Genomic DNA, 72,089 nt, shown 5'->3' on the forward strand with positions numbered 1-72,089 from the left:
TGAAGGGGTTATCTAAATTCTCAAACCCGCCCGCAAGGCCTAAACACCCACCAAGGGCCAAATACCACCTTCACCCACACCCCCAGCTAACAACAATAAGCATGGCACTGGTGGTTAACCCCTTCATTGCCTTAGTGGTTAGCCGCTAAGGTAATGCAGTTGCCTGTAAATGCATTTTTCCTGCATGGGATTCATGCCGTGGGTGTCCGGTGGTGATATTAATGGATATTAGCTCCGAGAACCCCGGCATCACTCCGATGCAGGAAAATTATTTTTTTTTCCATGTCCCATCTCACGACTTATCGATGCTTCTCCCCGCCCTCCCGCCAACTTTTTCTGGCGTTTGGATTTGGGGAGAAAATCGCCATTCTAGAGCCGCGATAGGCGTCGATAACCTACTCGCGGCTACTAGAATTGCACGAGTTTATGAACATTCCGGAAAATGGCGATAAGTGACTAATCGCCGCTCACTCTGCGATTTATTTTTGAACAACATTTTTTTGGGGCCGATTCAGGCCTTTATCGCCCACTTATCGAGGCTTACTGAATAGAAGTAGGCATTTTGGGCGACAAGTGCTCGATAAGGGGCTTATGAACGCTTACTGCATAGGCCCCTAAGACGTAATTGCACAGTAGAAGCCACCTATAATGAACAAGCATTAAGCCGTGTAAAACTATTTTTGGATAGAGAATACTGTACAATGTGGAAGAAGTTTCAGTATCAACCATTTTTAATACAAATTGTAAGCGAAAAAGAAAATGGAAAAATGTTGCCCCATTAATAACAGAGAATCCTTTAGTATGAAAAAAATTGTAAGACAACATTGGAGAGTGCGTCTACAGATCAATGGGCCTCATGCAGTAAGCGTCGATTAAGTGAAATCGGCAAGCTTACCGATTAGTCATGTTAATGGCGATTTTTCCTCTCCGTATGCAGTAAGTGCCGAATACATTCAAAATCAACCCGAAAACAAATCCGCCCACTCTCACGATGATTAGCCGATCACACACAGGTGTATCGGCGTGCGTGGCGGGGTGCTGATAGGTTGCCCAATCACAAATCTTGCTGAATCAGGCGAAACAAGCATGTATTGGATTGCGCGCCATATTTAAAGGCAACGTGTACTGCTATTCATTCTCTGTGTTGTTGGGAGTGAGAGAGAGAGAGACGCACAGAGCTGGCTGATTGAACATTTGCATATTGACGGAGAGACTTGTTGTGTATTGGGTGAGCTTTGTCCATTGTTGTTTTGTTTACATCTTTGTCTTGTTTTATATGTGGAAGTGTTTCGTGTGATTGGCTGTACATTTATTGTCTGTTTTTTGTGAGTGCTGGAAGTATGCCCGCAAAGCGTGGGAAGAGTGATGCTGGTGGGAGTGGGAGTGCTACTCGTGCGAGTATGCGTCGGAGTGAACGTACTGTTCAGGGGAGTGATGTTGCTGGTGCACCGAGTGGTGTTGCTGGGAGTGGGAGTGCTGTTGCTGGGAGTGGGAGTGTTGTTGCTGGGAGTGCTGTTGCTGGGAGTGGGAGTGCTGTTGCTGTGAGTGGGAGTGCTGTTGCTGTGAGTGGGAGTGTTGTTGCTGGGAGTGGGAGTGCTGTTGCTGGGAGTGGGAGTGCTGGTGCTAGGAGTGGGAGTGCTGGTGCTAGGAGTGGGAGTGCTGGTGCTGTGAGTGCTGCTGGTGGCGCAGTTGCTGATGGGGTGGATGGTGGTGGCGTGCTTGCTGGTGGGCAGCTTTTGGAGTCTCTTCCATTGGAAGAAGGAGAGTCCAGTCAGCACCAGCCAAGCTCTGACCCTAAACCTGCTCGGAAGAAACGTGTGGAGAAGCCACGTAATCCTCGCTTCAATGACCAGGAAAATACAGCTCTTGTCACTGGCATTCTGGAGCACTATGACAGTATATATGGACATTTACTAGGTAAGTGTACCTTTACATTTATTATTCAAATACATGTGATCCTAGGTCATCTGAGTTTTGTTCATATGCAAATATGGGTTCAGAATATCTTTCTATGTTAATTAGTCTGGAAACACAGCTTTTTATCATGCCTTACAAGGACAACTAAACACAGGCGGTCAATTTGCCATAACTGCATACAATATGAATGCAACCTTGCTTACATGTATAGGTTTAGTAGTGAATGCTCATGTGCTTCACATATTACACATAAAACAGCATGTTTGCTATCTCTTGGAACAGCTAGCAGTGTAGGAAACTGGTGCTTCTATTATTATTAATTTACCTCATATATTTTATATGTTTTTCAAGGGCGGACAAGTTCAGCAAGCAGAAAAGAAATGTGGGACACAATAGTCATTGGTGTCAATGCGTGTGGGAATCATGTGAGGGACAAGCGGAATTGTCACAAGAGATTTGATGATATTAGGTCCAAATTGAAAAAGAAAATACAACACCAACGCGTGCATGCTACTGGCACTGGAGGTGGGCCGACACCACAACGTCTCATATTAAGTCCATTGGAGGAGCTGCTTCGGGCAAAATTACTTCCCGTCGTCGTGGAAGGTTTACCTGGTGACCGTGATATAGGAATTTATCCCTCACAATTTCCACCAGGTGAGAAATATTAATGTACTAGGCGTGTCGTTGCTTACAGTTATTTTGCATATTTACACTGCTTTTTATACTGTCTTCACAATATAAGCATACCTGCATCTATATATGTATATGTCTGATTCTGTATATATATATATCTCAAAATAGACATATATGTTGTAGTCCTACTAAAAGCAGTAACTAATATAGCACGTGCCATTGTGTGCTCATTTACATGTGAATTCCCAAAATGCATTGCTGCAGTGGAAGCAATTGATGGTGGGCGAAGATGGGGAACAACAGGGTAGTACACATGTGTAACACATGTTAATGAGAAATTATTACTAGCTACAGGTACAGAACATAAATATGTATAATATTATTGTGTATTTTATTTATTTTACTCCGACAAACATGACATTACTGCCTATTTTAAGCATGCATCAAATATATTGCATGCAACGGCCTACAAACATCACTTGCACTAACACATCTATAGTTGTTTATGAAAAGGTCCATTTTTGCTTTAAGTCATATACAGACAGCATAATGAGGCACACGTATCATATGTTATGTCATTGTTTTCATAACTTAAAAACTGCACACGACTATTTAGCCCATCTACCATTGTGTTAAAGCAGCTGCAATTAATATCTCATCACAGCATACACTTCAACAGAGGGGGTGGGGTTCAGCACACACACTAATTACAGCCTCATTTTAGGGTAAACTTAGTTCACACCATTTTCACCTGTTTCAAGTAATTGAAAGGTGTGGCTGATTAGGCTTTTTGGGGAAGTGAATACCGTTCTTACAACCTGACTAGCACAACTGAAGTTAATCACACTCATTTGAAAGCTTCACTTTAGCTACTAAATGCCCCAACAACTCATTACTTATCAAAGCGTACGTCACACATTAGTTCACTCATATCTATAGTTGAACTACTATCAACAACACATTATCACACACTGCATGTGTTGTCTTGTTTAGTCACAGCCACATTCATGTGTGCCACATCTTATATTAATGTACCACACATATCCTCTACCAAAAACAACACTTTTTGCAATATGACCACCTTCATGATAACCATTGTGAATGGTCATCTCATGATAGTTATGTACATTATGATACTGATATCACTACACAACATATGATTTTTATGTACAAATTTTATCTATTTATCCTCACGCATTACTGCAGGAACATAGTATGTTTTATGTTAGGGAACTCAAAAGTTCTAAGTACACAGGCATGTACATTGTTATTACAACTATTTATGTTCACTTTCACACACACATTTTGGGTTAAGGAAATGATGCTGTTAGGTACTCATAAATACAGAACATACAATAACTGTTTGTTCAATATTTACACATGTAAATGTAAAACTTATGTTATTGTTATATATAGTTGCCCCTGAAGGACATGTGTCACCTGAGACTGAACAAGTGTCTTCACCTGGGTCAGCCAGCTCAACACACCTAGAAGGTGAGTGTATCAGTTGGTGGCCATATAATATGTGCTCTTCTATATGTTATGTTGTCATGTTCATTATTTGTTTTGCACATCTTCTTTAAATAGGATTACTTAGTGTCAGTGAAAATGAAGTGTAAGGCAACTTGTATTGTGTTAGTGATGTTAACTATCATGTAGGAGTTGTGAGTTTACAGCAAGTTTTCATTCACTCATATTTCATACTGAGTCCAAACATTATTCTTAAGTCAAGATAGTTTTTAATGTGAGGTTATAAAACGTATGGAAACATGTTAGTTGTTACTTATGACACAGTAGAATTACATAGTAACACAGCAGAGATTAACATGCCATTTAATAATGTGTACATTTATTTGTAGAACATGATGAAGAGGATTATGATGATGATGATGATGATGATGATGCCGCCGCCGCCATAGACACACAAATACAAGCAAGTGACCATGAAGAGGTTCCAATTGAAACTGTTTTACCGCCAAATCGTCCAGCAAATACCACATATGATGCAATTGTAGCTTCTGAGGGAAAAATTGTGGAAGCAGAAAATCGTCGCCATTCTGACCTGATGACAGTGCTGGAAAGGATGATTGCACTGCAGGAAGAAACAGTTTCACAATTGGCACATCTCCACAGAGTCTTCATTGAAGTGCCTAAACAGTTGCAAAAAATCAACACCTCATTCGAAGCATTAGTTGTTCAGCAAACACAAGCTAATTACTGGAGAATGACTAATGTACCACAATTCAACACCTCACAGGCAGGATCTGTTCATGCAGGTCAGTTTTCACCACATGCTTCTGATATTCATTCACCAGGCCCAAATGTTACCGGTCAAGTAGCAGACATTGCTGTGCAGGTTCCTGACGACATCCTACCGCTGCCATCTGTACAAATTCAGCAGCTGACACCTACAAAGGAGGCCACAAAAAGAAAACACAAGCAGTTACTACTGACCAGTTTTTGGTCAAAAACAACAAAAGACACACATGAAACAGACCAACCATCACTTGTGCAGTGTCTACCAACTTGCTCACATGTGTCAGTGGGCACAAGCCCTGTCCGTGAACAGTCACTACCCAAAAGCCCTGTAGGTGAGTCACTGCCCAAAAGCCCTGTAGGTGAATCGCTGCCCAAAAGCCCTGTAGGTGAATCACTGGCCACAAGCCCTGTAGGTGAGTCACTGCCCAAAAGCCCTGTAGGTGAGTCACTGGCCACAAGCCCTGTAGGTGAGTCACTGCCCAAAAGCCCTGTAGGTGAGTCACTGCCCAAAAGCCCTGTAGGTGAGTCACTGGCCACAAGCCCTGCCCGTGAAGTGCCAGAGGCCACTCAAAGTGGCTCTGTTGTGGCTAAAGTTGGTGGCAAAAAAAAAAGGAAAATTCAAGAGACAACAAGCAGGCCTGTTACTCGCTCGCAAAAGGAAAAAAATTTTTTTTTATAATTCACAAAATATGTCTTTGGCCTTGTTTTGTTGACTTCAGATTATCTAATTACTATTGTATGTATGCTGAAGACTGTGTTTCCAAACTTTCAAGTATGTTCTTGTACACGTGAAGTTTTGGAAATGTTAACACTCCTAATTAATGAATAGTGTTATAAATATTGATGTATTAATCGTCTGTTCAGTAATGGTCCACCAGGAGCCAGTTGCTAAGTTTAGAGAAGCTGCCATTGACTTTGCAGCAAAACATTGCATTTGGGTGTGTTAATTGATGTAATCATTGCATGTGCATATTATTTTCATGCAATTATAAAAGCACCTATTTAACTGCAAACATCTTTCTTGTACGTGTACAGCAGGATTTTGTGTTAAATATTACTTACCTTTGGTGGCCATTGTAATGTTGTCCTTTAATCATTTATGTGTTCTTGTTTCAAGAACATCTCTGAATTGATACTAATATATATGTAGTATGTATTGATATATGCACACACACACACACACACACACACACACACAGACACACACAGACACACACTGTGTGTGTGTGTGTGTGTGTGTGTGTGTGTGTATATATAGTACTATCTAAACTGGTATAGATGTATTTACAAAAAACATACACTTCATGCTTCCTTGTGAAAACACACTATTTTAATAATACAGGCCTAATGTTTGACAACTATACTAAGTGTGAGCCTCTAACATTATTGGGTGCAAACAAATGTTTATTACTTAATTCACTCATGTTTATCACCATTTAAATAGGTTTCATACAAGGCCTACTTACTGCCATCAATATGTTGTGTGTACTCCTGCAATATAAAAAAAATAACTATATATATATATATATATACACACACACACACACACACACACACACACACACACACACACACACACACTATACATATAGTACAATATACACTTTATATATATATATATATTTATGAGAGAGATATATTTATATATATATATATATATATATATATATATATATATATATATATAGATACACACGTATTTAAATTCATGCAGACAGGTAGTTAACCAGACTTTCAAATACACACAGAAATGTATGTGGGAAAAAAACATTTCATTTTGCAGGTGTGTGTATTTACTGATATGGCTGTCTAAGCACTATTTTCACACAGTGCTCTTTGTTATTTTTCAAGAAAACTCAATGTTACTGAAATAAAAGTGTAGGAATGTTTTCACAAACGAGATAAAAAAATGATACATGTTTTTCCCACATTCGCCTATCACTAACCACAAAAGTTAAACCAATTAAAAGGACACATCCAATTGGCGTTTGAAATAAGGAGTAAAAGTAGTTACTTTTGTTGACCTTGAAAACGAAACACAGGAATTTGTTAGCCATTGAGCAGAATCATTTTGATGAGCAAAGAACACAGAACTGCACACATCTTTTGTGCTACTCTGACATGGCTGATGAATTCGTTAACAATATGAATCCACTCTTAGGTTATAAGTACATGGTTTCAGAAGCAATTTTGAACAGTCGCGGACACAAAGCGAGCACACGCCAAATCTATGATTTGATTCGAGCAAAATATCCTTATTACCAAGACCGTAGGCATGCGCGGAATTTTAATTCATCAATAAGATTCACTTTATCAACTAATGACTTTTTTGAACGTGTGCAGGATAAGCTAGAACACACCTATGGTTTCTGGAAGATTGCAAAGGAAAAGCATTTTACCCTGAAAGAGGGCACATATATTGTTGTGAAAGGCATATTTATTCCTAATGCCAATAGCAATGGATCCGCTACTACTGTTCCGTGTGAATCGATACCTGCTGCAATATCTGCACCCTCCATTCCTGAAACCCACATTGTACAAGAACAAAAGTACTATGATTATGTACCAAGCCTTTCAGCTGAAAATGCATTGGAATGGGAACCCGAAGAAATGAACCTACCTCCCGACCAATTGTTTGAAGAAAGCAGTGGCGATTCCTATGAGCGCTTCATGGAGGAGATGTGTGTCATACTGGATTCAGCGGGTGGGTCAAGCGTGGATGAAAATGCCTTGCATTTCTGGAGCGACCAGTTGCAGCCAGACGATGAGTTAATTCTAGAAGAATGGTAAATATAACAACCGTTATGCGTTGACTGTGCGTTTAAATGTTTTTTTTTTTTTTAACCACCATTTTCACTTTCAATGCGTGGATACAGCGTAACATTGCAGACTGCATAACATATAGCGATCACAAAGAAATTGTTGCCGAATACAATATAGTATAACCTGAAAGAGTAGTACACATTGCTGACGGAATAAATATACGTACTTTCCTATCCCTTTAACCATATTAGCAACATTTTAACATAACTCTAACACATACCTGTTTTGTTATCATGCAACATTTAAAAGCGGGTCCACCACGTATGACGTGGGACCCTTGTCATGGCCCAAGGCGTCCTTAAAAAGGATTACGGATGTAAGTCCCGCCCCCAAGCGACGTGCGCGCCTCAAAGCCTATTGGCTGTCATGTTTTGTTATAGTAACGGTAACTGCAGTGTGTCATGTGTGCGGCTCAGTGTTTGTAGGCGTCAACTGGGCGTTAGCCGAATGTTAATTGAGTGGGAGGAGTGTTAGCGTGCGTTTCACGCTGGTTTAACATGACGTCACACGTATTGCATTTGCGCATTGTGTTATCGGCCGTCCTTTCTGTCCAAACACGTCTGTTTAAAAAGAATACAGATGTACTCGTTTAGAACGAATGTAGTTTCGTATTCATTGTATTTGAAATAAAGATTTTATGTTTAATGGTATTTTCAAGATGTATTGAACGCACAACGTACGCTTTGTTTTGCGCATGCGCTAACAGTTAGTGCAGCCAAGCGTGAAGTGCGTGCGCACACTAAAATGTGCGCGCACATTTTTCAGTATACAGGCAACGTTCACATCATATACATAGTTATGCCTGCTACAAATTTAAAGAAACATTACATACTGATGTACACTTGTACTTCTAACATATAAGTGAGTGACGTGTGTACACAATCATATAGAGCTGTATAATGCGTTGTCACGGATACATATATAGTAAGGTGCCATATTTGACCATCATGTGTTTGCTGTATTTCAGAGATGTCGGGGAAGATACAATCGGATCAGTGTATGATTTCAGAAGAGTCTACCTTTATATGAGATGATTGTGAGGAGGAGCCACCGACTACTATACTACATATGGAACTAATTTTATATTGCTTGCAGCGCTTATTAACAAACAATTAAAAATGTGATACCCTTATGCCTATATTGCATAAGCACTTAATTAACATAATGATGTTGCAAAATAGTGCCTCATGATTTTTTATTGAGTGTTCTTTAATGACTACTATCATTTTATGGCATGGTGTGTTTTATATATAACAACCATTCCCACTCTGCTAACACATTTGTTGAATTCTATTGTGTAATGGAACGTATGACTGTCCAAACTATGTAACAATAATAATAATAATAATAATAATAATATGAGCATGTTCATGTATAGCGCTGCTAGTTGTACACAGCGCTTTACAGACACATTTTTCAGGCTGAGGTCCCTGGCCCGTGGAACTTACAATTTATTTTTTGCCGCCTGAGGCACAGGGAGATAAAGTGACTTGCCCAAGGTCACAAGGAGCCGACACCGGGAATTGAACCAGACTCCCCTGCTTCAAAATCTCAGTGCCAGTGTGTGTCTTTACTCACTGAGCCACTCCTTCTCCCAATGTAAAGGACACTTACAACCAACTAGCCATTTCTTGTTAAAAATCTCTTGTTACATGGGTATGTTGATAAAATGGTTTGGGACTGTAGCAAATAATGTTATTGGCCAGATGTTGTGGTCCCCTACAATGCATGATGTTCTGATTATGACATCAACATCATGTAATGAAGTACGTTTCTGTGTATATTTCATTAACCTAACTAACTATAGTTTACTGTGTTTATTAAACGTTCTAAAAATACATAGTATAGTCAATATGATGATATAAGCTACCATAATAAAGCTGGTGTTATCATTTGTCGGTGTTATACATGGATCCTACACAAATTGATACAGACACAAACAGTTGTCTTACAAAGTGTGTCTATGCTAATGTGCACGTGATTGACGTTACAATTGTGAGAATACTTGATAATTATCATCATGATAATGATGAAGTGACGTGATTTATATTGCGAAAATATTACCAACATTGTCATATTGGTAAATTAGAAATGCTAAATGACAGTAACATTTGGAACAAAATTGTGTTTTCTGTTAACAGTTTTACACTTGGTACATGTAGGACACATCCACACACGTGTGACTTATACATACACATGTCACAAATGTAAATTAATGTTGACTATTAATTCCTAGCATTAAAAAACACCTACATTGCTAAATCTAAGATGTAGTACGCATTGTTGTGATTACAGGCATTCATGCATGGAGTGTTACAGTATGATCAGTCAATTTCATCCGTGATGAATGATCTCCCGTAAGTAAACACATAAGTACAGTTATCCCCTTTTCTCCAAACACCTCTATATTACATTAATGGAATTTATAAGGAAACATACATAAAATGTGATGAAATGTGAGTAATCATTTTCTAATACAATGCACATGAAAGCTCAAGAGTAGCTAAATGCATATACATGATACAGAAAGTACATGTATGTTACATTTGTGTTAAATCCAATATGTAGGGTTTTTACTTCAAATAATTATAGGAAGATTGATGTAGGCACATCTTATGAGAGATGTCAGCAAATATACATACCATGATCAGTCATACTGGAGATATACCTATAATGCAAAGGAACAATATATAAATTGCAAACATTGACATGCCATCTTCAGTACCGTAAACAACACAGCAAAGTGTGTATTTGGTGTTGAATGTGCAACACCATGTATATTTAATGACATTCAAAATGTAAATCAGCCTGGTGTACACATCATATGGATGTACATGTTACACTGCACCAATAACATTGTATGTAAGCATACTAGAAGCATGAATGAGTATGGGCATAATATGTGTATTGTGTTAGCATAAGGAACAATACAATGCTAAAATATTAGTGATTTGTTACCCCAGTTGTATTCACATACACACAACTAAAGTACAATTGAAGAGGGATTATATAACCTGTGCAACAATAACATACCGGTGCCACATCCCTTTGTGCACACAGCAGAGAGAAGAAAGGTGTGCAACCCATATTCATCTGTGTCCTACCAGAAGGGTATATAAAAAAACATTATTGTTAAGATAACATAATGTAAGTATAAAAGTATAACTTGGAACATATATGTTTTTACTTACAAGAAAAAAATGAATTGATGAGATTCTGGCGTGTCTGGCCACCACTGGCTGTTTGTTCATTTTCAGCAGCTACATGGGTGGGATGCTCGTCTACCAAAGGCTCAGCTAGGTCTGATTGTACATTGTGCCTGAGTGCAACATTGTGCAAAATGCAACAGGCAAGGATAATATCAGACACTTTTTGAGGCTTGTATAGAAGAGCCCCACCAGTTCTGTCCAGACACCTAAATCTGGTCTTGAGTAGGCCAAATGTCCTCTCTATAACAGATCGCGTAGATATATGGGCTGCATTGTACCTGTCCTCTGCTTCAGTTTGAGGGTTTAGCACCGGAGTCAAGAGCCACGGCCTAATTCCGTATCCTGAGTCACCTATAATGAATGGAGCACACATAAGCTGACATTAGTGATCAAATTGTACAATGCCAACATTCCTAAATAAAAATGTGTTTTGTGTTATAACATGTAAATGTGTACTCACCCAGCAGCCAACCATGTTCAAAATGTCCCTCTTCGAACGCATGGAAGACTGAAGAGTTCCTCAGGATGGAGGAATCGTGACTGGAACCAGGGAATTTGGGTACCACATGCATTATCCTCATCGTCGCATCACATACCACCTGTACATTGAGTGAATGGTAGTGCTTACGATTGCGGTACACATGCTCACTCTGACTAGGTGCAATCAAAGCAACATGTGTGCAATCGATTGCACCCAGCACACATGGTATCCCTGCTATATTATAAAAGCCAGTCCTGACTTCCAGCCACTCTGTCGCCTCTGTAGGAAAATGAATATAATTCCTAGCGCGTCTATTGAGTGCATAGAGAAACTGGGTCAAGGCCCGCGAGAATGTAGATTGCGAGACCCCGCCCACTATGCCCACAGTTGTCTGGTATGACGCGGAAGCAAGATAATGTAATGAGCACAGCATTTTAACAAGCCCAGGGACTGCACGACCTCTGGCTGTGAAAAAATCTAAATCTCCCCTTACTCCTGATAAAGAGCTAAGATTGCTGCTGAACTCAAACGATAGCGACTTACAATCTCCTCCTCACTCATCCCATCTAACAGGGTTCTCTCCCTGTACAGACGCGGACGAGGCACAACTTGTCTCCTCTGTCTTCTCCTCTGATCTCCTGTCCCTCTACCTGTCCCTCGGCCTGTCCCTCTCCCTGTCCCTGTCGTATCCGCGTGACTGTCCCTGTCACTGTCCCTCGGTGTGTCCCTCCCTTGCCCTATACGATTCTCTTCATCATCAAGCATGTCATAGAAAAGAATGTTCCTCCGTCTCCTAAACAATCTCAACATTTTGAAATGAGTAGCTGTGAATGAGCAGGTAATGGGCGTCCTTTAAATAGGTATGTGATGATGTCAGGTGACATAGTAAAATGCAAGGTGTTACATTAACATAATAAAGTACTTCTGTGGCAAGCTGTGTGCAGTTCTTGTTATAAGTATTTGTTGTGTGTATTCTGCAGGGAATGATGATATTTGGCAATGATGTGACGTGAACCTTTGTAGAAACATTGCTTGCAAATAAATAGTTGAATGTGCAATGCATGTAACACTTGTGAACGCAACAGTCAGTCATGTAATTAGGCAAAAAGGCTGAGATTGACGTGGGAAAAGTTTTGTGTAACATGTGTAATTAGGCATGTTATTGTGACATGTTGACAACAATGAATAGTCGTGTGCATATGCATGCATTTCTGTAAGGAGGATAGTTGGTATAGAATGAGTTAACAAGGTGTCCCAATGCTGAATTACTGTACATGTGTGTATAAGTTAGGTTGAAGTGCTTGTAATGCTACGGTTACAATGTAAACATGCAATGTGATTGAGCGTCCAATAAGTGACGTCATGAAAATAGGGAGGACCCAAAACTAGATGTAAACATGAGAATTTAGATGTACATGAACGTTTAAAGATGCGTGTCACATTACAAGCATTGTGTAATGTAAAGGAACATGAATATACGTTGTATGTGTGACATGTGTGTCATGTGTAACATCATGTAAATAATTGTTGCTCAGTTCATTAAAATGTGTGATATGATGTGAGGTTCTCCTTTAAGAGTTGAGTATAGTATTTTCCCTTGGCACATCATCACATGATGAGTAATGTGACCCGCAAATGCTGCAAACATGTAAAAGTATAATGTTATGCAAATAATACACGTCAGCTGTGACACAATGCAGGGAATGCCCCCACACTGTAATGCAAATGACGTTTGTATTGTGAGCAATGAAACGTAAACAGTACTATACTGTTATACGTCCCCACTCCATTGATGTACAGAAGTTTTTTTTTTCTAAGTGCCATTCCGGCAGCCTTAGCGATCGTTCTCCCCTCCAAACTGCCAACTTTAGTTGGCGGGAGAAATTGGCCATAACATCTCAATTTCGTAGTGCCGATCAGGCCCGATAAGCTGTTTTTTTTTGTTGAATCCAGCCGATTTAAAAAAGTGGCGATCAGTGGCGAAAACAGGCTTATCGGCAGCCGACTGGCCATAACAAAATAATCGGCTCAGAAACCTGGCGATATCAAGCACTTATCGGCGCTTACTGAATCTCAAATCCAATTTTGGCTATAAAATGGCGATAATTCCCTTATCAACGCTTACTGCATGAGGCCCAATGTCCTCAGAGAAGCACTATCAGGAGCATCACAATTAAAATAATTAAGGCAGTGGAATGTTGCCAGTTCTGTACCAAGAAACAGGATGCAATATGTTTTTTCTAAGAGCATTGTGTAATCACTTACTGTAGCTGGCTTGAATTGTGTTACAGTATTTTGTAATAGTCGGAATCACATTGAGCTCATTTGGGTGGAGGAAATGATTCTGTTGAATTCCCAGAAATGATTGTATCTGAGGTTTTATCCGATTAAGAAGAGTTTGGTACGGGAAATTGCCATCATTATTTGTGTATTGCACAGTTATTGAACATTAGCGGATCTAGCTTGAGGGGACTGTAACATGCCTAACTCTTTCATCTTGTCAGCATAATATACTGTACTGTATACAGATACTAACTGACAGGATAAGTCTCGACTATGCTGTGAGTGTGGAACAAAAGCTGAAGCAATCTCAGTCTCTTTGAGTAAATAATATTGAGAGAGAGAGAGAGACAGAGAGAGAGTGTTTTACATATCAGGACATAATAACAATCATCTGTTCCTGAGCAGGTCTTAAAATTAGGCAAATACAACCTCAGATGAACAACAACACATGACATATTACACTGTGCCATGATTTATTTCAGATGATGCCCCATGATTTCAATGGCTATGCTATGGGATATGCTATGTTTCTCTAGATCTCCAAAGTTTACATATCTGTATATGCAATGGTCTTTTGTATATATGTCTTTATTCCCCATATTGAATCTCCTCTCTTCTTGGGGTCTTTTACCTATCTGTGGGTTCTTATACAAACATATTGTTTTTTCCATCACTGGTCCTTTTATAAGTTCTTTTATTCTTTCTTTTTGTGCCCTCTATATGATAGTTAATATACAGTCTCCAACTGCTTTGGCGTAATATGTGTCTACTTAGTTTCAGAGGCGGTCAGCGTTTTTGGAGCCCGACAGGCTGTTCATTATTGGAGTGCCCTGATTGTGTCCCTCTGAACATGTGAATGATGCCGTCTGCTAGCGCGTACATTACAAAATTCTACCGCCGCTCGAGCGAAATCACTCCGGGAAGAAGCCTTCATTAGCTAAACGGATGTCAGAGTGTCGGTAGCGGGGATCCAGCCTTACCTCATTGAATCTTCCTTCTTTTCTGTGAGCAGTTAGCAAGTGGCCCGGGCTGGTGTGCGGATCAAGGAGCGGATGATTTTGGGTGATATGGATACATTATTTCTCCCCTCACCTACCCCCAAACGATTTGAGTGACATAAACCTCTCATTCTCTGCAGCATATCCCGGACTTACGTTTCAGCACACAGCCTGCTATCTGTCCCTTCACTGCTCCGGTATATGCTTCCAATTTTATACACACATGGGGCATTTACTGTAGCTATTCAGAAGATTAGACGTCCTCTGTCACCTCAGATATTAGTGGGACATCAACCATTTTTCTGTAATAGTGTTTAAATCTATAATGCTTTACCAGCTATTACCGGTGGTGATATACTGCTTATAATATACTGTTGTGTATCTTTCATGGGCATTTCATGTTGTCATTATTCATGGATCTCATATCCATTACAGCAGTCTCTAGATCTAGTTTTATCTAGAATGAATTTGCCTTGTGTAGCGGTCATGTAAAATGGCTACAGTCATCTCTCCTGCTGACAGTAAGGCCTGGTAAGTTGTGGGCATGCCAGCAGTAATTATGGAGGTTTGCCCTCACACCCTGGTGGGGTGCCCTGTGTATGGATGGGAGTGGTCACATGCTCTGACTCCATGGTTAGTGATGTCAGAGGTGTGTCAGTTTCCAGAGTGTACATAAGGCACAGCACTGTGTCAAAAAGTAGTTCAGCCAAGAGGAGGAGGAGTTCAAGTTCTAGTCCTAGTCTGAGTTGCTGGAAAATTCTGGTTATGTTATAGTAGCTGCAAGGAGACTGTGTCCAGGGACCTGGCACAGGGTAAAGATATCCCGGCTGGGATAGGGAATCCCTATTAAAGGAGAATCTCACCTTTCAAAGGGAAGCACTGACTCAAGATGAGTGGCTAGAGATTCTACTGCGTGGGGCAGCTAGCCCACCTCAATCAATAAAGATGCTCTTATTCGAACACCCTCTCGTGTACATGTGTGGAGTGAATGTACAGAGGGGAGCACCACAGAGGAGTTCCTCACCAGGACCATCCCCAAGTGACCGAAGGGACCCTGATGAGGTGGAGGCGCTGCACTGGAACTAGGTAGGACTCTGCACACTACCTCAGCTGCCTGTCTGGACGGGTTCTCCCCACACACCATCATGCGGGAGACTCAGGAGTCCTGTTGCCAACAGGTGCACCACCAGACACTACCACACTGTAATGGGGACCGGTTAGACCACAGGGGCCAATGTGAGATTGGGTGGGTCAGGCCGGGCCAGAAATACCGTTACACTTGTTTACATCTTTAGGATTCCATTATCATGCTGTGGCTCCTGACTTTGTGCATGTACTTTATTGGCCCGTTATTTCTCTTTATCTGAGCACAGCTGTGTTCTATTCCACTAAATGCTTTCACTACTGTTTTTGAGCATGTTATAGTTATGTGTGTAGCCGGGTCTCCCTCTTACCTCTGGGCTGCGGGAGCGGGATAGCAACCAGTGTGCGGGTTCAGCAGGAGGGGCGGCTGGGTTGCCGGGAGCTCTGAGGTGGAAGGGGAGCGGAGGGGGGGGAAGGGGAGCGGAGGGGGGGGGGAAGGGGAGCGGAGGGGGGGGGAAGGGGAGCGGAGGGGGGGGAAGGGGAGCAGAGGGGGGGGGAAGGGGAGCGGAGGGGGGAGAAAGGAGAGCGGAGGGGGGGGGAAAGGGGAGCGGAGGGGGGGGGGAAGGGGAGCAGAGGGGGGGGAAGGGGAGCGGAGGGGGGGGAAGGGGAGCAGAGGGGGGGAAGGGGAGCGGAGGGGGTGGCAAAGGGGAGCGGAGGGGGGGCAAAGGGGAGCGGAGGGGGGGGGAAAGGGGAGCAGAGGGGGGGAAAGGGGAGCGGAGGGGGGGGGTAAAGGGGAGCGGAGGGGGGAGGAAAGGGGAGCGGAGGGGGGAAAGGGGAGCAGAGCGGGGGAAAGGGGAGCGAGGGGGGGGAAAGGGGAGCGGAAGGGGGGGAAAGGGGAGCGGAGGGGGGGGGAAAGGGGAGCGGAGGGGGGGGGAAAGGGGAGCGGAGGGGGGGGGAAAGGGGAGCGGAGGGGGGGGAAAGGGGAGCGGAGGGGGAAAGGGGAGCGGAGGGGGAAAGGGGAGCGGAGGGGGGGAAAGGGGAGCGGAGGGGGGGAAAGGGGAGCGGAGGGGGGGGAAAGGGGAGCGGAGGGGGGGGAAAGGGGAGCGGAGGGGGAAAGGGGAGCGGAGGGGGGGGAAAGGGGAGCGGAGGGGGAAAGGGGAGCGGAGGGGGGGGGGGAAAGAGGAGCGGAGGGGGGGGGCAGGAAAGGGGAGCGGAGGGGGGGCAGGAAAGGGGAGCGGAGGGGGGGCAGGAAAGGGGAGCGGAGGGGGGGCAGGAAAGGGGAGCGGAGGGGGGGCAGGAAAGGGGAGCGGAGGGGGGGCAGGAAAGGGGAGCGGAGGGGGGGGGAGAAAGGGGAGCGGAGGGGGGGGAGAAAGGGGAGCGGAGGGGGGGGGAGAAAGGGGAGCGGAGGGGGGGGGGGAGAAAGGGGAGCGGAGGGGGGGAGAAAGGGGAGCGGAGGGGGGGAGAAAGGGGAGCGGAGGGGGGGGAGAAAGGGGAGCGGAGGGGGGGAGAAAGGGGAGCGGAGGGGGGGGAGAAAGGGGAGCGGAGGGGGGGAGAAAGGGGAGCGGAGGGGGGGAGAAAGGGGAGCGGAGGGGGGGAGAAAGGGGAGCGGAGGGGGGGAGAAAGGGGAACGAAGGGGGGAGAAAGGGGAGCGGAGGGGGGGGGAAAGGGGAGCGGAGGGGGGGGGAAAGGGGAGCGGAGGGGGGGGGGAAGGGGAGCGGAGGGGGGGGGAAAGGGGAGCGGAGGGGGGGGGGAAAGGGGAGCGGAGGGGGGGGGGAAAGGGGAGCGGAGGGGGGGGGGAAAGGGGAGCGGAGGGGGGGAAAAGGGGAGCGGGGGGAAAGGGGAGCGGGGGGGGAAAGGGGAGCGGGGGAGGGAAAGGGGAGCGGGGGGGGGAAAGGGGAGCAGGGGGGGGAAAGGGGAGCGGGGGGTGGAGTGGGGGGGGGGAGGAGCGCAGGAGGCATATGTATTGTCATAATGTTTGTATCTGCATGCTCCCCCCCCCCCCGTCCGGGCGTCCGTCCCCCCGCTGCTTCGGCGGCTGGCCGCTCCCCTCTTCCCCGTGACTCGCTCTTTGCCCGTTCCCCGTGACTCTCGCCCCGCCCTCCCCGTTCCCCGTGACTCGCGCCCCCACCCGTTCCCCGTGACTCGTGCCCCCCCCCCATTCCCCGTGACTTTCGCTCCCCCCCCGGCGCCCGCTTGGTCCCCCGTGACTCGCGCTCCCCCCCCGGCGCCCGCTTGGTCCCCCGTGACTCGCGCTCGCCCCCACGGTGGCCGCTTGGTCCCTTGTGACTCGCGCTCCCCCCCCCAGCGCCCGCTTGGTCCCCCATGAATCACGCTTCCCCCTCCCAGCGCCCGCTTGGTCCCCCGTGACTCGCGCTCCCCCCCCCCAGCGCCCGCTTGGTCCCCCGTGACTCGCGCTCCCCCCCCAGCGCCCGCTTGGTCCCCCGTGACTCGCTTGGTCCCCCGATGTGCCGTCCTGCTGACTGAGGCGCGTGCAGGCGGCGGCAGGAAGCGCCCTGTGTGGGCCTGGGTGTTCCTGGGGCCTGTTTGTTCCTGTGTGGGCCTGGGGCCTGTGTGGGCCTGGGCTGAGGCCCGAGGCTGCGCGCCTGAAATAGGAGAGTTACTGGCGCCATAAGCTGAGGCGGGACGCGGAGTGGTGTGACTTACCTGAGGGGGAGGTAGCGCGGGGAGGTAAGGGAGCGGCTGGGGTAGGAGTGCTGTGCTTCCCCCCCGTCCGGAGCCGGTGCAGGGTGGCGCACATGATGGGGGGGGATGGACAGAGAGAGAGAGAGTGTGTGTGTGTGTGTGTGTGTGTGTGTGTGTGTGTGTGTTACCTTTCGCCCATCACTCCGCCTCAGGCCAATGAGAGGTGTGCGGGGGCGGGCGGGCCAAGGGAGCAATCTCATTGGCCTCAGGCGGAGTGACAGGCCAAAGGTGCAATGCGATTGTTCCTAGGGACACAGGCCATGCAGACAAACATACAGTGCTTTCAGAAATATATAGTAGATATAGTAGATGTGAGTGTAAGTACGGCAGATTGTATTACATGCTACAGATGCAGCCACGAGTATTAGAACTCTTGCCTGGGAAATTCTGGGACAGTCTCACAGTAAATGCCTCAACATTTCTATGAGATTCTTAATGGCCCATCGGATTAACACAGCGGGGGGTCCCTGCAGTCTCAGGACCCCTACTGTGTTAATCCGATGGGCCATTAAGAATCTCACAGAAATGTAGAGGCATTTACTGTGAGACTGCCCCAGAATCTCCCAGAATTCCCTAGGTAAGTGTTCTAATACTGGTGGCTGCATCTGTACTTACCAGCATTCTGGACCACAGGATTTTATGAAGCATCTGGATAAATCTTCTTCTAATCTACAACCACACAACAATAATGAAAATCCTATATACTGTGTACTTTTGCATGCATACACAGTGTAGATTCATAGTAGCAGTCCGTTTTCATTTTTTTCTGTTTTACTATAGCATTTAAGTAGCTTTAATGAGACATAATTACCTAAGCTGCCAATCGATCCATTCTCCTGTGACTGAGCGATTAATATTCTGCTCTTGGGGCTATCAAAATGGCCGACTTCTGACTGTGCTTCAGTCAGGGAAATGTTGCAGCTGCAGTGTTACATTATATTACTAAGTGTAACACATAATTGTTACAGATTTCAGCTCAGCATTAGACAGTCCGCTGTTGGCAACACTGCAAAAGATCTGTTTGTGATACTTTGTTGCCAAAGAGCAGAGCTCAACATAGTATTTTTGAGACCCTGTTTCAAAAGAGGGAGTGGGTGTGATTTTCTAAATGGCTGCTCAGAAGACAAAGGATGCTCAGTACATTAACACACATTAAAAAAGGCATTAAGACTTGAAAAAATTGCAGTAAGTATTACTGTATCTAGTACTACACAACTGATCTATTAAAAAAATACATATAGGATTTTGAAGGTCTTCCTCCTTTGATATCAACATATTAAGTTGAACAAGTTGATATATTGATGTGGTGTTTACCTTCCTTGATATTTTTCTTATTTTTCTTATGTTTATCCCAGACTTCTACAAGTTATTTGCCTCTTTCCCCCACACAGCGTGACTTTATCAGCGAGGGAAATGCACAGGTGCCATTAAGAGATGGGGACATCATTGCACCAGTGCTACAAACTGGAAAATACATTGCTTTCTCCAATCAAACTTACATTTGGCATACACCACAGTGTATCATCTAACAGAGTATTTAACAAAGCTATAGCAATGCACACATTAACTTTGTTTGTCTGACCATGTATGAAATCCCGTGGAAAGAAATCATAATATAATCAAACATGTCATACACCCTGACTTTGTCTTGATTGTGTGTGTGTGTGTGTGTATATATATATATATATGTGTGTGTGTGTGTGTGTGTATATATATGTATATGTGTATATATCTATATATATATAATTGAATTTTGTGAGATTGTTACTAGATGTGGTGAATCTGATTGGTCCTTGGGTCTGTCGCTCAGCCTCTGGCCAATCAGATTGGTCCGTATACCTGCCCCGCCCCGCACGCCTCTCATTGGCCTGCGTGGCTCTATGACGTCACCCAACTGCCACTCTCTTCTCCGCAGCTCACCTTCCCCCTCGGCCTCACCCAACTGCCACACACACAACCACCCGGCCACTGTCCTCTTCACCCAGTGGCCCGGACCGCCGGCTCCCCTCCCTGATAACCTCCCCAGCTCACCTGCCCGCCGGCTCCTCCATCACCCCCCCCTCACCCGCAGCTCACCTCCCCGCCGGCTCCCCCCCCCTTCACCTCCCCCCCACTCGCAGCTCACCTCCCCTGGCTGTGCAACGCTCTGCAGGACGCGATGCAAATAGCTGTCAAAGCATCGTGCCCCAGGGAATCCACCAGGCTCACCGAGCCCCGGCCAGCAGCAGCATGCGGGTAGTGTCTGTGCTGTCTCCCTCACAGCACAGCATCAGGGGGTCCTGCAGGTTACATAGTTACATAGTTACATAGTTACATAGTAGATGAGGTTGAAAAAAGACGTACGTCCATCAAGTTCAACCTGTGCTAAATTTAGACAACAGATACCTTATTCTATATCTATACTTACTTATTGATCCAAAAGAAGGCAAACAAAAAACCCCATTAAGGGGAAAAATTCATTCCTTCCTGACTCCAAGAATTGGCAATCTGATTAATCCCTGGATCAACATCCTTCCCATGTATACTTATTTGGTAAATCCCTGTATACCTTTCCCATCTAAAAAGATGTCCAACCTTTTTTTGAACAAATCTATTGTATCTGCCATCACAGTCTCCATGGGTAATGAATTCCACATTTTAACTGCCCTTACTGTAAAGAACCCTTTCCTTTGTTGCTGGTGAAATTTCCTTTCCTCCAACCTTAAGGGATGGCCCCGAGTCCTTTGTACTGCCCGTGGGATGAATAGTTCTTTTGAAAGCTCCTTGTATTGTCCCTGAATATATTTGTATATAGTTATCATATCCCCTCTTAGACGCCTCTTTTCTAATGTAAATAAATCTAATTTAGCTAGCCTCTCCTCATAAGTTAGAATGTCCATCCCCTTTATTAATTTGGTGGCTCTTCTCTGCACTCTCTCTAGTTCCATAATGTCTTTTCTTAGGATTGGTGCCCAAAATTGTACTCCATATTCAAGGTGTGGTCTTACTAATGCTTTGTAAAGGGGCATAATTATGTTTACTTCCCTTCCATCCATTGCCCGTTTGATGCAAGATAAGATCTTGTTTGCCTTTGCAGCTACTGCATGACACTGGGCACTATTGCTAAGCCTGCTGTCTACAAGCACTCCTAAATCCTTCTCCATCAAGGATTCCCCCAATATATCTCCATTTAATATGTAAGTCGCCTTTTTATTCTTGCATCCCAAATGCATAACCTTACATTTATCTGTATTAAACCTCATTTGCCATTTACCTGCCCACGTTTCCAGTCTCTCCAAGTCCGTCTGAAGAAAAATTACATCCTGCTCTGATTCTATTACCTTACACAATTTAGTATCATCAGCAAAGATGGAGACTTTGCTCTCGATCCCAACCTCAAGGTCATTAATAAACAAGTTAAAAAGCAGGGGACCCAGTACCGATCCCTGAGGTACTCCACTCACTACTTTAGCCCAACCTGAAAAAGTTCCATTTATGACAACCCTCTGTTGTCTGTCCTTTAACCAGTTTTCAATCCAGGTGCATATATTATTACTGAGTCCAATTTTCTTTATTTTGTACACCAACCTCTTGTGTGAAACCGTATCAAAAGCCTTTGCAAAATCTAAGTAGACCACATCAACTGCATTACCCTTGTCTAAATTCCTACTTACCTCCTCAAAGAAACAAATAAGGTTAGTTTGGCAAGATCTATCCTTCATAAATCCATGCTGACTATTACTAATAATTTTGTTTTCCATTAGGTATTCCTGAATATTATCCCGTATTAAACCTTCAAGTAGTTTCCCTACTATTGAAGTCAGGCTTACAGGTCTGTAATTCCCCGGGTGTGATCTAGCTCCCTTTTTAAATATAGGCACCACATCTGCTTTACGCCAATCTTGTGGTACTGAGCCTGTGGAAATGGAGTCCTAGAATATTAAATATAATGGTTTTGCTATTACTGAGCTTAACTCCTTGAGAACTCTTGGATGTATGCCATCGGGGCCAGGTGCCTTATTTACTTTAATTTTTTCAAGTCGCTTATGAACTTCTTCCTCAGTTAACCAATTGGTCATTAATATGGAGGTTGTGGCTTCCTCCTGTGGCGCTACTATTGAACTTGATTCTTCCCTGGTAAACACAGAGGCAAAGAATTTGTTTAATACCTCTGCTTTTTCCTTATCTCCAATAATCTGCCTACCCATCTCACACTGAAAGGGTCCTATATTTTCTTTTCTCATTTTTTTGTTATTAAGGTACTTAAAGAACTTTTTAGGGTTGACCTTACTTTCTATTGCAATCCTTTTTTCATTATCCATTTTTGCTAATTTAATTGCCCTTTTGCAATTTTTGTTACATTCCTTATAATTCTGATATGATGTCTCTGTCCCTTCTGACTTAAAGAATCTAAACGCCTTCCTCTTCTTGTCCATTTCCTCCCCTACCTGTTTATTTAGCCACATTGGTTTTGACTTATTTCTTTTATACTTATTACCCAAGGGTATACACTGATAAGTGTGCTTTTCTAACAATGTTTTAAAGACTGCCCATTTATCTTCTACATTTGTCCCTGCAAAAACATCATCCCATTGTATTACTACTAGATTAGACCTCAGTTTAATAAAATCTGCCTTTCCAAAGTTGAAGGTCTTTGTTGAACCCAAGTAATCTGTTTTTTGATAATTTATTTCAAATGAGACCATTTTATGATCACTGTTACCCAAATGTTCCAGAACTTGAATATTTGTTATTACTTCTACATTGTTTGATATGACCAAACCCAGAACTGCCCCTCTCCTGGTTGGTTCCTCAATAATTTGGGTCATATAATTATCTTTAAGCACCCCCAAAAACCTGTTTCCTTTTGTTGTAGCGCTAATCTCATTGCCCCAGTCTATGTCTGGATAATTAAAATCCCCCATTATGCAAACATGACCCAGTTTTGATGCCTTCTCCATTTGCAAAAGTATTTTAGCTTCCTCAATCTCGCAGATATTTGGTGGTTTATAGCATATTCCCACAAACATTTTCTTTATACTTTTACCTCCACAGCTAATTTATATCCACAAGGTCTCTACATTTTCATCATTCCCTTCATAGATATCATCCCTTATAATAGATTTTAGATCTGGTTTAACATATAGACATACTCCACCTCCCCTTCTATTTGTTCGATCCTTCCGAAAAAGAGAATAACCTCTCTAAATTAACTGTCCCATCATGAGTTTCATCCCACCATGTTTCAGTAATGCCTATGATATCATACTGCTCCCTTGTAGCTATTAATTCAAGCTCCCCCATTTTATCTGTCAGGCTTCTTGTATTAGCAAGCATGCATTTAAGTTTTTTTTCAGCCTGTACTATTATCTTATCTGCTCCTTCCTTTCTGCTCCCACTTGGTTTAGTCTTTAGAAGTTTTCTAGTATTATCTCCATTTACTATGGGTATCTCACTGCTTGTCAAACTTGCACTTGCCCCCATTCTACCTCCATACCACCTTGAAACCTCATCTATTCCATTTAGTTCATTATCTGTTTCATTCCCCTCCCCCCTCCATCCTAGTTTAAAATCTCCTCCAACCTTTTTAGCATTCTCCCCCCTACCACAGAAGATCCCTCTTCATTGAGGTGCAATCCGTCCCTAGAATATAGATGGCACTTCTCAGAAAAGGAGTCCCAGTGCTCTAAAAACCCAAACCCCTCCTTCCTACACCACTTTCTTAGCCATGCATTAACCTCCCTGATCTCTGACTGTCTCCCTGCAGTAGCGCATGGCACTGGTAGTATTTCAGAAAATTCTTACCTTGGAGGTCCTTGCCTTAAGCTTTTGGCCTAGATCCCTGTAATCATTTTTTAGGACCCTCCATCTTTCTCTAACTTTGTCATTGGTGCCAACATGTACCAAGACCACCGGGTCAATCCCAGCCCCCCCCCCAACAATCTGTCTACCCGATCCGCAATGTGCCGAACCCGAGCACCCGGGAGACAACAAACTGTTCGGTTCATGCGGTCCCGGCAACAGATTGCCCTATCTACCTTCCTAATAATGGAGTCCCCTACCACCACAATCTTTCTTTGCATCTGAGCATCCTGAGTCCCCACTGTGCTGGAGGAACTATTCCCCTGGCTACTAGAGGAATTAGTCTCCCCAGCCTTGCCATTTCTGCCCCAACATTCCCAGTATCTTCACTCAACATGGCAAATCTATTGGGATGTGTCAGCTCAGAAACGAACTGCCTCTCCCTATTGCCCCTGCTTCCCCTTCTAACTGTCACCCAGCTACCTACCTGCTCCTCACTAACAGCAACTAAGCTACCTACCTGCTCCTCACTAAAAGCGCCACCATCTGCACCACTAGTCGAAGAAAGGGCCTGCTCAGTGAGCTCTAATTCCCTTTCAAGATTGCCAATGTCCCTCACTATTGCATGTTGCCTCTTCAGATCAGCAATCTCTGATTCTAAAGAGACCACCTGCTCACACTTCTCACAGCGGTATGCTCCTTGGAACAGCTGCTCCAAGTGCACATACATGTGGCAAGATGTGCATTGAGTGGCATCTTCAATCTTGCTCATTCTAGCAACTATGAAGTTTAGAAGTACTAACAGTAAACTGTACTTCAATAAACCTTGTTTAACCGCTTCCTTGTTCAAACTGCTTCTGGTTCTAACTGCACACACTTTAACCAGCCAGCACTTCAATCAACCACACAGATCAATCAGTACACGCAAGCTGGTATGGTATGGGAGGCGGGGTACAGGGAGACCCATACAGCACACCGTCAGGGGGTCATGCAGGATGGGGACTGAGGTGAGCGCAACAACAACCCCCCACCCCCCCCACCCGCAGTGACCCGCCGCATGCTGCAGGACCCCTGATGCTGTGCTGTGAGGGAACAGGGCAGTGGCGGCCGCGCGGGACATGCCCTTCCCTCTGGTCCCCTTCCCCATGGCGCTCCCTTGCTTGCCCATGTGGGGAGGGAGATGGGCGCGGGGGTGTGGGGTGGTGGTGCGCAGTCACGGCTGGCGGGAGGTGGGGAGCCACCTGTTCGGATCGCCGGACGTTCACTCTCCCTACCCCCCCCTCCTCCTGTCCACTGTGTGTGTGTGTGTGTGTATGGGAGAGTGTGTGTGTGTAACACTGTGTGTCTCACTGTGTGTGTGTGACACTGTGTGTGTGTGTGGGACACTGTAGGATGGGGACCGGAGCTGCGCATGGGGGGGGAGGAGCGGAGAGAGAGGGGGGAACGGAGAAACAGACAGGGGGAGTGGAGAGGAGGGAGGGGGAAATTTTAAGCCCAGGCAACGCCGGGTGCCTGTCCTGCCCACTGCCCCCCCTCCTGTCCGCCGTCCCCCCCTCCTGTCCACTGTCCCTCCCTCCCTCTGGGGGGGGGGGGTGGAACGGAGAAAGAGGGGGAGAGGAGGGAGCGGGAAATTTAACTCACGTGCAACGCCGGGTCTCTCAGCTAGTATATATATATATATATATATATATATATATATATATATATATATATATATATATATATATATATGTGTGTGTGTGTGTATGTATATATATTTATATATATATATATATATATAATATATATATCATATATATATAGATATATATATATATATATGTGTGTGTATATATGTATATATTGCCATGCTCTGTAGCACTCCTCTTTGACACTTATACGCATATATATATGTTGTGGTTATTTTGGGGGTTCAATATGAGCTTATAGGGGTCCTGTATGTTTTATATATGTATATGTATATTGGGCGGTATTACCACTTCCTCGGATCCAGGAACACTGACATATTTCACTTCCTCCCATCCTCCCCCTCCTTTTTCCCTTGGGCTGCTGCACCCCCTCACTTAGCCTTCTCCTAACTTAACTCCATACTTTCCACTTCTCCAGCCCCATCGGGTCTATAATTTATTTCCCCTTAGTGTGACGGGACCATGCAGCAGGAGATGCCGTCGGAGAAGGTAAGATAGTTAGAAAGGCCCGTCTCTCCCATCGCAATCAGTTTAATTGTTGTGGGGAAGAACGTGGAGCCTTTTTAACCGCGGTGCTTGGTGCACAGGCCCTGATTGCACCGCCATCACCCTGGCCCTGTTCCCAACCACCCATCTCAAAGTTTTTTGGTTTATTATATTAACACTGTTTTGCATCAAGCAAGAGCTTGTGGTCTCCTCGTCACAGTGGAGCTGCGGCCCCAGCTAAGCTGAGGATACGGAGTATGGGTGAGGACTTTAGGATCCCCCTTTTAAGTGGAGCCCCAAGAACAGCTTGGAAGGCTGTAAGCGGCGGCTTTAGCGCTGGCCATGCCCAAACAATGCTGTGGAAGGCTGGGTGACAGATTTAGGGCTGGGCGGTGTAGCCCAACCATGACTGATAAGGATCTCCTGCCCCCCTTTTGTAGATAGAGCAGGGGAGGCAGAGCGGCCAAATTACCCGCTGGGCTGAGATCTCCCCCCACTGGTAAAATCGTGTAGGGCGGGCAGGCTGGTGGGTTTTAACAGATGCTGTTAAAATAAAGCTGTCTCCATTTTTCTTACAACGTTATGTGTGGTCTCAGGTTGTTCATGGTGGTAGCATTACCGAGACGGGCGGAGCATTTAGCCTTTATCAGCTTCACATTGCAGAACTGATGAGTGTAAAATCATAAAACAGCTGTTATAAATAGGTTGTAAATTTTAACATGGACTCTCCAGAAAAATGGTAGAAATAGATGTTTGTGAGTACATAGAAAGGGGAGGAGATTCCCATCACTCTAAAATCAACGACAGCACAATGAGTTTATACAAAAATGAAGAAATAATGTCTTGTAATCAAATAAGATGCCATACAGCTTAGTACATTGCATAAATAATAGATATAGTGTAAACACAGAAAAGGCACAATGGTTAACGGGAGGGAGTGGGGTGGGTAACGGATCACACAAGGATAGTGAGGGGAGGGGGAAAGGAAAAAGAATTAAAAGGTGGTATAAGACTGCAGTACCAATGAATGCAAATAAAAATAATTGATAGCACCTGAGCCAGAGGCACAACAAGGACCCACTTTTTAAGGGACACGTATCGTTATTTCATTTATCATCCATGTGGCATTTGATTCAATACTTTTTATGTATGTAATTGTACAGTATGTCCCTAATACCGTGGATCTGATGCTTAGCAGACAATTATTTTTCGCCATTCATTGGCACTGCAGTGCCAGTCTGTGATCCTAAAGCTGTTACTTTTTGAGGTCTGTTTGTAGCAAAGGAGTTATAGGCATACCTCACTTTAAGTACACTCGCGAGTAAGGACATATTTTCAATAGCCCCACACCAGTACGGACACTTATTCTGCCCTGTAGACCACCGTAGTAATGACTCGCAGATTCCCCTCGCAAACGGCAGCTCGAGCATGCGCCTGTCAGACCAGCAATACCGGCTCCCAACCTGTACCGAAGCATCAATAAGTGGAAAAAAAGTAGTGCTTCACTTTAAGTACATTTTCGCTTTACATAATGCTCTGGACCAATTGTGTACGTTAATGCGGTGTATGCCTGTACTTTGTTTTACAGATACCAGGTGGTTGGTTGTTTGCATGAATTGCTAGTCAGCTGAGATTTTTCAATTGACATATTCTTGTTCACTATTTAGTTAATTGTTGACTACAGTGATTAATGTTTTGCATAACTCAAGCCATTCCTCCTCTTATTCCAACAGAGGGAGGAGTATTTGGTGGGGTATAAGGGAAGTACCGCAGGCCCATTGGGTCTGTGGGCATGGGCCTGAAGAAGGGGCACCCTGCCCTGAAACATTGTTCCTCCTCATCCCTACAGATTATTCTTGCATTCTGTTGCCATACCACCTTTTGTTCCCTTTCATTTCCCCCTCCCGTGCTTTGCTTGCAGTTGCAGTAGCTGGCGGATATATTTGGCATTCATCTGTCGCTGCTCTTGCAGCCAGAGTTCATGTACAATGACGTAGGGACACAACTCTTACATGTTCCCAGGGTCTAAGCACCCCAACATCCTATGGGCGTTTTGCTGGTGCGTCTCGTTTCTGGGATCATCATCATCATAAATCCTGAAGGGACACCCTTTCTTGTGGCCAGGTTAATTACAGAATAAAGACATTGTACCCTTCCATTCTGGCACTTTCAGGTGTATTGTTCACACTGACCTCGGGAGTCACTACTGCATCAATATGCAAGGATAAAAAATGTATATTTATCCCCAGCACTTTCCGCTGTTTTAATGGAATCCAAAGATCTTAGACCAATTAGGTTGCATATGCAAGATATCCATTTGTCCATCAAAGATGGAAATGGGCCTATCAAAATAGACCCATCATTCTAGTGGCTATAGAAAGAAAGTTATAGGGTTTTTTATACCTACATTATGCATTTTCAATTTAAAAAAAAAACTATTTTCTCTCCCCAAGCCCTAAACATATCATTAGAGATTGATGAGGGGGAGTTAAGGACAAGCTCTAGAAGGTGACCTTATTCTGTTCGCAATGCAGAAGCTTTTGGATAAATACTATGCATTTGGGGATATGAAATTAGAATTCAACAAAGGGAGTGTTAACACAATAACACATGGCTTCTCATATTTCTAACTTAAGAAGCCTAATATGTTATAATGTATGTTATTAATTTCTGTTTCTTTTATCCCATTATTTGAATATAACTGTCTGCATATTATAATGTATGTTTATTGCAACATTCTTATTTCTCTAACTAAGCACTGTACTACTTTTGTATATTAAATCTAAAATTTAATAAGTATTGTCTTTGGGCCCTAATTTCACTGTGCGCGCTTTTCAGAAAAAAAGCTGCGTTTTTTGGACACATTTTGCTACAACCGTTTTTTTGTGTGGTAATCATATTCTTTCCTAGTACACAGGGGACCGACGACTCCTAGAGATAATATCTTAACATTATTTTGATGGTGGCAGCGAGATGAGGTTTGCTTTGTGAGGGATTGACGGAAGACATTACTAATTTTAGGGACACCCCTGGAGAGATAAGTGTGTCAGCTGGATAGTTGCGTGTATCATTATACACAAGTAACGCTCGCAGGGGTGTCTTTCGTGTCAATTTGCACTGTGCACCGCCGGGTCGGAAGATTGTGGGGCTCAGTGCAGACATGAGGTGCGTGGTCTCTTATCTTCTCCTTCACCAGCTCTTCCTGCAGGGTCCCTCATCATGGCACCATGATGTCAAATGGCGTTGCGTTGTCATTACAACGGGATGTCATTCACGTTACGGTGCCATGATGAGGGACCCTGCAGGGAGAGATGACGAAGGAGAAAGTAAGACAGTTACAGAGACCCCCGCACATCCCCTGGAAACCAGTTTAATTGCTGTTGGGATGAGCGCGGGGTCTCTGTAAATGCAGAGCTCGGTGCGGTGGCACCAATCTCACCGCCTTCAAGCCGGCACTGTGACAGCCCATGCAAGCAAAGGTGCCATTTCTTTAATGTTTATAAGCAGTGCCCAAAACAGCCTGTACTTTTAGTCGTAGTCTTTCCGTTGTGCATGGGATATGTTTCCTCCCACCCCATTCATTTAAACCGATGGATTACAGCAGACGACAGATTTTGAATGACATAAATTAAATCGAGTCCATAAGGGATTCTGAATCACAGAAATCCATCTTCGCATCCATACAAATAATATAATTTTGTGCACCATTTTATTAATAAAACATTTTAATGTTTGCATATATTTGTGTCTATGTATAGAGCGGTATTCATTTCCTGCTGCCCTTATAAATATAATTCATGGGAAATACACATTTCTGGGAAAATATTTTAATACATTGCTCTAATCCGCTAAAGGTTTGAGCTTCAATCAAAAAGGAGCAGAAAAAACAGTCAATAGATCCCTTCTCCGCTCTCACGCACTGGTAGAAGAATGAGATACAATAGGTGTAACTGATATCCATTAGGTACAGGATACAAAACAGATACAGTACTTACAGATAACTAGTTACAGCTGTAAGTATGCGATCATATTACTTTGAAGGCAGAATAATGAAGTACAAAGTTCTAGTAACCATATTAGTCCTGGAGAAAAGTAGATTTGATGTAGGATATGATACATTTAAGTGTGCGAAAGGAAACGGATGGGAACAATGGACGTCCTTGAAAGATCATTTGTTATTGTGCTCCACACTGATGTACGACTGCTCACAGTAGAAACAAAGTCAATGTATGACCGAGTTAAAAAAAAAAAAACTGCTGGCACGAAAGTCCGTTGTGCCCATTGCTTTTTCCTTTCGGCTCCAGTACCCAGTGTGACCACTGCAGCGCACCCCGGGATCAGAGCCCCCGGGAAGAGAGTGCACATTCAATCGGAGTGCACAGGATTTTCTTTATTTTTTGCAGACCTTTTAAGCGAACAACATTGGAGTTTCTCACAGATGAAGTTATAATTTATCGCGATTTCTGAAACGTTCATTTTTTTTTCTTTAAGTGAACAAGAAAGCACAGTAACAAATATTACTGATATGCAATAAATCGGAGATGTCCACCTCTGGGTTTACTGGGAGATAACTGGGTTTCCTGAAAAATATTTGGTAGTGGCAGATATTTTACATTTCATAATCCAACAAATGTTAATATATAATATGGAAAGCTGTTAATTATTAAAAAAAAATAACCTGATAAACCATAGCTATAATATTTTCATACATACATAGGGCTAGAGATGGGGGTGAAACCATCAGAATCCATTTTGTGGAATTTCCCAAGCTTTCCATTCAAAACCGGTTCCGCGGTGTAAAATCCGCCGGCGGATTGTGCCCGTTTCAATCAGTGCAGATTAATAAAAAAACGTCATTGTATACAATCCACGGATTCAGATGGTGGATTTTACCAGTCGAATCCACGGATTCAGCAATCCGCTGGTGGATTTTACCAGTCCAATGATTCAGCAATCCGCTGGTGGATTTTTCCAGTCGAATCCACGGATTCAGCAATCCGCTGGTGGATTTTAAGACTTCAATCCGCGAATTCGATTGCTGAGTCCGCGGAGTGGATTCTTATAATCCGCCAGCGGATTGCGAAATACGTGGATTTGATTGTCAATGTTAAAAAAAAAAAAAATGTGGAAAAGGCAAATCGCGTTTTTTGAGACTGATCTGCGGCAATCCGCGTAAAGGAAAACCAGCCAATCCACAAAGGATCCAAATCCGCCAATCTCTACATAGGATTTGTCCCCAATGTCACAATACATTTGCAGGCAGTAAAAATCCATATAAGTCTTAAATCAATAATCATAACAATTAATTTCAGGAGGAACATCTTAAAATCTGATACATAAGTTGCATGTACTGTACACAGAAAGTGGCTCATTATCAGTACGTAAAAGGGGGAACACATCTTATAGGCTTCTTTACAATTGCACTAAGACAGGAGTTTAATCAGCATAAGAGCCACAACAGCTGGCAAGAAAAAGCCTGGGTGGAGACGATTACTTCCATTGGTGCATGAAAATGTTACTTTCATCTCTACATCACCATAGCTCCCTGTTTGGGTACCAATATTGCAGATACTTTCAGAGGCACAACCACGAACGGCCACTATGCCCGCCCTAGTTCCTGCAGAGAAAAGAATGTTGTACGTAAGAGTAAATACAGTAACTTCAGCGCAGTGAGCTAGTAACGTTGCAATATTCTTCCTGTTTAATCCCTGTGGTGTTTGCTGGTGTCGGCACTGTAATTGCAGTTTAAACCCTGTGTTGCTAGAAGGCCCTGTGATGCAAATTAGTGCTTGTAACTGTGGCTCTCCCTGTACCATGATGTAGAGAAGATAGTCTGTGCAGAGTTATTACAATACAACCCAAATGTAGTAAGTAACACCTATGCTGTGATCTTACAATGTAACTGTAATGCAGCGAGAAGAAAGAACAATTACAATGTGCAGTAAAACTCATGTGTAAATGCACATCCCGCTCTCCCAAGTATAAGCGGAGTGTAACTGTAATCCCCTTGCAGCTGTCAGCAGGAGCACTCCGATATCTCCTAAGTGAGAAACCCCGAAGAAATTCTCACAAACACACAAGAAAGGAAAACCGTGTACTGAGGATAAGCTGGTTACAAGTATATATATTAGGTCCACACAACATAAAAACAACAATATAGAAACACAACAATGAATGTGTTAAATTTACATAAGATAAAAAGCTATGTATGCAGCTCGGGTGACTTGGGTTCCCCTGATGATGCATGTATGTGCGAAACGCGTTGAGGTCACGTGCAGTTGCTTATTTGTGATATTGAAGACCAGTTGGAGTTTGGGTTAGTCTAACATCCAGCTGACAGTGATCACGTTCCGGACTGTATCATCTGCTGTTCCCATCGGCCGTCAATCCCACGTCTCCCGAGCTGCATGTTTATCTTATGTAAGTTTAATACATTTATTGCTGATATATATAGATATATATACACATACACACACACACACACACACACACACATATATATACACAGTATAATATTTACTTTTACCAACTGATCCTCAGTGCGTTGTTTGCCCTTTTCTTTTCTTGTGTGTAAATGCATTAAGCTGTCACTGTGCCATGTAAGCATAGTTAAATTTCTTAGTAGTTAAATAACTATCTGTCTGACAGTGGATTGGTGGATCCCCAAATCCTTAGAAATGGTTTTGTAACAGTTTCTAGACTGATGATCATCTTTTGACATTGGCATGATGTGTTTCCACACACCTGTATGGTGAAGACCAAACTCACAAAGTTTCTGATCTTTATATAGGATGGGGCCTCCCAAACTAAGCCCTGAAGATCTACTTAATTATTTAAGCACCCTGATTCTATTTATTGCCTTTAATTTAGCTGGTAAAACCAGGGCTTTACTGACTTTTGCACATACCCCTACTCTTAATTACTATAAACCTTATTGGATATTTAAGAAAAGATTGGTTTTGATTCAAGAAGGTTATCATGGAAAAACGATGGAATTTCCATAATTATCAATGGGGTTCACAAACCTTTTCTTACCACTGTACATGACCCTCTTTTTCTCTGGTGTTCTCGCCCTTCCAACCCCAGACCCTGGCTAAATTACCACATACGCATGCTGCGTTCCTGCATTAGTTCCTCTAAACGCCTCTGAAGGAAATCTCACACTCTCGCAGACTTCGTTCCCTACAAATGGATCCTATTCTGTTTAATCTCTGCCCTCTCCCAGGCTAAACATAGCTCATTTTGTTCACTAATAAACATGCACATGTCTAACTCATGCCAACTATTCTCTACTCAGACCAACGTCTGTTACCTTTTTTTCTTCCTCCATTTCACCTCAGGACTTTGCTGACTATTTCATGACAAAGGTGGGTTCCATACATTAAGACATCTCCTCTCTATCCTCCTCACATTCTACACCTCCTACTAACTCTCCTCCAGCCTTCTTCTACTCTTTCACAGCTGTGACGGAGGAAGATGTGTCCCTACTGATCTCCCCTTATCCCTCTACCACTTGCCCTCTCGACCCCATTCCCCCAATCTCCTCAAACCTTTTGCTCTTACTCTAATTCTTACGCGCATATATTTTAAACTCCCCCCTCTACTCTGGTACCTTTCCCTCCTCCTTCAAAACACACAACATTTATATCATTACTCAAAATCAGGAAGCTGACCCTACCAGTTTCTCTACCATCTGGTCTCCCTCCTGCCTTTTGCTTCTAAACTCCTTGAACACCTTGTATTCTCTCACTTGCTTCATTTTCTCACTTCCTATTCTTTCCTAGACCCTCTACAATCTCGAATCTGTACTGCACACTCCATGGAAACAGCCTTCACTAAAATAACTAATGACTTCCATGCTGCCAAAGAAAGTTCATTACACTCTGCTCATATTACTTGACCTCTCTGCAGCCTTTGATACTGTGACCTCCCTCTAGCGCGCCCCCGTTTGCACACCGCTGTTTTATATTATTATGTCACATGTATCACTACTTTGAAGCGCTATGTATGTAAATGGCGCTATATACATAAAAGATATACATACTGCACTGACGTGTCCATACAAACTGAACTTCACCTGACAACTTACACTGGAATAATGTTTTAAGTGTAGTGGTGTTCCCCTGAACCTCTCTTTTCTTGTACCTAGCTGCGAGTGCTGTAGGGATAAGCGACAGGTCAGCTGGCCCTTCAGGAGGGTGGGGTGGGTCGAGCAGGCAGCTTTCGGGTGTCACTGAGGCTCCGCGGTGGCCCGACTAGCACAGGGCGCCGCCAAGATGGATCGTTGCACATGCGCAGCATAGGTGTGCTGCAGGGAGCTCCTGGAAGGTCGCGCATGCAAGGAGTAAGCGCGCGAACGGCTGACCAATAGGGGAAAGGCTCTTAGCGGAACCACAACTCCCATGAGCCTCAGTAAGGTCGGAGGGGACTCAGGAGCCAATCGGAAGGCAGGATTGCTGGAAGGGAAGCTAGCTGCGGGACCACGCTAGCAAGTGCGCCCCGGGGAAGCAAGAGGAGAGGAGGTGTGTGTTGCAGGGGGTCGGTGACCCACTGCATAGGCCAGAGATTGCCCCTAGGCCCCAGTGCAGGCCCTGAGTCACCACTAGCTTGTGGTACGGCAGGGAACGCCATAGATAGGGGCAGCATACCCTTTATTGATATCAGTATACAGGGACACTGTGTCTTCGTGTGTTGCAGTAAGAGTGGTGATTGGGATCAAGCTGCTAGACTCAAGTACAGACTCATAGGAGACCACGCTGGATCGGCTGATCCTTTGTGAAGTACATTTACCGGCTGCTGGAGCAGCCGGAAGGTATTATACTAAGTGCACCAACACCAGTACCTGCAGGCGCTGATCCCGCCTTGGGGGAGGGTTCTTTGGGGACACCAAGGGTTGAGTGACCAAGGGACTGGTCCAGAACATTAGACACGGTGTGGGGTACCCGCGGTGGTGGGAGAGAGACATTACTCCAGGGTGGAGGTGGCACAGCCACGTGTGTTACGTTACTGTATTGCCGTATCTGCTTGCATGGTGATTAGTTATTCATATGTATGTTCATGTTTTGCATTCACTTATAGTAAACCGTTATACTATATGGAATATTATTGTTATTCTTGTCCAGGGGAATCTTACTAATTGGGGATCCTGGGCAAGTGGAGGCGCAGCCAAGTAATATTGCTACCCCAGGCTCCCAGCCAGCGGAGGCCCAGATCTCACTGAGCCAACAGGTACACACAGCATCAGTAGTCTTTCTATGTCAGTAGGAAAGAGGGCTACATAAGGAAGCATTTTATTCTTTGGAACTGTACCAAAATAAACTATTCTGCCCTGCGTGCCCCTAAGGTAAGATCAGCTACGCAGTAATACTAAGCAAAAAGCTATTAAGCAATATGAAGGTTCTAAGGACGTGTCATTGATTGTGGATCCAAACATAAAAGTTATTTACATAAACGTATCATACAGATGCATCTATTTTATGAATTTCTCTTTGAAGATGTCAGATGTTATTAACACCTACAGTATATGCCAGTGCTGAACAGTATTTCAAAATCCCTTTTAAAGCAATGTCTACATTATTGTTAGTTCTAATGTACATGACAGGGAGGCAGTGAGTAGTGTCTGTGCATTATAGTCAGGCAGGGAGCTGGATTTGGATTGGATTATTATGGTCAGGGGGTCTTCCTAAATCTTTCAAGAAGTGGACAATGCTTATGAAGTATAGTAAGCAGTGTGAAGCTTGATTACTTAGATTGTAAGCTCTCTGGGGCAGGGATTTCCTTTCCTATTGTCTGATATATATATATATATATATATATATATACACACACTATATATATATATATATATACACTAGCTGATATACCCGGCGTTGCCCAGGATTTAATTTTCCAGATTATATATATATATATATATATAGCCATGTGTAAAATTGGTGTACATATCTCTTTCTCATACTGGCAGTAAACCTGGTAAGTATGCAGGATTGCCAGTAGTCAACATGGAGGTTTGCCCTCAAACCCTGGTGAGGTGTCATATGTCCCAAAGGAAGTGACAACATGCTGTGTGTCCACGGTTAGTGACATCAGAGATGTGCCTGTTCCTAGGTGATATAAGACACAGCACTGCCTAAGGCCTCGTTCAGGGTGCTGGCTTCGCAGGGAGGGCGTGCTGCCGTGCGTGCTGCCGTGAGAAACAAAGTATTCAATTTGAATACTGGTTGTCAGGGTAGCAACCGCCCTGTTTCCGAAGCCCGGAGTTGAAGCTGACTTCAGCTTCAGTAAACGAAAATTTCGTTTTTTGAAGCTGCAGCAGTGTAACTGGGACCTAGGCAGCCAATGAAATCATTCTTCAGAATGATTTCATGACTGCAACCTCGATACTTACCCTGCTGTGTGTAACCCCGCCCCCTCCCCAACGCTGAAAAGTCTGCTGGGGGATAAACACAGATCGCCCAGCAAACTGCCGCACTGCCGCCCTCCCGCCCTCCCTCCGAGTCCTGCAGCTGGCACCCTGAACAAGGCCTAAAGTTAGTTCTGTTCAGTTGGTGTTTGACTCTGTTCAGGAGAGTCATGTGGCGCTCTGCAACAATGTTGCAGAGGCTGATGCAAGAGCTGTGACTGTGTGTAGCTCAGAGCAGACAGAGAGAAGCTGGTGAATCTTCCTTAGGGGAGAGGTGGAAGCAACTCCATTAGAAAAGGAGGAACCTTTCAAAGGGAAGCACTAATGACTATGAGTGGCTAAGCTGATAGCTGTGAGGGGCAGCTGGCCCACATCACCATGCCAATAAAGATGACCTTGTTCAAATATAACCTTGTGTGTGAATGTGGAGTACTTACACAGAGGGAGGCACCACAGAGGAGTTCCTCACCAGGACCATCCACAAGCGGACGCTGGGATCCTGATGAGGTGGAGGCGCTGCACTGGATCTAGGTAGGACTCGCACACACTACCTCAGCTGCCTGTCTGGCAGGCAATCCCCTCACACCATCATGCGGGAGACTCAGGAGTCCTGTTGCCAACAGGTGCACCACCAGACACTACACTGTAATGGGGACTGGTTAGACCACACGGGCCAATGTGAGATTGGGTGGGTCAGGATAGGCCAGAAAATCCGTTACATTTGGAGGCGCTGCTGAGATATGTAGACCTGTCAACAGGACAGGCTTTTGCTAGGCACACTGGGAAACAGGGAGAGTGTCTGCTGCCACTTTGTGCTGCGTTGGGACGGACCTAGGGGTAGTCAGGGGGCTGATGGAGTTTGTCAGTTCGCAGGGACGACCTAGAGGCCTGGAAGGAGTTGGGGGTTTGGAGCCGGGCTATAGCTGTCCTAGTCACCTTGAGGCAGTGCTAGTTGGTAGGATGCCTAAAGGGATAGCCTGTTAACGTGGTCAGGAATCCTGGAGAGGGTCTGCACTAGGCTGACCAAGAGAGGTAGACGCCCAAGTACTGCATGGAAGAGCCAGAGTACTTTAGCCCATTCCAGACCACTTACCGAAGGGAGCACAGACTGGGAGGAAGGAGATACAGCAGTCACTAAGAGAGTGAGCCTAGACTGAGGTAGTGCAACACGAGTCCAGCCTACATTAGGTACACAAGGTGGTGCATCAGGGCAATCTTTATTGTACCGGTGTGGTGGCTGCCCCGCAGAGAGGAGCTCCATGTACAATAAGGACAAACAAAAGATGAATACAGCGACCACAAGAATGGAGGATCCTCGCGGTGCGGAAAGTCCAAAATGGCGGACGGAGGCTAATGGAGAGAGCGCACATGTTGTGTGTGCGGGTGAAGAGCATGCTACGGAAATGACTTTCACGAGCCTGCTGTGGAGTGGTGCCAAGGCTTTGGCCGCGCCGTTCTGGTCCTGCCTAGGGCCACGGAGTATTACTCCGGATGATAGCGAGGAGGACATTGTCGTAATGTGTGGGGAGAATGGTGAATTGGCTTGCCAGTCAGTGTACAACACACAAAAAGCTACCTCCGTTGCTAAAGAGATTGGCGATGCAAATCAAAATGGCGGCTTCCGCTTCCCTGGGAGACCGCGTGGGCCGAGTGCAGAGAATTCTGCAAATGCAAAAGTTGCAGAGAGTTGGCCAGGAGTGGCGCCAACAGGAAAACCCCGCCCTGATGGGTATGGCGCGAAAGCTGCGGCCGCGCCTTCTTGGACTATGACCAGCTCAGCCCCAGTGCTGGGTCACCCGATAAATCTATGGGACCTCCCCCTAATCTCAACCAGGGGGAGTGGTTTCCAATTATGCCCCGTGGGCATGAATCTAGCGGAGCAAGGAGCTGGTGAGCCGGCGGTGCTGTTACAGAAAGTAGTTCCTGCAAATGGTGCTGTATGCGGGAAAGAAAAGTATTTTGCAAGCAAGGCAGCTGCAAGAAATTGGCAGGGATTGGCGCCAAATAAGGAGTTACGCTCAGGGGGTAGTGGCGCAAAATCGGAGGCCGCGCCCCCCAGGACTGTGAAAAGTTCAGCCCCTGTGCCGGGGCATCCAATTAACTTGTGGGACACTCCCCAAATATTCACTAGGGGGAGGGGTCTCTATCTCTGCCAGGCAAGACCAGAGTTGTCTGAGGGAGGAGCTGGATGTGAGCTTCCTGTCCCACAGTTGCGAGGAGCTGGTGAACAGGAGAGACCACTGGGCAAAGTGTCTCCCGTAACCAGCACTACCAAGAGCCAGATGGACATATATCCCTATTCATTGCCAGGAGGCTTCCTGGTAGTCAAGGCTGGGGACAAAGAGACATTGCGGTGTCTGTGCACGCAGTGCAGGTTACCCGGTGGAGAAGCTAGCACCACGGCAAGGTGTCCCCAATGTGGCATCCACTACCTAGGGGCCATGCAGCCCTTCGTACCAGGGCAGACCGAGGAGGTGGGAGCGGACACAGCCATGCTGACGGCTGAAGCCCTGCATGCGGCCTGCACCGAACCAGTTGATCCCGGAGAATGGGGATCGCTCCTAATGATCGCAACGGAGCCTAGAGAGAAAGGGGTCTACAACCGCGGTGAGAACCCGGAACCTCACCGTCGGTCCCCTGCGGAAGTGCCACTACTAGCGTCGGAGTCTGCTTCATCGGATGAGGAGCAGGCAAGCCGACATCGGTGGTGATGCACCTACCGGCGGACCACTACAGCGGTGCTGCAAAAGAACCAGCACTTACCTGTGTCGCAGCGGAGCGGAGTCTCAAGGTGCCGAGATCGCCTGTGCGGAGACAACCGGAGCGGCGGAGTCCCACGGCCGTGGTGACTTACAGCGCGGAAGGAGGAGAAGATCCCATCCCGAGCCGACGGAGCGGTGAGATACATCCTTACCCTCCCCAGGCGCCGGTGGTGGCAAAGGCGGAGAAAGGCCTAGCCCAGGCCCGAGCGGAGAGCAGAACCATCACTTCCGGCGGCAGAAGTCGTTCTGGAGGAAGAGATCCCGGCGGAGGTAGCGGAACGACCAGAGAGAGAACCACAACGCCTCGGCGATCGGGCAGTGCTTCCCGATCACCCGTGACAACAAAGAGCTGGCAGGCTGCGAGGAGAGCCGAGAAGGGTGAGGCTCAGCCAGCGTAGAGTCCTTGCAGTGATACTGGACAATCTAAAGGTAGAGAGCGGGTCGGAACCCCGCGGATACCATTTGCCCGTCCTTACGCCCAAACCCATGCCCTAGATAAGGCCCCTGTCCCAGTCACCTTTTCCCGTGGGTCCACGCCCAGTTTGGGGATGTCGGGAGGGTCCCAGGGAACCGGTGAGGTACGGACTGACGAGCTGTACGTCCGATGATGGGTCGGTGGGTGGAGGCTATTCGGGGGAGGTATCAATGTCTAGTTGGGGCTCTAACGTGGCTATTGTGAAGTCGGAGGAGGGAGACTCCCTAGAGTCAGATAGGTGAAAAAGCGAGTGACGCCGCGGTCACGACTCCTCTGAACAGCCAAACGCATGTAGAAAAATAAAAAACTTTATTGAACAAACAAGTGAACAACAGCCATAGTCATCCTCTGACGCGTTTCGTCCGGGTCACGGACTTTTTCAACTCTTTGAAAAAGTCCGTGACCCGGACGAAACGCGTCAGAGGATGACTATGGCTGTTGTTCACTTGTTTGTTCAATAAAGTTTTTTATTTTTCTACATGCGTTTGGCTGTTCAGAGGAGTCGTGACCGCGGCGTCACTCGCTTTTTCACCTATCTCTTCCACTTCCTGCTGGAGCACACGAGGACACCACCATACAGCAGACCGCTGGGCAACCCCTCAACCAGCACTTTGGCAGTTCACACAAGGAGTCGTGAGTACTGACCGCTGGGTTTAGTCCGGGACACAGGGCGTGGGTGAGGCGTTCTATTACCGGTTGGGACTTATTCTCGAGCATCTCCCTGGACGTGCCCGCGGGTATTTCCCCCGGTCCAAAGCCCCCCGCCCTGCTTTAGTCTGTACGGCTATATCTGGGTTGCCTATTGTCTTTATTATTTAAAGGATGTCCACCTCTTGCTACCAGGGACTTGCATAAATAGAACCACCACGGTTTTGGTAGCCACGGTATCCCGAGGGGTTCACTCCCCTATTTCTTGTCCCTAGAGTCAGAGCCCGAGAAGGTTAGGGAGAACCGGTGGTGGATCCCATTATTCGAGGGTTATGTGGGATGGATGGATTCCACTGATGAGGATAGAGGATATAGTTCTGGGGAAGAGAACAGTGATGGGGAGGAAAATTGGGATACTGATAGTTCCATAGAAAATTGGGATCGTGAAGTATCAGATGAAAATTGGTATACTGAGACAGCAGAAAGGATAGCTTACATCTCCAGGAAATGCCTTAAGGAAGTGTATGGGCATGATCCTCTCAGTCCACCAGCATCCAGGCCAGAGTTATGGGCTGTTTGTGGGTGTCCAGTATGTCACCCAGAGTGTTACAGCATTGCTGCTCTAAGCCCAGTGGACCATGCTGTGCGTAGGCCACCGTAAGAGGGTATGGTAGTACCAGTAATGGATACTCCAGCAGGGAGTAATCCTGGTTGTTATACATCTACGTTAGGATGTATCTGTTACTATGTATGAAAAGATATGTACTGTAATGTGTATTGTTGTGTTTTGCAGTGCTACCTGAAGGAAGGTTCCGCAAATTTAGATCCCAGCCGGGGCGTTGGGTTCCACCAGGGGGAGAATGTAGCCATGTGTAAATTGGTGTACATATCTCTTTCTCATGCTGGCAGTAAACCTGGTAAGTATGCAGGATTGCCAGTAGTCAACATGGAGGTTTGCCCTCAAACCCTGATGAGGTGTCATATGTCCCAAAGGAAGTGACAACATGCTGTGTGTCCACAGTTAGTGACATCAGAGATGTGCCTGTTCCTAGGTGATATAAGACACAGCACTGCCTAAAGTTAGTTCTGTTCAGTTGGTGTTTGACTCTGTTCAGGAGAGTCATGTGGAGCTCTGCAACAATGTTGCAGAGGCTGATGCAAGAGCTGTGACTGTGTGCAGCTCAGAGCAGACAGAGAGAAGCTGGTGAATCTTCCTTAGGGGAGAGGTGGAAGCAACTCCATTAGAAAAGGAGGAACCTTTCAAAGGGAAGCACTAATGACTATGAGTGGCTAAGCTGATAGCTGTGAGGGGCAGCTGGCCCACATCACCATGCCAATAAAGATGACCTTGTTCAAATATAACCTTGTGTGTGAGTGTGGAGTACTTACACAGAGGGAGGCACCACAGAGGAGTTCCTCACCAGGACCATCCACATGCGGACGCTGGGATCCTGATGAGGTGGAGGCGCTGCACTGGATCTAGGTAGGACTCGCACACACTACCTCAGCTGCCTGTCTGGCAGGCAATCCCCACACACCATCATGCGGGAGACTCAGGAGCACTGTTGCCAACAGGTGCACCACCAGACACTACACTGTAATGGGGACTGGTTAGACCACAGGGGCCAAAGTGAGATTGGGTGGGTCAGGATAGGCCAGAAAATCCGTTACATACATACATACATACATACATACATACATATACACACACATACATACATACATGACAGTGTAACTTAGTGCAGTGAGACACTGAATAATAGTTGTGCAGTGAAGGAATATCTGTGCAATATAATTATAGTGGAATGAACCAATAAGAGGAGTGAAATTGGCGTAAAAGTGAATAAACCCTATTGGGATTACCTGACATTTTTGTTGTTTGGAGAAGGCACATCTTCTCGTTCCCAGTACATTTCATGGTATCCGAAGTGTAACACCAGTCCGAGTCTGCAGAGGTGCAGGTTCGGCACGTTAATCCATTCATTACATCGTTATCAGCTGGCACTATAAGCGAGGAAGAGGAAGGGAATCGGATGCTATGAATATTTATATTTGCCCTAATTTTCTGAACACTTCATGTCCGTGATAATTAAGCTTCATGTGCAATTTGCCTCACTCTAATTAATGTGCTGGAAGAAGATGCCCTGTGTTTAGGTATTACTTGTACACTACTTTGCAGCATTTACCTAAGACCAGGAATCCTGCAGCACAGAGCAGAGAACACGCGGGACGTTATACTTCAGCAGAAGACGGGCTTTCATATCACACAATGACACCATTATATCATGTGCATAAAAAATCCGATTCCATATGTCAACCATTATATTCCTTACATTGTATGAATCAGTGTAGGATCTCACGATACAATTATTTCTATATCTGGCTGTCACACTCATCCTTGTATAGATCTTGATTTTGTGTTAAACCAATGTGCATTTTATTTTGCGCTGCACTGAATTTACCAGGATAGAAGAATAAATAATAAGACTAGCGAAAACATAAGATTTAAGATTATCCCTCTGGCTTGAGATGGGCGAATTTATTTTGCAGATTTGGATGTGCAGCGATCGGCCGGTTCCCACAGATCACAGATCACAGATCAATCTCAAAAAGGGCGATTTGCATTTTGCGTTTTTTTTTAAATAAAATCACCCATACTCTGTGGGTTCTGCAACCTGTGAAAGGATTTGCAGAAACCAATCCACTGATTTAGCAATTATGAAACTGCCAATAGATCGGATTCTACAAATCTATTAACGGGATGTATTCAACGGCGAATTCTGATGAATCTGCGCGGATTGAAACCGATCAAATCCGTCCGCGGTTTGTACACAACATAACTGAACTTGGGCGGAAAATGCATTTTCCAAATGTATTTTGGGGAGGGGGATTCGCCCATCTCTACCCGTGGCCCATATATTGTGTTATAAAAGATTGATATCAACAGCTGTAAGTGCGCGTATCCTAATAGTTTGAAGAAGTGGTCATTGTCTTTGCCGTCCTTGTACTGCAGTGAGACAGTGAGAAATAACTGTGCAGTGAGATTACAGTGTATACTACTGTAGTGACACTACTGTACAGTAACATTAAATGATCAACTAATATGAGACAGCAAGTCGTTTCCGAAATTATTGTGTACATAACCAGTGAGTTGAGTGAATTGACATTGGTAATAACAATAATAATATTATAATAATAATAATATACCCATATTGTAATTACCTGCCAGATACATAAAGTAAATAAAAACAGCAATATATACCATAAATTACACAGAGTTTTCATAGTAACAGGTATGTAGGTACTGTAAATGTAATCAATCAAGTAATTAAAGGCAGGTGGTATATGTACTGTAAGTAACACAGAAGGAAATGATACGAATATGGCAGAGACTGGTGGATTCTTGGAGGTAGCACAGACAGGCACAGTAAATAATGACACTGAGGCACTTACAGGTGGGTATGGGAGGAGTGCAGTTATCAGTGGTACAACAGGAGGTGCTCATCTTGATCTTGGCGTTAGGAACGCTTATACTCCCAGACGTGCCGCACTTGCTTTGTAACTCACAGTCTCTACCAAAGACGTTACTTATCACCATTCCGCCTACAGACAAAGTTTGAAAAAAATATTCTTATTAACTGACAAAGATACAGCACATATCTAGCTGACTTAGTAGTGAAATGGTTAATTAGTTGTAGCGTAGCCGGTCTAAACTGCCTCCTGTCATATAAGCCCTGATAGGCCTACGGGCTGCGACAGGTTAATTCTAGGCGCTTTGACCCCCCCCCCCCCTGCTGACTGAGTGACTGAAGTGGTGTACAACCAATAGTGCTACAGACATTGAGCTCTCCCCTTCCTTAGCTCAGATGGGAAGTGACAATTTGTAAGGAGTCCTACTCGGGATTCTGGAAGGGCTGTGAGACTCCCATCTGGGATGAGCGTGCCCCAGCCCCTTAGAACAGTTACATTCTACATAGGCCTCACCACTATCAGAGGTCCACCACCATCCAGAAGTCTGGGGACATCTGCATCGCTGTATATTCCATCTGCAGTGACTGCTAATAAAGCCCCTTTGTTTTATATATCCCTGCCTGAGGCAGCAGTAATTGGGCAGGGGTGTAAATGAAGTATGCTTTGGTGGGAACTACTCTGGGATTCCTGGAGCCGACACCCCGAGCCAAGCTTGATCACATCTAAAGCCTGTCCCCACAACAACGCGGACATCACGGCTCTCCTGGACCCTCACAGGTTAGCCACAGCACCACAGCACCAGTAGCAGAGTAACATCTCCCAGAGGGTGGGGAAAGCAGTGCTACACAGTTCTTACACAAGATTAATGTTAAATGTAGGATCATGGTTATGTACTTTATATAATTGGCATTTCCTCAGAGCTGTGCTACGGATCCGATTATTATTCTGTCACAGGGTTTTGAGATCTCTCCAGTTTCTCAAAGAGATCTCACTGTAACTTAACATTTTCTGTCTCCTTTTTCTCTCCCTTTGACGGATATGAAACACATCTATTGTCTTGCCCCTGAAATAAAAGAACATTAATAACACTTTAAAGTCATTGACATGCAGTAAACAGTACAACACACCTGCTGTGGTCACGGTGTACGAAGACAGGCAAACTTTATCAGCTGGGCAGGTTATAGAGGGACCTGTGCAGGATGTCCCACTGAGAGCCATACACTGTGTACATGAGAGAGAATAACCTGAGAGATAAACACAATGTCATTAGTTGAAGGCCCAGCAAGCGGCAGAATCATTTGCTTTATATCACTCATTTACATCACTTGCTAATCTTTCTTCAGTTGAGAGCAACGCTGTGTACTTTACATGCAAACTGATAAAGGATTACACACACTTGGCTCACTCATTTTCCTGGGGCCATGTATAAGAGTCTCCCATGTGCTAAAACGCTGCACCACATTTATCCAAGTAAAACATCCCATTATATTATATAATAATGTCTTTCATAAATCTGGGGGAACTTGTTTTGCTCTAGTTTAAAATCTAAACTCCCCACACCCCACCACTCCTAATGTGAAACCTTACACTTCCTTTGATGTGAACCATAACATTTTTATTCCATATTTAGGATCTCCTTTAAAGCAGCAGTCCAAGCTGCCATTTTTTTCTCTCATTAATATGTGCATCAACACAATCCACAGAATGATAAGTAAGTTGCCGATCGATCCGTTCTCCTTTGAAGATCATGTGACCAGGCAGTCACTAGATACAATTGGGGCACTGCTAGAGAGAGGGCAGGGCTCAAAAAGGGGTGTGCCAGAGCCTGTTTCAGAAGGGGACGGGACTGTGTAAATGGTTGCTATAGAAACAAAAAATGCTTGTTACATTATAATACATTAAAAATGTAATTCAGTGTTTTAAAAAAAAAATGCTTCAACTATTTTCTCATAGTACAGAACTGATTTATTAAAACAAAACACACATGTAGGATATTGCTTGGTCTGCAGCTTTAATATAGCCCGAGCATTTTGGAAATGTTATATTGTTATTATCTACATCCATTTATTTTCTTATTCAGTGTTCCCCTTAATAATCTCCGAGATTTTATTATAAACAGTGGCTCAGTGAGCAAAGACACTGACTCTGTAAACAATTACATGGTATTTAAATCAGGGGAACTTGGTTCAATTCCCTGTATTTGCTCCTTGTGATCTTATCTCCCTGTGCCAACATAGATTAAAAACACATTTGGGCAGAGACTGTCTGTAAAAGATCCTATCTGCATTGTACCGTGCTCTGTATTGTCATTGTGAAGCACTTTGAGTTCCATTGGGAGAAAGGCGCTATATGAAATACAGTTATTATTATTTAAGCAATAATCCCCGAAGAACAGGGCATTACTGGCCAATAATGCCCTGGCTAGAAGAGTTGAAGGCCCGAAGCGAAGCCGAGGGACTTTAACCCAGCCAGGGCATTACAGTATTGGCCAGTAATGCCCTGTTCTGAGGGGATTATTACTATTATAGTCTAAATGTAGGCTTATTTTTAATTTTTCATAAAAGAGATACATTTTTGTAGTCATATTGATTTTTATCAGCATGATTGTCTACATTCTTATGCTTTTACTGCAAGTTTATTAAAAGGAAATTGTACATACACACAGCCCCCTCTATACACACACACACACTGCGACCCCCCTCTATATACACACTCTGCAGACCCCTTACACACTGTGCAGCCCCCCTCCTCTACACCCACAAAAACACTGCAGCCCTCCTCCACACTCACCACACAGCAGACCCCTATACACCCACAAAACACACACCAACAAAACAGACTGCTGCCCCCTCTTCATCCATAAAACACACACCAGCAGCCCCCCTCTACACCCACTGCAGCCCCCATGTAAACACACAAAACACTCTGCGCCCCTCCTCCACCCACAAAACACACACTGCAGCCCCTCTCTGCACCTACAAGGCACACAAATCAACAAAACAGACTCGGTCACCTCCACATCCACAAAACACACACCAGCAGCCTCCCCTCTACACCCACTGCAGCACCCTGTAAACCTACACACTGCAGACACACACACACCAACAAAACACTCTGCACCCCTCCTCCACCCACAAAACACACACTGCAGAAACACACCAACAAGACTCTGCTGACCCCCTTTACACCCACAAAACACACAACAGACACACAAACCTTTCCCCTCACTCTCCTCTGCAGGTAGGGTGGGGGAGGAGTCAGTGCTTGGCTTGCTGCTTTCTGTCCAATCACCTCCCTTGTCTAAGAGCAAATTTCACTCTTTGTGAATGAGAACTGAAAGCTGATTGGCTGAAAAACATGGCAAGCTGCCAAAAATTCCGGGCCATTACTGATCATTTACAATTTCGGGCATTATCACATCAGAGAGCAGGGATTTCAATAATGCCCGGAATTTACCAGCTTTAGCCTATAATATTATTATAGCCATGCATAATAATGGTATATTGCTTTCCTCTCTGTTGGCAGTAAGTCCTGGTAAGAACAGGTATGCCAGCAGTAGTTATGGAGGTTTTCCCTCATCCAATGGTGAGGTGCCCTATGTATGGAGGGGAGTGGCTGTATGCTCTGAGTCCCTGGATAGTGACATCAGGGATGCGCCTGCCTCCTGAAGTATATAAGGCACAACACAGTTAGTTATAGGGTGTTCTAGCAGCAGTGGAAAGCTGTTAGGAAGTTGTATTGTCCTGCATAAGGGATTGTAGGAACACTTTGTGACCCTAGTGAAGTAACTAGCGGTCTGGGTTGACCAATCAGCCTGTCTAAGCCACTCTGTGTCCAGGGACCTGGCACAGAGAGGATCTCCCTAGGAGAAGAGGGGATCCCACTTCAATTTGGGAGGGCGTACCTGGCGAAGGGACAGCACGGAGAGATGTGCGGCTAGAGCCGGCAGCTGCATGGGGCAGTCTGCTACATCACCGTCTACAATAAAGATGACCTTGTTAATGATATCCCCACTGTGTGAGTGTGAAATTACTCAGCAGTGGATGGCACCACCAAGAATGAGTTCCTCACCAGGACCATCTCCCTGCGGAAGCACAGATCCTGATGGTGGAGGCGCTGCACATGATGTAAGTTGAACTCGCACCCACTACCTCTTCAGTTGAAAATCCCCTACTAACATCAAGCGGGAACCTCAGGAGTTCTGTTGCCTACAGGTGCACCACCACACACACGTAATGGGAGTTGGTTATTACAAAAACCAGGCCAATGGGAGATTGGGGGGGGGGGGGGATAAACCGTTACATTATTTATAAACAAATTGTAATATTTACAAAGTCATAATGCTGTTCTGAAAAATAATATTAGCATTATTAATAATATCTACAGATCTCTATATTTGGACTTCTCCCCCTCTCCCGTCAATCTCATGCAACATAAACTTTGAGTCATGTGTTTGTCCTCGCTTGGTGGCACATGCAGATGTCCCGTTTTAGCCGGGACAATCCCGGTTTTTAAGGTCTGTCCCGGCTGCCCGAATATATGCCAGCTTTATTTTTCTCAGGGACCGAAATGGTTAAAATAATATGCGAGCTTTGTCAGTTTTATATAAGCTGTTTTAGTCTGTCTCAAACACGGAAAGTAAAGCCGTAGATCTTTGTCACCCCGCTAATACCTGTCTTATTCTCAGAAAATGACTTTTCAGACAGGATATGTAAGCACAAACGCCTGCTAACAGATCCGTATGCTCTATTTTGACTGAATTTAATTTGTAACTGCTGATGCATATCACTGATAACAATTTTTTTCTTTTGTTTGCCTTTCTGTAGAAATATAATCGCTCGCCTATCATTAAACAGATGTAAGAAACCAGCAGCTTTTGTTTCTGGTCACACTGACACACTGACCCTGCACTGAGACACTGACCCTGCACTGAGACACTGACACACGGACCCTGCACTGAGACACTGACACACGGACCCTGCACTGAGACACGGACCCTGCACTGACACACGGACCCTGCACTGAGACACTGACACACTGACCCTGCACTGAGACACTGACCCTGCACTGAGACACTGACCCTGCACTGAGACACTGACCCTGCACTGAGACACTGACCCTGCACGGAGACACTGACACACTGACCCTGCACTGAGACACTGACACCCTGACCCTGCACTGAGACACTGACACCCTGACCCTGCACTGAGACACTGACACACTGACCCTGCACTGAGACACTGAGACACTGACCCTGCACTGAGACACTGACACACTGACCCTGCACAGACACACTGACACACTGACCCTGCACAGACACACTGACACCAGCTCTGACGAGCAGCTGCAGGGGGGGGGGGAGGGGTGTCCTACCTGTCACTGTGGAGCTTGGTTGGGGTGGGTGGGGGGGGAAGCCATCTTGAGCCCTGGCAGCAGGCACCTCACTTCCGGCTCTCACTGCTGAGGCTCCGCTGTCACTAACCCCGCCCCCACCCTCTGCAGTTGCCGTCAGACCCGCCTCTGCTCTGTTCTCTGCTTTCTTGCTCTCTGATTGTCAAAACTGGGACAGCCACAAAAAAACGGGACATTAAAGAATGTCTGGCAGCCGGGACAGGCATTAAAAAAACGGGACTGTCTCGGCTAAACCAGGACATCTGGTCACCCTAGACATATGGAAAACAGTAGGGAGCCCCCGCTACTACTAGATAAGAATATGTGAGCGGTGCTCTTGGGTATATAGCAATAATGTTAGCAAAAGAGAGAAAGTGACCCAAGTGTAGCACACAAGCTCACGCTCTGATGGTGAGTGAGAAGACTTAAAAATATCTTTTATTAATACAACAAACTGAAATAATGGGTGTTAAAATGACAAACTGAATGCGTGCCGGATCCAAATGCAGAGCACTGTATATGATCAGGATCCTAACAATAGCAGTGGGTAACCATAAATAGATTTAAGTATCCACTGACAGGCAGTCCCTCAAATCGAGTCTGCTTGTTATTAAGATAGAGGAGGAGATAATCCTGCTATTGAGCAGTATATAAAAATCAGAGTTGTTCACTGAAAATCAATGTATAGACCTGTTGCTATTTCATTCAATAAATGAATAATAAATGTGTACTCAAAAAGTCTGACGTTTATTTGGTGTCTCGTTGTTTTATGTTGTTATACAATTGTATGCACAGTATATGAAACCAGTATGACTCAATAGTATGGGCCAGTAAAATCTGTGTACACCAGGTGTTTTAACATGAACCGTAGGCAGACTTAGCTGCAGGGTGAGTATCATTTCGCAACACATAAATTCATTTTTACTAGCAAACCGGAGGTTAAACTAACCCCTTATAAGAGATACGGACACATACATAAATTGTAGTAACGAAATGTATGGGGACACAACATATCTCATGAAAACCTTTCATTTATATTTTTTTTAAATATATGATTTGTAAGATAATAACATACATTTCCAAGATTGTTGTCATTTATGAGTAACACTATGTAAATATGGCTGTCACGGGAGCCCAGGACTAATACCAGGGATCAATATCGCCAGACAGAACACGAGAGTTTATAAAATTAATTTATTGGAAAAAAATATCCACAATTATACAAAAGACACAAACATCACACATACCCAACTGGGGGATACCCTGCCTAACTAGTCGCAGGGGCCTACTTGCAGAGATTTCCCCTGTTCTCTCTTTGCCCAGTGCCTAAGGACTGTTTTTCAGGCCTGAGACCAGCACTGGATTGGACACTGCTGTTTCTCCCTGTTACAGCAACACCTCTGTAACTCTCTGCAGGCTCTGTCTGCTGGGGGTCTCCCTCCCTGTCTGCAAGGGGTCTCCCTCCCCACCTTTTTATACACTTAAACCATAATATTGCAACAGCTGCCTACATGCCCAGGCCCTGATTGTTGGGTAGGAAGGAGCTGCCTACATGCCCAGTGTGACAGGGAGGAAAGGGTTAATACCTGATTTGCCATGCACTACTGTTGTTGCCCTGTCCCCGCCATATTTATTCCCCATGTGCAGGCCATTCCCTGTCTGCGAGGGTAAAAGACAAGATGCATTGCTTGCCTAACCCTCTAACCAACACATGATAGCAGATCTTAAATGTAAGGCAGGATGTATTTTTTTTTGGAAGTGCAAGCAGGAATTACTTGGACCTCCAACTGTGATATGGGTGAATGAGCTTCGGTATTTTTATGACCAACCAAAGGGTTGTAATTATTTTTATGATCGAGCCTCAAAAGTCTCCCACAGATTTAGAGTCCCCCTGTCTAAAAGAGTGTCAATTATGACAAGACCCAGAGGCCCATAATGTATACAATACTGGCATACTGATGCACAGCAGATGTCAGGCTAGTGACACCTTTAAGTCAGAGACCAGACACAGTGGCCCCAATAAATGGGTGTAGCCCAGGTATGCTAAGTGGCATGGGCGTCAACCTGACCCATGCGCCCTGCCCACCAGACAGCCCTTTTGACCGGTCTTATGAACTTCGGGTCACTTGGCTATTCGTGGTTTTTTTTGTTCCCATGAGGGGATTGGATCCACATGTTAAAGATAGCTTTGGCCAGTCTATAACTGTGGCCTCCCAGGTATTTCCCAGTGTGATTCCTGAATTTTAATCCATGATGTAAAGATGCAAGACTTTGTTCCAGTACAGCAGCAACCAGTCCAGGAGTGAAAGGTTTAACAACCACATAACCACAGGACTTTTAAAACCAAGGCTGCATTTCTTGCACTGGCAAGCAAAGGACAATTTCTTTCGTTCCAAGGACAATTTCTTTCATTTCCTTATCCCAGTGAGTGTTGTTTTAAGTGTATTCTGCAGGTGTCGTGTGTTTGTCTATTAAGGAAATAAATCACAATTTATTTTGCAACTGGTTCTGTTCAATCAAGTACCCAGAAATATAAATGTGTTGATAAAAGTTGATGTCATCGTGACATCCAGGCCCTGATTGGTGGGTAGGAAGGAGTTGCCTACATGCTAGGCCCTGATTGGTGGGTAGGAAGGAGCTGCCTACATGCCAGGCCCTGATTGATGGGTAGGAAGGAGTTGCCTACATGCCAGGCCCTGATTGATGGGTAGGAAGGAGTTGCCTACATGCCAGGCCCTGATTGATGGGTAGAACTGCAACATAACATTTGCAACAATTCTACTGCAAACATATTAACCCCTGATTCCTGAGGTGCTGGAACCAAGCAAATACATATAACCGCGCTGTGTGACTGTGTAACTGCGCTGTGTGACTGTGTAACTGTGTAACTGTGCAACTGCGTAACCGCACTGTGTAACTGCATAACCGCGCTGTGTGACAGTGTAACTGCTCTGTGTGAGTGTAACCGCGCGGTGTAACTGCGTAACAGCGCTGTGTGACTAACTGCGTAACAGCGCTGTGTGACTAACTGCGCAACCGCGCTGTGTGACTGTGTAACTGCGTAACCACACTGTGTGACTATAACCTCGCTTTGTGACTGTAACTGCGCTGTGTGACTGCGTAACGCGCTGTGTGACTGTGTAACTGCATAACCGCGCTGTGTTACTGTGTAACTGCGTAACCGCGCTGTGTTACTGTGTAACTGCATGGTGTGACTAACTGCGTAACCGCGCGGGGTGACTGTGTAACCGCGCGGGGTGACTGTGTAACCGCGCGGGGTGACTGTGTAACCGCGCCATGGGACTGTGTAACCGCGCGGTGGGACTGTGTAACCGCGCGGTGGGACTGTGTAACCGCGCTGTGTAACTGCGTAACCGCGCTGTGTGGCTGTAACTGCGTAACCGCGCTGTGTGGCTGTAACTGCGTAACCACGCTGTGTGACTGTGTAACCGCGCTGTGTGACTGTGTAACTGCGCTGTGTGACTGTGTAACTGCGTAACCGCGCTGTGTGACTGCACTGTGTGACTGTGTAAACTATTACGATTAATGATTGCACGGTTTACATTTTCTATAATATACTGTACACTATACAGTAGGAGTTAACATAATAATGGACACATTAATTAGTATCACTATTACTCAGACCCACCCTGAATCAGGAGGAGTGACGATTTCTATATATGGTGTTGTGCGTAAATACCTTTTACATTCAGCCCAGAAAAATTCCAGCATAAAGAGCCTTGCGCAGTATTACTAATTGTGTCTATTTTTGTAAATAACAATTATTTGTCTTCATGAACCTTAGTGTACATTAATCTCCTATAATTATTATGAAGTTCTAGAAAGTTTTTTTTTAATATAAGCTATTCAATGCTCAATTCAAATTAAATATTACCCTTGCCTGTACAGGGCACCAGAGACTTCTAATCTCATGTTATAAGATTCCTGTTTTCGACAACTTTTTTTATTGCACATAGCACAAACCATACAGCAGTTTTTAAGTGCAGCTCCAAGAACAAAGGGAATAACCACCTATGTAATAAACGTTTTCTAGTAATCTGCCCCCTCAAAGAGTTAAAAGGCACAAAAACGCAATAGAAACAAACTTACCTGTTGCTGCCAGAGTGGAGAGGACACAGAGAACTTGCAGAAGGGACCTCATTGTGAGAGGTTGGAGGCGCAGTGTGTGCAGCTCTTATCCGTTAGCAGAGAAAGGGAGGAATGTTTGTGCTCTTCTTATTCCTAAAGGGAGAAAGGCGTTGACAAAAATGTAGGGGGCGGATACAAAAGAAGAACATGAACTTGTCATCTTTAAACTTGGACCAATAACAGCAAGTAAGTGTTTGCAGGCAGCTTTATGTAGATGTTACCAAGTCCCCTAGGAGTACTGATTCCCTGGCCCCTCTAGCACTGTAAGTCCCAGTAAGGAGTGGGCAGTGTTGGGAGCAAACCCTGCAGGGCTGGTTATGTTATGTGTGTGCCACCTAATACAGTTCAGGAGTAACCTGGAATTACAAGGGGGTCCTATGACTGATAGGAGGCCGGCTTACAAGCTACTCCCCTAGGAAGGAGGGGGTTTCCTTCTAGAGGTTAGAGCAGGGGTGGGTAACCTATTTTTCAATGTAGCCACAGGTGTGGCGAATTAGAAGTGAAAATAGCCCCACATGTAAGAATTGAGGTGTTATGTTGCGCATGCGAAAATTTAAAACACACATTGTTTGAACAAGTTTATTGAAAACATGAACACTTTGACTACTCCGTTACAACTGCGTCAGACCCAAATGATGAAAACACACACAGCCACACACACACAGCCACACACACACAGCCACACACACACACCGTCAGTGGGGTGGTATGTTATTTATATATTCTCAGTCCTCCCCCCCCCCCATCTCATTCCCTCCCAAATCCATGATCAGGGGCACAGCCAGGACGTGACTGGGTACAAAACAAAGATACAAGCAGCCATTGCCAGCTGCCCACACACACACCCAGCCAGTCACACACACCCAGCCAGTCACACACACCCAGCCAGCCACACACACACACACACACACACAGCCAGTCACACACACCCAGCCAGTCACACACACACACACACACAGCCAGTCACACACACCCAGCCACACACCCAGCCAGTCACACACACACACACACACACACACACACACACACACACACACACACACACACACACACACACACACACACACACACACACACACACACACACACACACACACACACACAGCCAGTCACACACACACACACAGCCAGTCACACACACACACACACACACAGCCAGTCACACACACCCAGCCACACACCCAGCCAGTCACACACACACACACACACACACACACAGCCAGTCACACACACACACACACCCAGCCACACACACCCAGCCAGCCACACACACACACACACACACACACAGCCAGTCACACACACCCAGCCACACACACAGCCAGCCACACACACACACACACACACAGCCAGTCACACACACCCAGCCAGCCACACACCCAGCCAGCCACACACACACACACACACACACAGCCAGTCACACACACCCAGCCAGCCAGTCACACATACACACACCCAGCCAGTCACACACCCAGCCAGTCACACACCCAGCCAGTCACACACACACCCAGCCACACACCCAGCCAGTCACACATACACACACACAGCCAGTCACACACCCAGCCAGCCAGCCAGTCACACATACCCACACAGCCAGTCACACATACACACACACACAGCCAGTCACACACACCCAGCCAGCCAGTCACACATACACACACACACAGCCAGTCACACACACCCAGCCAGCCACACACACACAGCCACACACCCAGCCAGTCACACATACACACACAGCCAGTCACACACACCCAGCCAGTCACACATATACACAGACAGCCAGTCACACATACCCAGCCAGTCACACATACACACACACACAGCCAGTCACACACACACAGCCAGCCACACACACACAGCCACACACCCAGCCAGTCACACATACACACACAGCCAGTCACACACACCCAGCCAGTCACACATATACACAGACAGCCAGTCACACATACCCAGCCAGTCACACATACACACACAGCCAGTCACACACACCCAGCCAGTCACACATACACACACACCCAGCCAGCCACACACACCCAGCCAGTCACACATACACACACACACCCAGCCACACACACACCCAGCCAGTCACACATACACATACAGCCAGTCACACACACCCAGCCAGTCACACATACACACACACACAGCCAGTCACACATACCCAGCCAGCCACACACACCCAGCCACACACACCCAGCCAGCCACACACACACATACAGCAAGTCACACACACCCAGCCAGTCACACATACACATACAGCCAGTCACACACACCCAGCCAGTCACACATACACACACACACAGCCAGTCACACATACCCAGCCAGCCACACACACCCAGCCACACACACCCAGCCAGCCACACACACACACACACACCCAGCCACACACACACACAGCCAGTCACACATACACATACAGCCAGTCACACACACCCAGCCAGTCACACATACACACATACCCAGCCAGCCACACACTCAGCCAGCCACACACACCCAGCCAGCCACACACACACACACAGCCAGTCACACACACAAACACACACACCCAGCCAGACACACACACACACAACCATGGTGAGTCAAGCAGGTTATATGTTCATTCATTAGAAAGAGAATTAATACACCTAAATGCAAAAATACAAATCAGTGCACTGTTACAGAACAGTTTAAAATGCACACCTTGGCTGTAAACTTGAAGCAGGGCAACCAGCTATTAGTGACGCAGGAGGAGGAGCAGGGCAACCAGCTATTAGTGACGCAGGAGGAGGAGCAGGGCAACCAGCTATTAGTGACGCAGGAGGAGAAGCAGGGCAACCAGCTATTAGTGAAGCAGGAGGAGGACAGCCAGAGAGGAGTCAGGAATCAGAGGAGCGTGGCGCCGCAGTGGAGGATCAAGTATATCAGTGCAGACAAGGAACACTTCCGGGTTGGGGGTACATGGAGGGCTCAGGCGCGCGCGCTCACTACATGCTCCACCACAGGTGTCTTCTGACTGCTGCTCGGCCCCTGCTTCATTCACAAACTGCGGCGTGCTCGCGCATGCCGGGGGAGTGCTCGCGCATGCCGGGGGAGTGCTCGCGCACGCCGGGGGAGTGCTCGCGCATGCCGGGGGAGTGCTCGCGCATGCCGGGGGAGTGCTCGCGCTTGCCAGAGGAGGGGGGACTCGCGCTTGGGAAAAAACTAAGTTACTCAATTCGTCACAGTTTGACTGCCAATTCGCCACAAGTGGCGAATGGCGACAGGGTTGCCCACCCTGGGGTTAGAGCAAGGGTTTTGGGAGTTAGTTCTGGGCTGCCCTCCCTGCTATGAGGACGTAGCAGTGAGCCTCTCCTGGAAAGGAGTAGGCTGAGTCCTTGCCCTGTTAGGGGGTAATGTATGCTCGGCCCTGAGGCATACGACCGCTCCATTCGATTTATAGAACTTAGGCGCGATAGATGGGACGAAGGCTGCGCTTATAGTGCCGGCGATGCTGACATCACGCTGCGGTCGCTGGAAAATCAAATTGAAGTGACTTCCAGCGATCGCGACCAAGCCATCGCGCTGTCGCCGGCACTATACGCGCAGCCTTAGTGTCTGCGTGGCAAACTTTTCAGGCTTCCAGGCTCGGCTATTTTGAACAGAGCAACTTTGGAACGCCCGTCGTAGCTTTATCGACTCACTGATTGGTTGGCTTGGAAGAGCTGGCTCCCTCTCTTGGTGAGCACCTTACATACACTCCGCTGGGCTATCCCCAGAACGGAGGGGGGAAGGAGCAGCCAGTCAGAGAAGGGGAATTCTCGTCAGCCAATAGAAAGAGGGGCTCGACTCTCGGCTGACGTCAGGGGAGTATGCGTGCCACAGAGAATTGAAAAGCTGGGTGAGCGGGAAATATGATTTTAGCTCAGGGGATCAGACTATATGGCTGAATCCCCAAGGGCTAACTCATTGCCACCTGCGGGGCCGGCTCCACCAGGTCTGGCACTGACAAAAGGGTGCCCCTTTGTAGTCCGGACCGGCCATTCGCCTTTTCATCACTCACCAAGCGTTTTCACACCTCGGGCCATCCTCTCCCCTTTGTACTACAGACCCTATGTAGACTTGCTGGCACCTTAACTGGTAGCCCGGGCAAGTTACATAGAGCCTTATAATACATGTATGAAAACACCAAACATATATTTTAATACATGGGGGAACATGGGGAGACTCATGAATGTGCGGGATATAGGACTGGGATATCGGGGTTCGAAAAGCAGGAGTCTGGGGGACGCTGGACAGCCCCGGGGTAATTCTCCTCACATACAAATAGTGCCTGCACGTCGGGCAGAATGAAGGTACTACCGGTAGCTCCGGACTCCAAACTCCTGCAAACAAAATAATGAAAATCTTACCCAAATATCCCACCTAAAACTTACATACAGCAAGTTTCACGAGTCTGGGGTAAGGGGAACTGTGAGGTCCGGGGGAACACCTCTCTCTAAAGGGGTTCCCCCCGCGACTTTACTTGCCTCCGCTCCAGCTCTGCCTCCTCGCCGCCGCGGGCGGGATCTTCCTTCTCCTCCGCTTCCCGCGGCGGCTACTGATCTCGCGCACGGCCGAGGACTTTTACGTTCTCCCTCAGGGGGAGTTCCCGCCCCCAGCTGAGGCCGTGCGCGCCTCTCCCGCGCGGCGCACGTGCCTGATGTGCGTGCACCGCTCACAAGCTGCACATCTAGCGCAGCTGTGGTAAGTTTCTCCCTACCAATCCCTATCTTCCCTTGGGCCGCTCTCTCGTTACTCCCCCTCTCCCTATTGGCCCTTCCTCCTACTTATACCTTGCTCAGCCATTCATTCTTTGGCTGAGCATAGCTTTGTATGACCTGTGTTAACCACGGTCGTGCCTGCCTCAGTTCCTGTCTCTTTGTCTCCTTAGCGATCCCTTGTGTACCGAACCGGCCTGGCTGTGGACCCGCTCTGGACTTCTACCCTTGGTTTGTATCCTGACCTCCTGGACTCCCCGACCTCTTTACCTCGGCTTGCGGATTCCGGCCTACCTCCCGGCTCTGGACCCCAGGCTCTCGGTACCACCTAAGTGAACAGAGAGTGCGCAACTATTAAACAATACCACACACGTGAAGTGATAATACAGTGATATTAGAGGTATATTACGTGACCTAATATTCAGATTGGAGCGTCTGCAGCTGTGATACCGGGGATGGCTCAGGGCACCCCCTAGAACGTTAGACAAAAACACAAAAGACACAGCGCACAACGCTCATAGTGCATTAAAGATATATTAAAACAACAAATTAATAGGGTAATTATTGTGCGTACATCAATAAAAAATCAATTAGACATTTATGGGATATGTTACCCATCCACCAGCAATGCGACCCGGATCAGATGTCTTCAGCAGAGATCTTGCATCACACTGTGGACCGGATCAGCAGTCATCCACTGTTACTGGAGTTGGTGAGAAAATCCCAGATATAGAATGGGTAGATAAGGAGTCCTTTAAATGTCCCCGGTGAAGGTGAACAGTGTCTAGCCACAAGTGGCTCACTGGGGAACGGCCGTGTCCCGCGGTCCTCGAGACCAGCCGTCGCGAGGACCGCGGGACACGGCCGTTCCCCAGTGAGCCACTTGTGGCTAGACACTGTTCACCTTCACCGGGGACATTTAAAGGACTCCTTATCTACCCATTCTATATCTGGGATTTTCTCACCAACTCCAGTAACAGTGGATGACTGCTGATCCGGTCCACAGTGTGATGCAAGATCTCTGCTGAAGACATCTGATCCGGGTCGCATTGCTGGTGGATGGGTAACATATCCCATAAATGTCTAATTGATTTTTTATTGATGTACGCACAATAATTACCCTATTAATTTGTTGTTTTAATATATCTTTAATGCACTATGAGCGTTGTGCGCTGTGTCTTTTGTGTTTTTGTCTCGGTACCACCTATCTTCTGGAACCTCCCTTCTCGTCTGGCGAGTATCTTACTTTATCTTATACTCCCAGACGGTTCCAGACGCCTATTTTCCACTTTCCAGGCGTGTCCCCGTAGCTGTGGGTGCAGTTTGTTACCCATCTCACCTCAGTTTCGGGGTCCCTCCTTGTCCGTGGTGAGCACAGCGTAACAGGAACATGGAAAGTGGAAAAGCAGGGACACTTTAAACTTTTACATGTAAGATACCTGGCCCCTGGCTTTATATATATATATATATATATATATATATATATATATATATATATATATATATTTGCAGCAACCAGCACTCACATGTCACAAGGTATCCAGATGCTAGTCCCATAGATAATCAAATAAATAAGATATTACCAGATTGAAGTCCAGTAACAAGGAGACAGCACACCAGGGGTATATTCAAAGTAGTATGTATTGTGGAGAAATACAGGCACCTCAGACAATGTTGCGGTCTGCAGAGAGAGACCTTCCTCAGGAGGCTGAGGTGCCTGTATTTCTCCACAATACATACTACTTTGAAGATACCCATGGTGTGCTGTCTCCTTGTTACTGGACTTCAATCTGGTAATATCTTATTTATATATATATATATATTACCAGCAAAGGTAAGGAGACAACAGCACTCAGAAGGTATAAGCAGCTTTAAACTGTATTAAAGAAACTTGCACATATATCCAACATTTCGGTCCACTGAATCAGGGCCGCCAACAGGGGGGGACAAAGGGCACTGGCGTCCAGTTATTTAAATAAATAAATAAAATAAAAAGTTTAAAAAATGGCGGCGATTCCCCCGCATTCTTGGCGCGCATGCGCAGGGCCCACTCACCCCTGCCCCGCTCCCAACGCGCATGCGCAGGGCCCGCTCACCCCCCTGCTCCCAACACGCATGCGCAAGGCCCGCTCCCCCACCCCGCTCCCAACGTGGGATGGAGGGGGAAGTACCTGCTCCTCTTCTGCGGCCCGCTCCCCCTTCGCTCCCAACGTGGGACGGAGGGGGAAGTACCTGCTCCTCCTGCGGCTTGCTTCCTCTCCCCCGCTGCTAGCTTCCCGCATGCCCCCCGAATCCACCTCCCGCGCGCCCCCCGAGCCCACCTCCCGCGCGCCCCCCGAGCCCACCTCCCGTACCCCCACCCCCCAAGACCACCTCCAGTCCCGGCAGCTCCCGCGGGGATTTCGGGGGCAGGAGGGGGAAGCATACGGAGGCAAGCTGCACCCACCTGGTCAAGGTAAGTCACTGTCACCCACTGTCACTGTCACCCACTGTCACTGTCACCCACTGTCACTGTCACTCACCCACTGTCACTGTCACCCACCCAGTCACTGACTCACCCACCCAGTCACTGTCACCCAGTCACTGTCACGCAGTCACTGTCAACCAGTCACTGTCTCCCTCCCATCCAGTCACTGTCACCCACCCAGTCACTGTCTCCCACCCAACCAAGTCACTGTCTACCCCACCAACCCACCCAGTCACTGTCTCCCACTCACCCACCCAGTCACTGTCTCCCACCCACCCACTGTCTCCCACCCACCCAGTCATTGTCACTGTCACCCAGTCACTGTCACCCAGTCACTGTCACCCAGTCACTGTCACCCAGTCACTGTCTCCCACCCACCCAGTCACTGTCTCCCACCCACCCAGTCACTGTCACCCAGACACCCAGTCACTGTCTCCCACCCAACCAAGTCACTGTCTACCCCACCAACCCACCCAGTCACTGTCTCCCACCCAGTCACTGTCTCCCACCCACCCACTCAGTCACTGTCACCCAGTCACTGTCTCCCACCCACCCAGTCACTGTCACCCAATCACTCTCTCCCACCCAGTCACTGTCACCCAACCAGTCACTGTCACCCAACCAGTCACTGTCTCCCACCCACCCAGTCACTGTCACCCAGTCACTGTCTCCCACCCAGTCACTGTCACCCAGTCACTCTCTCCCACCCAGTCTCTGTCACCCAGTCACTCTCTCCCACCCAGTCACTGTCACCCAGTCACCCAGTCACTGTTACCCAACCAGTCACTGTCTCCCACCCAACCAGTCACTGTCTCCCACCCACCCAGTCACTGTCACCCAGACACCTAGTCACTTTCTCCCACCCAACCAAGTCACTGTCTACCCCACCAAACGGGGAGATGTGCCGACAGCAGGGGGGGGGGGGGGGGGGGGGCATGTATTCAATATTACATTCCCCGGGCGAAGCCGGGTACAAAAGCTAGTATATATATAATCCAATGCACAGCCGGCACACCATTTGCAAGTAAATAAGTTTTGGTGCTTATCCCATAAAGCAATAACAGACCATACGATACCGGTTGCAACACGACATCAAGGGACAGCACGCAGGTAAGTAAATCATGAATTTGCTGTATTTGTGTCTGCTATCAAATATAGAAAATTTATGATTTACTTACCTGCGTGCTGTCCCTTGATGTCGTGTTGCAACCGGTATCGTATGGTATATATATATAAATATATATTTTGTGTAGCAGCAGCCGGCACGCACAAATTCTGTTTTAAATCCAGATGCTAGTCCCATAGAGAATAAAAAAAAATAATTACCAGACATTAGTCCAGCAAGTAGAGACAGCACACAAGGAGAAAGCTTTCAAAGTGATGTATTGAAGAGACGAACACTCAAAAACCAACGTTTCGGTTCCTCAAACATAGTTACATAGTAGATAAGGTTGAAAATGTTGTACGTCCATCAAGTTCAACCTATGCTAAATTTAGACACAGATACTTTATCCTATATCTATACTTACTTATTGATCCAGAGGAAGGCAAACAAAAAACCCCATTAAATAAATTGTGTTCCTGACTCCAAGAATTGGCAATTGGTTTAATCCCTGGATCAATATCCTTCCCATGTTTACTTATTTGGTATATCCCTGTATACCTTTCCTTTCTTAAAAGATGTCCAACCTTTTTTTGAACAAATCTATTGTATCTGCCATCACAGTCTCCATGGGTAATGAATTCCACACTGTAACTGCCCTTACTGTAAAGAACCCTTTCCTTTGTTGCTGGTGAAATTTCCTTTCCTCCAACCTTAAGGGATGGCCCCGAGTCCTTTGTACTGCCCGTGGGATGAATAGTTCTTTTGAAAGATCCTTGTATTATCCCTGAATATATTTGTATATAGTTATCATATCCCCTCTTAGACGCCTCTTTTCTAATGTAAATAAATCTAATTTAGCTAGCCTCTCCTCATAAGTTAGAATGTCCATCCCCTTTATTAATTTAGTGGCTCTTCTCTGCACTCTCTCTAGTTCCATAATGTCTTTTCTTAGGATTGGTGCCCAAAATTGTACTCCATATTCAAGGTGTGGTCTTACAAATGCTTTGTAAAGGGGCATAATAATGTTTACTTCCCTTCCCTCCATTGCCCGTTTAATGCAAGATAAGATCTTGTTTGCCTTTGCAGCTACTGCATGACTTTGGGCACTATTGCTAAGCCTGCTGTCTACAAGCACTCCTAAATTCTTCTCCATCAAGGATTCCCCCAATGTATCCCCATTTAATTTGTAAGTCGCCTTTTTATTCTTATATCCCAAATGCATAACCTTACATTTATCTGTATTAAACCTCATCTGCCATTTACCTGCCCCCGTTTCCAGTCTCTCCAAGTCCGTCTGAAGAGAAATTACATCCTGCTCTGATTCCACTACCTTACACAATTTAGTATCATCAGCATACAGTAGATGGAGACTTTGCTCTCAATGCCAACCTCAAGGTCATTAATAAACAAGTTAAAAAGCAGGGGTCCCAGTACCGATCCCTGAGGTACTCCACTCACGACTTTAGCCCAACCTGAAAAAGTTCCATTTATGACAACCCTCTGTTGTCTGTCCTTTAACCAGTTTTCAATCCAGGTGTATATATTATTACTGAGTCCAATTTTCTTTATTTTGTATACCAACCTTTGTGTGAAACCATATCAAAAGCCTTTGCAAAATCTAAGAAGACCACATCAACTGCATTACCCTGGTCTAAATTCCTACTTACCTCCTCAAAGAAACAAATAAGGTTAGTTTGGCATGATCTACCCTTCATAAATCCATGCTGACTATTACTAATAATTTTGTTTTCCAGTATTCCTGAATATTATCCCGTATAAAACCTTCAAGTAGTTTCCCCAGTATTGAAGTCAGGCTTACAGGTCTGTAATTCCCCGGTTTTGATCTAGCTCCCTTTTTAAATATAGGCACCACATCTGCTTTACGCCAATCTTGTGGTACTGTCAAAAGACAAAAAAACAAGCGCAAAACGCAAATGGTGAAGTATATCAAAAATATTTTTAGTGTTTAAAAAGGGGTAAGTATTCTGCGTACATCAGAAAAATAGAACATAAGCATTTTGTGTAACAATACACGAGTTACCACATGGTAACCACATGGTAGACGACAGGACACACGATAGAAGGGAACGCCTCAGGTAAGTGGACCTCCACACCCTCCAGATGTCATCTGGCTCCTTGGTAATAGTTGATCACCAGTCTCCAAACCGTCTCAGTTACACTCTCTTAACGGTCTTCGTGACGATGGAGGGAAATCTGTATTCCAGACGGGACACACTATGTGTGCATTAGGACAGAGTCTCTAAGTCCATAGATATATACCAGTAGCGGGTAAACCACTGCAGTGTGTCCACATCCACACCTCATGGTCCTTCACTCTCCAGTGACGTCACTCCTCGCGCATGGGTGTGACGTTACACGCAGTGCGTACCTCCAACGGGAGACATGGGGCAGAATATCTCATGTGCACAATAACACGAAAAATGGCATAAAAAAGCAACAATAAAAGCAGTAATCCTACGCGATTCTTAGCTAGAATGCTACTTCTTCAGGGATAAAATCATTGTCATTACCCATGTCGCTATATACCAGCACCACCTCCCGTATTGGTCAGATAATTAAGGCTGAGGTCCAATCAGGTGCATGGGAATAATTACTGTATGTGGTACTGAGCCTGTGGAAATGGAGTCCTTGAATATTGAATGGTTTGGCTTAACTCCGTGAGAACTCTTGGATGTATGCCATCGGGCCAGGTGCCTTATTTACTTTAATTTTTTCAAGCCGCTTTATGAACGTCTTCCTCAGTTAACCAATTGTTCATTAATATGGAGGTTGTGGCTTCCTCCTGTGGCACTACTATTGAACTTGATTCCTCCCTAGTAAACACAGAGGCAAAGAATTTGTTTAATACCTCTGCTTTTTCCTTATCTCCAATAATCTGCCTACCCATCTCACACTGAAAGGGTCCTATATTTACTTTTCTCATTTTTTTGTTATTAAGGTACTTAAAGAACTTAGGGTTGACCTTACTTTCTATTGCAATCCTTTTGTCATTATCAATTTTTGCTAATTTGATTGCCCTTTTGCAATTTTTGTTACATTCCTTATAATTCCTTCCTAAGGGTGCGCAGTGTTGAAATGAAAGTGTCTCTAACTTATACCTATGTAACGGGTGTTCGTGTCTGGTCTGACCCACCCAATCTCACATTGGCCCCTGTGGTCTATCCAGCCCCGTTACATGTCTGTATGGTGGTGCACCTGTAGGCAACAGGACTCCTGAGTCTCCCGCTTGATGGTATTGGGGGATGTCAAGCAAGACAGGTATCTGAGGTAGTGGGTGACGAGTCCTACTTACATCATGTGCAGCGCCTCAACCTCATCAGGATCTATGCGTATGCAGGTAGATGGTCCTGATGAGGAACTCCTTCTTGGTGGTGAGGGCCCCAGGAGAGTAATTGCAAACTCACACCAGGGGGTTCTCTTTGTACAAGTCATCTTTATTGTACCAGAGGTGGGCGAGCTGCCCTGTGCAGTAAACCATCTCAGCCCCACATTCTCAGTGATTCCCTTCAAAAGGTACGCCCTCCCAATGGAGTGGGATCTCCTCTCCCCGTAGGGAGATCACCCCTGTGCCAGGTCCCTGGACACAGTTGGCCTTCTCCGGCTTGATATAAATTGATGCCACTAGTTACTGCACTAGTGGCCACCTTTAACTGGCTACTTCACCTTGCACCATCCACTCGCAGCAACCACACGCACTAACTTTAGGCAGTGCAGTGCCTTATATACCTCAGGAGACAGGCACATCTCTGAGGTCACTAACAATGGACTCAGAACATGTAGCCACTCCCATCCATACATAGGGCACCCCACCAGGGTGTGAGGGCAAACCTCCATAATTACTGCTGGCACTCCTGTAACTTACCAGGTCTTGCTGCCAACAGGAGAGATGACAGTAGGCATGACTACATACTCCCCCTGGTGAATTCCCACCGCCCCGGCTGGGACCTAAATTTGGTGTACCTTTCTGCCAGGAACCACTGCAAAAAGGAACACATAATTCAAAGGGTATAACAATGCTTTCATGATTATTCATAACACAGCGCTCACTGACCAGCAGGGGCGCTCCAGATTTATTTTCCCAGACCTCAAATGCTTTCTCCCTAATAATAGTGACGAGGATCTGGCTTTTTCACTTCTCTGCCCGCCATGTCGGTTACAGTAACACTGTACTCCCTGGGCAAGCCACGTTCCCCTCTGTACACCACCTTATGCATATAAATGCTGCGCCCAATATTCCAGACACGCATCAATTGGGCTATTCGTTCTTCTGCTTGGGGCCCCGTAATGGCACCTCCCTTGGACAACATGTAATACTCAATATCCTCCCTGAGCCACCCATACCGGCGGTCCTCTATCTCCTGCATGAGGGTTCGGGAACATATGGATATTCTAGCCCATGGGTTCGCTTAAATTTACCCACAATGGCCCGTTCTGCTCAGCAGGCCTTAGTCAGTTTAGCACTGCCCGCTCTTCCTGGCAACACCCATGACAGAGGCTCATCGGGATCCACCGGACCATCCAACCCATCTGGACCCCGGGGTTCTATCAACCCACGCCCAATCTTAAACCATCTTTCCTGGGTTTCCCTGAGATGATTCTCCTCCGTGAACTCCCCTCTAGCCCACCAATGATCTATCACCCCCTCTCGATCTATGATGAACCGGGTTCTATCAAGCCAGGGCACATAGCCTTCAAATAAGGGAGCCCACCATCGGGTTTCCCTGACCTCCTCTAAGGACACCTCCTCCAGCTCTTTCTCCTCTGGGCCACCCCCGGAAGATATGCCCGATGTACACTCGGACGGTACTTGATTGTCCGAACCCCTTTTCTGGCTCCCAATAGTAACACTCACATTACTGGGACAGTCACTGGACACCGACACCTGTCGTGTAATCCTCTCTCCTCCCACTGACCCATCATCAGAGGTCCCATAGTCCAGGCTCCCAGTCCGTTCATCGGAAGCGATCCGGGAATCCGAAGACATCCCTAAACTAGAAGATGAACCAAAATGGGAAGTGAATGGGGCTGAAACTTTAACTAGGGCCTGGGGTCTAGCTAGGACTGGGGTTTGGGGATAGGGCCGCACAGTCGGTATCCGCGGGGATAGGACCCGCTCCTCTCCTCTACCTGGTCCGGTTCCGCCACAGGGACTCTCCGTCTCTCCGGTCTCTTGACTCCTCGATCGCTGCTTTGATCGCCTGCTCCTCTCGGACCGGGGCATTCGACCTCCACTGCTCGATCGCCGGGGCACTATCATCTTCTTCGCCACTCCACCGAAAGTGATGTCCGGATGCGCACGTGTACCGTCGCCATCTTGGGTTGGATCCCCAAGCGGGACCTCTTCCTCCACTACGATATCCGGATCCGGCAACGCCTTTTTCCGCCGTGGTGCTGCCGGGGCCTGGCTCTTTCCTTCCTCCGCCACCACCATCTTGGAAGCCTGGAATAAGCATGGACTCTGCTTACCACTCCGGGGCGTTGGAGTGGACCTGCCGCCATTGGATCCGCTGGTCACCACGGCCGTGGGACTCCGCCGCGGAATGGGCGACACTCTGCTCCGTTCTTCACCGACACCGGTAAGTGGCACTCTTTTAGTCATACTGCTGCTACGGTACGCCGGAGGTCGGGTACTAACGGCAATAATGCTGAGGGACTTCTCGTCCGAGGACTCCAATTTTGCATTTGGCCGGGGCATTCCGCCTGGTGATTTGCGGCGCGGCCCCCTCTTATCACTGCGTCGGTGACCGGTTTTCTCGGTCGGCTCTGTTTTAATTACCGGAGCGGGTCCCTGTTCACTGGGACTCGTAGTCTCCCTCCATAGCGCACCAGGAAGCTCCGCAGGCAGCATAGCGGCATCTTCCGCAGTCTCTACTGCTTGCATCGGCATAAAAGTAGGCATGGGCCACAGATATTGTAGTCCACACTGGGCGCATCGAGCGGTAGAGCTCAACGCTCCGCCCGGCAGTCGACACTGCAAGCATAGGCATGCTACTGTCTCTACGCCCTCTACTCTGAGAATCAGGAAGCCTCCTGGAGCTGAGTAGGGTTGAGTTGTTATCAAGGGCCCTTGTTCTGGTTTGCAAGCCATAGTCACCAATGGAGATGCTCGCACTAGTGGTCTGTACGGATTGCTGGTTCCTCGCAACTGAAGGGCATGGGCTGGGCCACCAACCCTTCCTCCAGCTTTCTCCATCCGCCTCCACCAAGACAGGAAACCACTCCCCCTGGTTGAAACTTGGGTGATGTCCCATAGACTTGTAGGCTGGCCCAGCACAGGGGCGGAACTAGTCACAGTCCATGTGGGTGCAGCTCCAGCTTTCGCGCCATACTCCCCAACAGGGCGGGGTCTCTCCGTTGGCACCACTCCTGGCCAACTTTCTGCAGATTGAGCTTTTGCAATATTCTCTGCGACTGGCCCACGCGGTTGTCTCCCAGGGAAGCGGGACCAGCCATTTTGGATTGTACTGTCACTCGGATTCATTTCTGAGGTAGCGTTCAATTGTTTGTATTTTGTATGACAAATAAGTCCATTTCATGTCTCCCATTTCACCACACTACTGTCCCCTTCACTGTCCTCAGGGTCAGTTCTCCAAGGTTCAAAACAGGCCATACACGGTACCACTATTGTTTTCACGCCATTCCACAACAGGCTCACTAAAGTCTCCTCTATAGCTGGCTCCTCTTCCTCATACATCATCTCATATTCATTCTTTCCTTCGGCCTCCGTCAACCATACTTGAGCCTCCGCACTGCGCCGATTCTCCACTCTGTCGTTTGCCATTAGAATACTGTTCCTAGAATTATTGTACATGGAGCTCCACTATGCGGGGCAGCTGCCACACCGATACAATAAATATGCCTTGTGCACCACCTTGTGTACCCAATGTAGATCTGACTCGTGTTTGCACTACCTCAGGCTAGGCTGACGCTTTCTGTGTCTGCTGTATCTCCTTCCTCCAGTCTGTGCTCCCTGTATCGAGTCTCTGGAATGGGCTAGAGTACTCTGGCTCGTCCATGTAATACTTTGGCGTCTACCTACTGTTGGTCAGTCTAGCGCAGACCCTCTCCAGGATTCCTGCTCTAAGTTACCAGTTTATCCCTGTAGGCGTCTTACCACTAGCACTACCTCAAGGGACTCAAACAGCTATAACCCTGCTCCAGACCTTAAGAATCCCAGGGCGTCTGTGCATTCCACGTCTCTGTGCCCTCCCTGGACTACCACTGGCTCCTTCCTACGCAGCACAAAGTGGCAGCATACACTCTTCCTATTTCTCAGTGTGCCTAGCAAAAGCCTGTCCTGTTGACAGGTATCTCAGCAGCGCCTCCAACTGTAACAGGTGTTCGTGTCTGGTCTGACCCACCCAATCTCACATTGGCCCCTGTGGTCTATCCAGCCCCGTTACATGTCTGTGTATGGTGGTGCACCTGTAGGCAACAGGACTCCTGAGACTCCCGCTTGATGGTATTGGGGGATGTCAAGCAAGACAGGTATCTGAGGTAGTGGGTGACGAGTCCTACTTACATCATGTGCAGCGCCTCCACCTCATCAGGATCTATGCGTATGCAGGTAGATGGTCCTGATGAGGAACTCCTTCTTGGTGGTGAGGGCCCCAGGAGAGTAATTGCAAACTCACACCAGGGGGTTCTCTTTGCACAAGTCATCTTTATTGTACCAGAGGTGGGCGAGCTGCCCATCGCAGTAAACCGTCTCAGCCCCAATTCTCAGTGATTCCCTTCAAAAGGTACGCCCTCCCAATGAAGTGGGATCTCCTCTCCCCGTAGAGAGATCACCCCTGTGCCAGGTCCCTGGACACAGTTGGCCTTCTCCGGCTTGATATAAATTGATGCCACTAGTTACTGCACTAGTGGCCACCTTTAACTGGCTGCTTCACCTTGCACCATCCACTCGCAGCAACCACACGCACTAACTTTAGGCAGTGCAGTGCCTTATATACCTCAGGAGGCAGGCACATCTCTGAGGTCACTAACAATGGACTCAGAACATGTAGGCACTCCCATCCATACATAGGGCACCTCACCAGGGTGTGAGGGCAAACCTCCATAATTACTGCTGGCACTCCTGTAACTTACCAGGTCTTGCTGCCAGCAGGAGAGATGACAGTAGGCATTGTTAGGCATGACTACACCTACTACATCAGTATACACCTAACATCCAATTAACCAATAAAAACAGCTAAAAAACCCAGCACAAAATCATCAGCTGTAGTTGAATGCAGATGTGCCAATCACAGTGCTGGATTTCATCAGGTAACTAAAGACATAGCAGTGGATTCGCTCATCCGGTATGGGCTGATCCAAAAAACATCAGAGACTAAGTTAACCCGCCTCCAGCATGCTCATAATGCGTCCTGATGAATCATAACAGCAGCTGTGTATGAGTATTCCAGCACACAGGCACTTGCAGAAAACTGCCTGCTATGTATAACATATTGCGCATGTGTGGCTAATAGCATCCCTGGTAACCATGGTTACCCGCTTCAAATTACCAATGCATAAGTGCGCACAAGCGCACCAATGTAAACTCCGTTTATTATAGCGGCCGTACACGCAACATAAATGTTGATCGGACACAATTATAAATTAGGTACAGTCAAGATATGGCACATTTACTGCACAACTACACACCTACTTGTGTGGGGGCTGTAAAACCATAAAAGCTCCCCATAGCTGATTCAAGAGGATGTTATATCCAGATTACTAGTGCTGTATGAATATTAGCACTAAATATGTCATCCGCGCTTATGTTGATAGCATGGAAAATCATAAACATCAATCATTAAAAAAAAAGGATATAATTTAAACCATCAGTTTATGGCAATTTAAGGTAAGATATAACCACATATGAGGAGAAATAAAAATATAAATTAAACCCCCATAGCAGGAATTAACCCCTTTGCAATTGATAATGTATATTTCAAGTGGGTACTCTGTATTGATGTATAAAGTCAATTGGTATTCCTATCGCCATCTCTTGTTTACCATGTCTTGACTCCTATATGTTGGATGAATGCCAAGTATGTGTTCAGATGGCAGTTCCTGTAAAAGCAGGAAGTCTGGACACATACGCAATTTCACATTGTACTATCTCAGCATTTTAGTGTCTCAAGTCTCGAGTCAGAATTTATGACTTCATTCAAAGACAGACTGGTGTGACTTTTAGATAAAAAGTTAATGTTGGAAAATGGGAAGTAAGTTTACTGCACGTATACTCGCTCACTTGCTTAGCTATATAACCTGATTGAAACTGTTAATAAACTAGGGTGAAGTATTTGACAAAACTGTGTCTGACTCTTTTACTTCTCCTCCGAGCGCTCGTATTCTTTTCCTGTTCAGCACCTTAGGAGTGGTAAAGGCCTCTCGAGAGGGTCTTCCGAGTTGAAGGGGATGGTTCCTACTTATTCTGAAGTAGAGAATAATTTACAGCAATAAAAACACCAAAATGTGTAGACCCGGTGAAACAACCATCTACCATGCAGGATGAACTTGCGGATCATGCAATAATGGATACTATATAAGCTATAGCTAGCACATAAGATGTCATACTAATTAGAGACAACATCCAAGTTTAAGATCTTCATTTAGTTCATACGGTGCCATGGTTTTGAGATCATGTATAAGTCTTGCCTCCTGTTGAAGTAAAATTTTACCCCTATCACCTCCACGGGGTATTGGCTGGATCTGTAGAATAGGCATACATCTCATGGTTGCCAAAGAGTGACGTTGTGATTTAAAGTGGCGAGCGACCGGTAAATTTTTAAGATCTTCATCCACGGTATTACTTTGTAGTGCTTTCCTTATTGTTGAACGATGTATTGCAATCCGCTCTCTACGCATCCGGGTGGTCTTGCCAATATAGTGCAGTCCGCACGAGCACTTAATCATGTACACTACAAATTTGGATTCACAATTAAGGTGATGTTGGATTTTGATTTGAATACCACTATGTAGATGACAATATGTATGGCCTAGCTGCATGAATTGGCAATTTGCACATCCGCGACAATGGTAGGATCCTGTTAGCCAAGTCTTGCTGGGTGCAAATTTATTAACTGGATCTGCATCAGTAAGCATATCCCCCAAGCTTGGCCCCCGACGGTAACAAAATAATGGTGGTTCTG

At 46.2% G+C, this 72,089-nt stretch overlaps 2 protein-coding genes across 2 annotated transcripts; one reads left to right on the top strand and one right to left on the bottom strand.

The window, feature by feature from the left end:
• The first annotated feature begins 442 nt into the window (after positions 1–442).
• On the top strand, positions 443–31,361 carry LOC142498160 (uncharacterized). The gene is made up of 6 exons (XM_075606668.1): positions 443–452; positions 3,970–4,047; positions 4,413–5,221; positions 26,312–26,350; positions 26,944–27,021; positions 31,227–31,361. Exons 1-6 carry the CDS (start codon positions 443–445, stop codon positions 31,359–31,361), a joined length of 1,149 nt encoding a protein of 382 aa, XP_075462783.1.
• Positions 30,055–53,907, bottom strand: LOC142497877 (phospholipase A2 inhibitor NAI-like). Its single transcript, XM_075606275.1, has 5 exons — positions 53,604–53,907; positions 45,230–45,346; positions 44,085–44,234; positions 42,495–42,635; positions 30,055–31,964 (listed from the first exon to the last, which is right to left on the bottom strand). The coding sequence occupies exons 1-5, from the start codon at positions 53,653–53,655 to the stop codon at positions 31,771–31,773; spliced, it is 654 nt and encodes a 217-aa protein (XP_075462390.1). The 5' UTR covers positions 53,656–53,907; the 3' UTR covers positions 30,055–31,770.
• Between the last annotated feature and the right edge of the window lie 18,182 nt (positions 53,908–72,089).

Source organism: Ascaphus truei, chromosome 6 (genome assembly GCF_040206685.1).
Source record: "Ascaphus truei isolate aAscTru1 chromosome 6, aAscTru1.hap1, whole genome shotgun sequence".
NCBI lineage: Eukaryota > Metazoa > Chordata > Amphibia > Anura > Ascaphidae > Ascaphus > Ascaphus truei.

Bases quoted from the DNA above. Each gene is read 5' to 3' on its own strand.
- LOC142497877 (XM_075606275.1), bottom strand. From the start codon at position 53,655: ATGAGGTCCCTTCTGCAAGTTCTCTGTGTCCTCTCCACTCTGGCAGCA. The intron at 45,347-53,603 runs GTAAGTTTGTTT...TTTATCTCTCAG, and splicing joins CTCCACTCTGGCAGCAACAG to GTTATTCTCTCTCATGTACA. The intron at 31,965-42,494 runs GTAATCCCAATA...TTTTCTCTGCAG, and splicing joins CCAAACAACAAAAATGTCAG to GAACTAGGGCGGGCATAGTG.
- LOC142498160 (XM_075606668.1), top strand. The intron at 4,048-4,412 runs GTGAGTGTATCA...ATTTATTTGTAG, and splicing joins CAGCTCAACACACCTAGAAG to AACATGATGAAGAGGATTAT. The intron at 26,351-26,943 runs GTAAGATAGTTA...GTGTGGTCTCAG, and splicing joins AGGAGATGCCGTCGGAGAAG to GTTGTTCATGGTGGTAGCAT.